The sequence below is a fragment of the Dipodomys spectabilis genome, unplaced genomic scaffold (assembly GCF_019054845.1).
Source record: "Dipodomys spectabilis isolate Male_0828 unplaced genomic scaffold, ASM1905484v1 ptg000047l, whole genome shotgun sequence".
Lineage (NCBI taxonomy): Eukaryota > Metazoa > Chordata > Mammalia > Rodentia > Heteromyidae > Dipodomys > Dipodomys spectabilis.
In genome coordinates this window covers 1,403,560-1,475,648 of record NW_024870724.1, presented here as the reverse complement: position 1 = coordinate 1,475,648, position 72,089 = coordinate 1,403,560, and the positions used below count along the sequence as shown (strand labels likewise).

General features: G+C 36.7%; 1 non-coding gene across 1 annotated transcript; it reads left to right on the top strand.

The window, feature by feature from the left end:
• Window positions 1-32,729: 32,729 nt before the first annotated feature.
• On the top strand, window positions 32,730-32,835 carry LOC122107190. The gene has a single exon (XR_006147314.1). It is a non-coding gene; the product is annotated as a U6 spliceosomal RNA (small nuclear RNA).
• The last annotated feature ends 39,254 nt before the right edge of the window (window positions 32,836-72,089 follow it).

The following is a 72,089-nucleotide window of genomic DNA, read 5'->3' as shown; positions in this document are numbered from 1 at the left end:
AAGGTGAAAGTTTGGAAGTAAGTTTTAGAAACTGCGAGCCACTTTCTGAATTGTTTGAGGCAGCGAGCAGATCATCATATTTTCTAGCCCTCTAGATGCAGAGTATGAGAACACTTCCCACATCTCACACTCAATCCCACCTGCCTAGCAGTCTTCAATTCCCTCTTATAGGAGTTAGGCAATTTTTAAGAAAGCAAAATTCAGCGAACCTGATCTAGCTTGTGAAGAAAACATATCCTCTGGCTTTAGAATAGATCAATTTCTATCTCAGAATAAGAGGAAGAAAAGAAACCACATTCTACAGACTTTAACACCTTAAACATGCTAGTTTGCTGCATTAATTTTCATTTATTAGATTCATACAAGAAAAAAGGAAGAAATCTGAGAATTTCTGGAGCCTTTGCTTGCCTAATATCAGGTTCTTGTTGTTTTTTATTTGTTTGTTTCTTTTTTTCCTAATACTTGAGAGATTCTAGTTGAAAAATTGAGAAAATGCAGACATTAGCCTGGTTCAGATTAATCTGAAACCACAGCACCTAACTTATCAAATTCTAATCTAAATCTAGTCTCAAAGCTGAAGGTCAATGCTTCCCTGCCCTCAACATCTTCAGAATAACAGTATTGTCTATGTCTCGGGTTTGTTTTCTTTAAAGAATTAGAGAGCAGAACAGGTTTTAAAGCAGTTTTTCTTCAAAGTGAAAAAAGAGCAGTGCAACAGTCTCTACCTCAAAGCAAAAACACAGCAGTTAAACAGACTCCCCAGAGTAAAGCGGGACATATTGTCTCATAATTGGTTTCCTAGTCTCAGAACATAAGTATCGAATTTTTCCTTATTGGATGCCCCATCTCAGAGCACAAGCACAGAAAACACTTTTGATTGGATGGGAAGTATAGGGGCACTCCCCAGACCATATTCAGAAAAAGTGTGTTAGCACCTAAAGCTTCATGGGAAAAGGGTGTGTATTTTTTGCTGCATCATTCATCCCCACCATGTTGGAACCTGTTCCAACCATTACCTTTTATCCATAACTACCCAGATGAAGTGGTTTAACTCCCTCTGAGTGGCACATAAGCACTTGTTACTCACAGGGCACTGTACATTGTGATGTCCCATCAACAATATGTGGACAGATAAATTGGATATCTAAATTGCTGTTTTGAAGAAGCAAAGCCCTCTGACTTAAACTTGCACACTTAACTTAAAATTTATTTTCTTTTTTCAATTCTATTAGCATTACCTACTTAAATAAGTGGATTTTTTCATTTTGATATATCCACATAGGCATACAATGTACCATGATTATGCTCAACCCCTTCATAATTCTCTCCCAGGTTTTATTAATCATTTTAAGAATATAACATAGTAGTAATAAGTGCATTTACAATATTGTACAATCTCAATGTCCACACTCTTTACATCCTCTAAGATTCAAATTCTTTATTTATTAAAACATTTTCCACTCTCCTCTGCTTCAAGGTATACATCAATTATGATTTTGTTTCCTTTCTCTATCAATTAGACTGTTCTATGTAACTACTGATATAAGTATAATCATGTAATATTTGATCATTTTATGACTGGCTTATTTCACTTAGCAGTGTTCCAAAGAGTCATCCATAATATAGTATATGTCACATAATTCTTTTTTTTTTGGGGAGGGGGGTCCAGTCGTGGGGCCTGAATTCTGGCCCTGGGCCCTGTCCCTCAGCTCTTCAGCTCAAGGTTAGCACTCTACCACTTGAGCCACAACGCCACTTCTGGCTTTTTTCTTTTTGCTTATGTGGTCCTAAAGAATCGAACCCAGAGCCTCATGAATGAAAGGCAAGCACTCTACCACTGAGCCACCTTCCCAGCCCCATAATTCTTTTTGAAGTTGAAATAATATACCACTGTATGTATAAACCACATTTGCTTTAACTATTCATTTGTTGATGGCCACTGGATTGCCTCCATGTTTTGAGTATTATACAAAATGAATATGAGTGTACAAGGTCTTACAGACCTTGCTTTTAGATGTTTAGAGTGTATGCCCAGAATTGTAGTCACTGGATCACATGAAAACTCTCTTTTCTTTCTTTTCTTTTAAATTTTTGTGTCATGGGGCTTGACCTCAGGGCCAAGTCACTGTCCCTGAACTTTTCCTCAAGGCTAGAGTTCTACCACTTTAAACGACAGATCCTCTTCTAGTTTTCTGCCCAGGCTGTCTATGAACCATGATCCTTGCATTTCAGCCTCCTGTCCTGAGTGGTTAGGATTATAGGTATGAATAATCCTGTTTTTAATTATTTGAAAATATGCCATTCTGTTTCCCATAGAACTGTTCCAATTTTACCACACTTTTGTCAATATTGTTACTTTATTTTTTTGTAGTTATCCTACCTAATTCATATGAAGTAGTTATTTTCTTCATTATTTTGACTTACACTTTAGTGGTGATTAATGATGTTAAACACCTTCTTCGTGGGCTTGTTAACAGTTTGTCTTCTCTGGAGAAACATCTGAGTTCTTTGCACATTGTAAAATCAGGTTGTGTGTCATTGCAATGATGTTTTTTATATATTCTTTATTTTTCTTTTTTTGGTTTCGGTCGTGGGGCCTGAACTCTGGGCCTGGGCGCTGTCCCTCAGCTCTTCAGCTCAAGGCTAGCGCTCTACCACTTGAGCCACAGTGCCACTTCCTGCTTTTTTTCCTTTTTGCTTATGTGGTGCTGAGGAATTGAACCCAGGGCCTCATGCATGCGAGGCAAGCGCTTTACCACTGAGCCACCTTCCCAGCCCCGTTTTTTATATATTCTTGATGTGAACCACTTATCAAATATATACTTGCAATAACTTTATCCCATTCTGTGTTGCTTTTTTGGACACTGTTGATTGCAACCTTTGGTGCATCCTGATTTATGTTTTCCAACAATGAATGACCCTTCATTGATGTCAATTTCCAGTATGTCTTCTGGTCCTGTAACTACGAACCATCATATTGATTTGAACTCCTGCTATGGTAACAGTGAAGTAAAGCTACATAATTACGCTCTGGTCACCTATCTACTGCCACTTTTGAATATCTCTCCCTTAGCTTTTCGTAAAGGCCTTGGGGCATATCCACAACTTATTTGGTCCTTAAAAACCTGTAGAAAGTTACAGGCCTTAAATTTAGTTAGTTTTAATGGAAATACGTGACTTCCAATTTCTTTTTTTTTTTTTCCTTTTTGTACATATTTGATTGTAAGAATACTGTACAAAGGGGTTACAGTTACATGTCAAGGTAATGAGTACATTTCCTATCAAGCATTTTTGCCTCCTCCCGGCAAATAAGATGAATATTGAGAGCTTCGTAATATAGAAGCACACCAAAACTCTTGGTATGTATTTTTCTTCATATGAGTATTTAGAATTGTGTGAAGCTAGAGATTTAACCTACTTACAAGTTAATAATGAACTTGTCACACTTTAATGGATGCTAGACGATTTATGATGCTCTTGGGTCAGAGACAAAAAGGTCTTAATTTTTACAGTAATAGTGAAAGCCAGTGAGATATGTGTGTATGTGTATATTTGCAAATTTCACGTGTATCTCTCATCCCTCAGTGCCACTGAGTGAAGTAAAGATAGCCATGTGAAGCTTATACAAACCATGGGTTCTGAGTTTGAGCAACTGCGATCTTTATAATGAGCAATAGGCATGCCTGAACTTTACTCTGGAGGATGACAATAGCTTAGAAAAAGCTTGCAAATATACTACGGAATATAGAGCAGCTAGTGTTCACTTGAAGATATGCAAACACTTGAGACTGCCATGGAATTGTTCTTTTTCTTTTGTTTCTTGAATGTTCCTGGCTACCAAGACCAATACATATTTTTCCTAATAAAGGCATAGCTCCCCTTAAAAATGAGGCATGACAATTTGTTGAGAATACTATTTTTCTAACCCTAAGACCTCAATCCTATCTAGAGTACAATTTAACAAAAGAAATTGATGGAATTCAAATTTAACACATTTAGAAGCTTTTCTCTTAGACCCATTTCTTAATGTAGGTGTGGAAGAAATTAAGGGAAAAAAATAGGCCCACAAATATATATTATGAAGATATTCTATGTATTTTAGCAGTAATAAAGGATTACATTTCTGTTTTTTAGTGTGTGAGTATTTACAGAGTATGTACAAAGTGCCAACTTTTATGCCAGGGCCTATCATGGAATAGAACATAGCAAAATTTCTCTATATAGTTTGTATATTTATAGAATTCACCTGTATGACTTCTCTCCCATTTTGATAAATAGATCACCTGTTTGATTGAAATACAATAATTATTTTTCTACCTACAGGATTCCACACACTTTGCTGTCTACTAAATATAGAAAATATTCATGCATAACCCTCATCTTCAAGGAGCAATTCTCAGTATCCCAAGTAGCTTATGTTTATCTCCCACCCCTTTCCTCCCAGCTGTCAATCTAGGTGAGTGATGGCTCAATTCTATAAGACAGGAAAGCTCAGATAATTCATAGGCATTCAGTTAGTATCTAATGGAAACTTCTTCACTTGGATTATATTTTATCATCATCTTTGTGAGAACTTCAGCTTCCTTATTTGGAACCTGAGCTGTTCAGATAACAGTGAGTAGATGAATCTTATGATTTAAAATTTCATTTAACTGAAATTGGAAGAATTAATTTTTCAGAAACTATTCACATTTGAGATTCATTAATCGCATATTGCCAGTGGATAGTGTGTTAGACAATGCATATATAGAATATTTCCATTATCACAGATGTTTCTGTTAGAACTGTTTTAGAGCATGTTTTTGCTTGTTAAGGCATGGTCCATGTTCATAAACTATATATGCTCTGTAGGTGGTACTCAGACTGAAGATCCAACCAGAAAGGCTAGACACCTATGAAGTTAAGGTATAGGTATAAATTGTTCTACATAGGCACACTTATTTGTGAGGAGGAAGAGGATCAAACAGTCAACGTCAGCAGAATCAACCTTCTCAACTCCAGGAAAGAATATTTAAAAATTTTAGCAGTTCTTTGCAGCTTTGCTTCTGTGAATGAAATTGACTGTGGTATTCTCAATGGTGATTTTGTTAGAAAATATAAATGTTTAATTATCACATTAGCTCAGTGAAGAATTAGGGTTTGTGCTTTGTAAATGTAATTTGGTATTTATATGTGACATTTCAATTTCTCCTGGTATCAACACACCACAAATAGCTTTATATTGTTGTTTCTTTCGTTAATTTTGTTGTTCTCACAGCAGGCATTTTAGAAATTAGTGGAAAAGTTAAGACTTTCTTGTGTTTTGCAATCACATTATTTCTCCATAATCTTAATAAAAAATGAGAATCCAATAAATATGTGAAGAAATTGAATCTCCAATCACCTGTTCACTTTCATTAATTACTGGACCAAAGGGAACTGGCTCCCCAGAATCTCACCTTCAGAATTCAAGAATGAGGTGGGAAAAGACAAGGAAAGAGAGACATAATAATTTGAACTGAAGTTACTATGCTGTCACAATGAACACTTGTTCTCATGCAATCCTTTTGAATTCCACAGTTAGCTTTTTTGTGGTTTTTATTAGTATGACAAAGATGACTGATTTCCCAGATTTATAGTTGGAAGTGTGTGGGACACATTCCTTTATCTATGGAATCTTCCTTTGGGTCTCAGTGCCTTTTCCATCCTTGTCGCAAGTATGTATTTCTACAAATGAAGACGTTGCTTCATCATTTGTCTTTAAATGATTCAATTATGTGGATTTTGGAGGTTGTGTGATTTGCTGTAGAAGGAAGGTATTATGGGTAGGACCCTTTGGTCCATGTTGTTGTTGTTGCTGGTGGTGGTCGTGGGCCTTGAACTCTGGACCTGGGCGCTGTCACTCATCTATTCAGCTCAAGGCTAGATCTCTACCACTTGAGCCATAGCGCCACTTCTGGTTTTCTGGTGGTTTATTGGAGATAAGAGTCACATGGACTTTTTCTGCCCAGGCTGGCTTTGAACCACGATCCTCATTTCAGCTTCCTGAGTAGCTACAATGATAAAATGTGCCAACAGCACTGGGCTTGAATCAGTATTCTTAGTACAAAGAAAAGATACAAGTGATTTGGAACCAAGCTGTAGAAGGCTGCTTTTTGGCTTCAGAAGAGAGCTGGCTGGTATCTTAGGAATAGATAGATTTAGGAAAAATTGAACATATAAGTCCACATGGAAGGCCACAAAACATTTTAGTGAAGTTCCAAAAATGATAAGGACATGAATTGCAATAACTAGCTTGGTAATAAGGGACATGTTTGGGAGTTCGGTCTCTATTGTTACTGTTGTAAATGTACAATGTCATTTTATTCATTTTTGTTGTTGTTGTTTCCTCAGTATGTTCTTTTTTTAGGGGGGGCTCCATTCGTGGGGCCTGAACTGGGCCTGGGCGCTGTCCCTCAGCTTTTCAGCTCAAGGCTAGCAGTCTACCACTTGAGCCACAGTGCCACTTCTGGCTTTTTTCTTACGTGGTGCTGAGGAATCGAACCCAGGGCCTCGAGCATGCAAGGCAAGTGCTCTACCACGGAGCCACCTTCCCAGCCCTCCTTAGTATGTTCTTTCCCCTATGGAATATCCTCTGTTGTCACTGTTCTTGATTTTGATACCCTGCATCTTGTATATACATGTCTAATCTGGGGAGGGTAAAGGGAATTACAAAACGCTGAAACAAGGACACAGGATGACCCATTGCAACACAGATACCAATAAGATTTTATTGGAAATGAACCTTATCACTTCATGCTGCAAAGAATGGGGAGAAAGGAAGGTGGGAGCTGGGGGAGGGAAGGGTTAGTGGCACAACAACAAGGAAGGAAAGAGGTAATAATGATCAACAGGCAATGTGCTCATTGCCTTACTCATGTAACTGTAACCCCTCTGTACAACATTTTAACAATAAAATAAAATAAAGTAAAATCAATAAAGGACACGTTTGGCAAATAAAGTAAAATGTTAACTTAAAAGAAAAATGAAAATAATAATAAACATATATATATATGTATATTCATATAAATGCATACATATATAGGTATTTGTGTATGAACACATATAAGTATGAATATATGAATATGCACATAGTGTGCATACATATACATTTATTTAAAGAGACTTGAATAAGAAATATATTAATGTCTATGAAAAACTTTAACCATCCTGCCTATGAAAAGCTTTAACTATCCTAAATATGTCTAAAAAAAATCCAAATACATATCTTTATAATAATATACCAAAATCCAAAAAATATATGTCAAAATCATACCATACCTATACATTGCATACATATAGAGATTAGTGGAAATAGAAAAAACAATAGAATAGCAGTGCATAACCAATATGTAGAAATTGGAATCCTTATATTTTGGTGCTTGACAGTTAAAGTGATAGAGTCAGTTTTTTAAACATACTGGCAATCTAAGATATTACACATAGAGTTGCCTCTATGATGCAGCATTTTGAATCATAATTACATATACAAAATATATTTCAACATATGTCCAACAAAACACATGTACAATTATATACATAAGAAAACCTTTTATAGGGCTGGGAAGGTGGCTCAGTGGTAGAGTGCTTGCCTTGCATTCATGAGGCCCTGTGTTCGATTCCTTAGCACCACATAAGCAAAAGAAAAAAGTTGGAAGTGGAGCTGTGGCTCAAGTGGTAGAGCGCTAGACGTGAGCTGAAGAGCTGAGGGACAGCACCCAGGCCCAGAGTTCAGGCCCCACGACCATACCCCTCCCCCCAAAAAAAGAAAACTTTTATAATAACATATAATAAAATATTGAAATTCCCATTGAGGGTATTATAGAATTATACACACACATACAAATCAATATGGTATATCCCTGGGAAAAATTTATATGGACTTGGTTCGGAAACTAATTTTACTTGGGAGGAATGGATAAAATAAACTTCAATTTTTAATTATATGAGCTTTTTAAAATGGACACAGCCGTAGTGGTAGACTATGAAGTAATGGTTGGTAAAGTGGAGCGTAGGTTGAAATGATCACAGGAAGTGACTAATAATAGATATTGGAGTACTTTGAGAGGGTAGTGATGAAAAAATGTTCTAGAACTGAAGGTGATATTCATAGTCCAACTCTTTAACATTCTATTAATCATTGTACTTTATCGAAGAATTACAGATTGCATTTGCATTAACCTTAAGAAAAATTTTAGAATAGTAATGGGTGAATCTGAGTGATAATTTAGAATTTAAAGTCACAGAATTCTATAATGCACACGTTTAATATGTTGATGAATAAGACTTTCAATAAAATATGATCTGTGATATATCCTCTGAGTGACTGTATATGACACTGCAAGTCAATGAATGCTCTACAAAAATATGTAAATTGAGGAATGAGATAGGATTGAAAAGAATGAGGGATAATGATCATCCAGCTTTGTATTGAGCTGGGAATGTGGCTTAGTGGTAGTCTTAGGGGAATACTGTGAAGCCCTGGGTTTGATTCCTCACTTCTACATTAACAAAATAAAGCTGGAATTGGCACTGTGACAGAAGTCGTAAAGTGCCAGTGTGAGGAAAAGAAGTTCGTGGACATTGCCAAGGCCCTGAGTTCAAGCCCCAGGACTGGTCAAAAAGAAAACGATGCATTGTATTAAGATAGCACTAACGGCTCATTCCTGTAATCCTAGATACTCAGGAGGCTGAGGATTGAGGTTTAAGCCAGCCCAGGTAGGAAAGTCTGTGAGATTCTTATCCCCAATTAAATGTCAGAAAAATCTGAAAGTACTGCTTTGCCTCAAGTGATAGAGTTCTAGTGTTCATCGAATGGAGGTCATGCACAGCGCTCAGACCCAGAGTTCAAACCTCAGAAGAGAAGAAAGAAAACAAAATAACTCACTATACACTATTCATAAACTGCATGGTCAATCAGATACTCCCATGCAACCACTTAAAGTCAATTAAGAATATGATTAAAATAGAATACAAGTCATTTTGTGGACCAAACATAGGTAGAATACAAAGGTTGTTTACAGGGACAAAGTAAATTTTATCTCTTATTTAGAGTTGAAATTTGTTCTTCAGTCTTCTTAAATCATTTATGAAATTGACAATATTGCCAATTATAGGTCAATTTCCATGAGGAACAGTTTGAATTCTGCTGTCTTTTCATAGCAAACCATAGAGGTGAATTTTTTGCCTCTTGTTGAAGTATATCTGTTATTTAAAAGTAGATTTGTCCTAATATAATATTGATTTAATAAATCATTTCATTAGGGTGATGTTAGATTTTTTTTCCAGTAAATCCTATCCCTTATAATAAATGAGAGCATGCTGTGTCAGTCTCCTATTAATATGACAAAATATTTTATAAAATTAATTAATAAGGGGGAAAGATTAACCTTGGCATCTGATTTTATACAGTTCAGTTTATGTTTCTTATCCTCATTGCTTTGGGTTGGTGGTGGCACAGAACACAATGTCAGGAACATGTGATGGAGTATGTGTATTCATGGAAGACAGAAAGTAAAGAAGAGGAGGAATAGGAGTGGGAGAGAGAGAAAGAGGAGGAGGGGAAGAAGGAGAAGGAGAAGGAAAAGGAGAAGGAGACAGAGAAGGAAAAGAAGGAAGAGGAGGAAAGACTTTGATCTTGACATCGTCTTTGATCACAAGTTCTCAGTGACCATACCTCTACAACTGTGCGCACTTGAAAAGATTCACAACCTATTTATGGCAACATAGTGAAAGCTAATTATTAATCCCAATCCTTTATGATTTCAGATTTAGTTTCTAGAATGGTGGGTAGATATTTCTATACAAGTGTGATAACTTCTGTTCCTAAATATTTACTTGAATTAAACAGATAAGCTATTTGGCATGGAGTTGGTTTGGTTATACCACTGTTGGAGAGATGAATGAAATATTTTGAATGCAAATACAGTTTATTTAACATATAAAGAAGCTTCAAGAGATTTCATTTTGTGACCTGCAAAAATGACTATTTAATTCAACTTATAGTCACTCAAACTTTTCATAATTTTATGGCATTTTCATTGAAGTATTTTGTCGTCTATAGCGAGGTTCATTCTTTCTAGTGAAGGAAAAATGAATGCTATCACGATCATTTATTTCTTAATTATTCTATAGAAAGTAGGTATAATATGAATTTCCTACCATTCAAAAATAAGTTATATTAAAGTCTATAGGAATAATTGGAAAAGTCATGGAAAATCTTGCTTTAATTATCTCATATTAAGATTGGTTCAATTTCTAAAAAATCACTGTTGACATAAAATATATGAAATTCAATTTTTGTCTGAAATGACTTGATACTCAAACCTGAGAAATACATGACCAGTAACTATGATTTCTGTATACTCAAAATTGTGGTAGAGAGCTTGCCTTGCATGCATGAGGCCCTGAGTTCAATTTCTCAGCACCACATAAGCAAAAAGAAAAAAGCCGGAAGTGGCACTGTGGCTCAAGTGGTAGAGCGCTAGCCTTGAGCTGAAGAGCTGAGGGGCAGCGCCCAGGCCCCAGAGCTCAGGCCCCACGCCTGGACCCCCCCAAAAAATGGTGCAATATTATTCTTAATGATTGATGAATAAAATTTGATTATGTATGTATATATACATAAATACTTGTAAATAGGAATCATATATATATATATATATATATATAATTCATATACACACAGGAACACAATTCTTGATCCCTTATTGCAGTGAGAGGCATCTGGGCTGATTCCATATGTTGGCTACAGAATATAATGCAACAATGAACATGATTGTGCTGGCAGCTTCAGTGTGGTCGTGTTTCTGCTCTATTGGATAAATGCCAATAAGTGGAATTGCTGTATCATAGGGAGCTTTCTATTCATTTTTGTGAGCAACCTCCATAGTGTTTTCCAAAGCCGTTGAACAAGATTACATTTCCACCAATATAATAGAGTTTCCTTTGGACCACATCCCTATCAGTATCTGGGATTGTTCATTTTTTCATAATGGCATTGTAACAGGGATGAGAAGAATCTCAGTGTTGTTTGGATTTGCATTTCTTTCATGGAGAGAGATATGTCTATTTGTCATTGTCACTTTTCTTCTATGAAGTTCTCCTTAAGTCATTATCCCATACATTAATTGGGCTCTTGTTTATTTGAGGGTTTATTTGATCTGTAAATATGGGTTAGTTATGTAAACCCTTGTCTAATGCTTAGTTAGTAAAAATCTTCTTCCATTCTGTTCTCTTTCTATATACCCTGCTAACTTTTTTCTTTGCCATGAAGAAACTCTTCAGTATGATGCAACTCTATTCACCCAGAAAAAATGATATTATACCATTCATAAGGAAATGGAAATACTTGGAAAAAACCTATATTAAGTGAAGAAAATCTGACTCAAAAAATATAAGTTGCCCGATTTCCCTCATTTGTTGTATTAGAATGTGCCTTTAATTCTACAACTTAAAACAGAGTTGGATGTTAAAAGAGAAAACATTACATTAGGACATGATAAATTACATGGGATTCTAAACATTTATACAGTGAGATCAAAGGAGGATGCCCTTTGGAGAGGATCACAAAGGCTCAATAGCTATATGAATATTATCATATGAAATAATGTTCATCAAATTGATCTCCAAGAATTGATAATGAGAGGTTTTTATTAGTTTGCTTTTTCCATCTGAATTTGGATGCTGTTTTTTTTGTTTCAATTTCTGCACCTTTGGTCTTATATGCAAGTTTGTAAAGGGCAAGGGGAAACACAGAAATGGTGGGACAAAGGGTGAACAAATGTAGCGGTGCCACTCAATAGACACTACCTTGTAAATGAACTATAGAACATATGGGGGAGGGAGGTTGAAAGGGAAAAACTAGGAGAATATGAGGGAAGAGGTGACACTGTTGAAAAAGAAATACGCTCATCATTTGACTTATGTAATTGGATCCCTTCTGTACATCATCTTTACAAATTAAAAATGGGCCTCATAAACAGGCAAGAGTAGTTATATTAATTAGATAAGATTGGCTTTAAATTACAATTGGTATAAAAGTAAAAAGAGACTAAAAAGGACATTAAATGTTGATGAAGGAAAGTCTCCATCAAGGGGATATAACAATGCTAAATATCAATGCCCTGAATCCTAGATCTCTCAAATTCATCAGACAAATACTACTTGTCCTAAAAATATGCATACATCCAAACGCATTGTTGGTTGCTTGAACACGTCATTCTTACCTCTGGACAGGCCATCCAGGTCAAAATCTAGCAAAAAATCAAAACCAAATACCTGGTTTGACAAGCTATACTTAACAGCTCATGGAACGTTCTCCAAAATAGATTATATCTTAGATCAGAAAAAAATCTGTGAAAATTCAAAAATAAAAATGAAATTACTCCTCTTATCATGTCAGACCACAATGAGACCAAATTAGATCTCAACATCAAAAGGCATCACAAGAAATTCTGAAACTCACAGAGACTGAATAACACATTGCTAAATCATCAGTGAGTCACTGAAGACATATGGAGTGAAGTTCCAACGTTTATGGAATTCAGTAGAAGTGAACAGACAAAATACTACCTCCTCTTGGACACAAGAACACAGGCAATACTCAGGAAAATTTATAGCTTTGACTATGTACATCAACAAATTAGAACAATCTTAAATCAGCACTAATAATGCACCACTAGTTCCTTGAAAAACAGGAACAAGCTAATTCAAAAACTGGTAAATAGAAATCATACAAATTAGATTAAAGAAATAAATGAATTAGAGTCTCAGAAAAACATCCAATCATAATTGACTTCTAACTACTAGTAGCTCAAAAATTTGCCCAATGAATGTAAATTTAGCTATTTTCAGAGATAGACTCAACCAGCTCAAACCAGTGAACAAAACATACTCGTATGATTCTAAGAAACAATATTTTGTTTGCCTTTTTAAAATAAATTTACTCTTTTATTAAGTTGATTTATAGAGGGATTACAATTACATGAATCAGGTAATGAGTACATTTCCATTTATGAAATGTCTTGTGTTCCCTCATATTTTCCCATTCCCTCCCTTCTTTCCCCACCTATATGTTAAATAGTTCACTTTCATCAATGTTCAAGGAACTCCACTGCTTCATTTTTTCACCCTTTCCCTAAAGCTCTGTGCCCACCCCCACCTTCCTGAAGACGAGAATGAATATACCATGCATAAGGTAAAGAGGACAGAATCATCTCAAACTATAAATAACGAGTACATTCACTGAACAAAAAATGGAGTCTTCTGTTTCCATACCTCATATTTTGTTTCAGGTTGCTTATGATGTTACATAAATTTAATTGTTTTTATAATAAAGTCAATTCAGGTATTAAGGTGTGATAAACTTATAGTTTTCTTTCTATTTAGTAATGCTTTTATGTTACATTAATGTTGTAAGTAACACAATTCAAATCCCAGTGAAATTAGACGGTTCAGATTTAAAGTTAAATATTCAAAAGGTCTAATAGTTCCATTTTGGCAACCAAACTGAAAAACAGGCATGTTTTATCCTCAGAAATGTCATTATTTCATATGCAAAAAGTAATTTTACCTACATTTTCTCTCATATGTTAACATATTATCTGCTAATCAGAGAGATACAAAAAGACTTTTAATTATGATATGAAAAATGCATCGACATAAATGAATGAAATCAGCGAGTAGATGGCCCATAGCGGGGTGGTTATGTTTTATATTTTCATTATTTTGAATGATCTGGTGTTTTTGTATGTGTGGAATTATGAATGTATTTTATATCTGGACAAGCAAGTTTGATTAATAGATCATTGTCTGATACCCAATGTCTGGAACCTAACCTGAGTCAGAGTAGTAAGTATGTGTGTGTGTGTGTGACTGTGTGTGTATGTGTGTGGGTGTGGGTGTCTCTCTGTCTGCCTGCAAGTCTGGATTTAGAAGGAAGTATCTTATTTCCCTGAGGGTATATACTTAATTCTATTAGGTATACTCCATTAATGACAGCAGATAAAGTTAATTAACATTTTGTGCCATATATTTATGTTCCTATGATGGCATGAACAAACTAAAAATTATGTTTGGGGTGTGAGTTTTGTAAAAGGTCAGCTGAAAGTATAAACATGTGGAATCTTGAGAAAGATATCAATGACAATCATTTCAGTTTAGATAAATTTTGACAACACTTGCAGTGATAGGTAATCCTATATCAAAATTCAATATTTATTGATTTTCCATAGCTACAATATTCTATAAATATGTAGGAAAACAAGTTAAATTATGGAATCATAAAAGTAATGTGATTATTTATTGCAAACAGTTTTACAATTAGGTCCTGATTGTAAGCGCTAGGATCAACAGAATAAAAAACACAATATACAACACGGAGTTAGATATTTTATAATGAAGCATATTTTAATATACTCTACATTTTTAGAAAGACTAGAACTTTGGGTTAGCTTTATAACCTACCAAAATAAGTGATATTGTCTATTTATTAAGCAGAAAGGCTTACTCAGATTTACAAGATTGAATGTTTCAGTGTATGTTCAGCTGGTTTTATTGCTTTTGGGGCCAGTGCCAAGACAATATCAAGGAGGGGAGTATGTCAAAGAGAAAAGTTTTTTACTTAGAATGATTAAAAGATAAAAGAAGAAAGAAGATGAGAGTCTATTTTCTCATGTGTTTCACTCTGAAGAACTTAATCTCCAGAAGAACTCCACATTCTGGGAGGAATTGGAATGTCATTTCTCTTAAACACATAGGTCTTCCTGGGGCATTCTAAAATCCAATGGCAACATCTTCACCAATAATAATAACTTGTCCAGGGGTGGAAGACACTAGATATTTCTTAAAATTCTAATCAGATCTCAGCCGACTAAATATTTTATGGAATTCCTATTAAAATATTTTCTTGCAGACTGACTGGGTCTTCATAATGTGTATCTGTTTATATGTGTGTGTTTGAATAAACTAATAAAACAATGTGGCAGATAAAAGTATTAGTATGGTCTTTTGTTTTTCTTCTCATACTATGAAAGCCTGTCACAATTCCAATCAAATCCCATCCAAGATTCAAACATTAATGCTGTCCCAACATTTCATTATGTTAACCTAAGTATATCCATCTCATTTCAGATGGCCATGGTATAGGAAAATTTTAAGTCTTCCAATTACGTTGTCACCAAGGAAACAGCGTACAATATTTCTTTTAAAAATACCTAGATTGTAGAACATGTTAGCCAGAAAATTGAAGGAGTATACATTATAGGATTTAATTTAAATATTTAGTCACATAAATGGATATTCTTTATCCCCAACTCAGAGCCCTTTTAAACTACATAATTGCACAACTCATCTATTACCATCTTCCATGAAGACAGTCCTTGCTGTAAACAAACCAGATGTGGCGAACAAATTAACATGTACACCATTGTTACATGCTGCTGTTCTAAAGCATGGAAGTGAAAGAGCATTTAATGCCTGTGAAGAGCTGGTTCTAAGGATTATGGAAAGTGATTACTTTGCACCATAAATAGAAAAATCGACAGATGTTTCAAGTTGTGTTTTGTTGTTGGCATTTGTGAGATATATTTTGGAAAGCACAATGAATGAAAGCATGCTATTTTGTAAAACTTTGCTGGCTGACACATTTACTGAAATATTTCAAATGAGAAGACAGACAGTAGGGTGGGTAAGATGTGGTATGCAGCTTTAAATACAGACAAGCAAAAAAAGAATGGGAATTTTTTTTCCTTAAAAATGCTTTCTGGTTATATTGCGCTATACACTATACTGTTGAAATAATCATTTCTTTGGAAAAGTAAGGAGAAAACACTGTCACCTGTTGAATTTCTTTTTAAACTTAATCTTAAATGTCAGGGTTAAAGAAATTTAAATGTCTTAATAAAATATTATCCAGTATTACTTTCATTTTTGATAAAAGCTTAAAACAAACTGACAGACTGTTAGTCCATTAAGATTTATAAGTTTCCTGCTATATATTTCCTATTGTTCCTTTATTTGGGGGGTGATATATATATATTTTTTAGAATGACAACCTTGTCTTAACCATTCCCCACAAAATTTATGCTCTCATAGAATCAGAGAGTTTTTGTTTTTGTTGTTGTTGTCTTGTTTTGTTTAATTGGTTGGTCATGGGGCTTGAACTCTCTGCCTCGGCGATGGTCCTACACTCTTCAGCTCAAGGTGAGTACTCTACCGCTTGAGCCACAGTGCCATTTCTGATTTTCTAGTGGCTTATTGTAGATACGAGTCTCACAGTCTTTCCTACCCGGGCTGTCTTTGAACTGAGATCCTCATATCTCAGCCTCCTGAGTAGCTGGGATTGCAAGCATGAGCCTCCGGTGCCCAGCCAGAGAATTTTATTTTATTAAATTAAGACAATAGTAGGCTCATTTTATGCCAACACAAAATATAAACACCAATGACATTTTTCCCTAAAAAAAAAAAAACACTCATAAAAAATTCATGAGATTTGGGGGAAGATGGGAGAGGAGAAGCTGAAGGCTGAACAAGCTCTCCCATAGAAAGCATTTTAGTATTCCAGTGAACAGTCTTAGGCTACAGAGTCACACCAAGTGTGTCATCTCAATACAGAGAGTTTGGACAGAGAGGGAAAATCCAAGCAAGGAAAGAGATCTGAACACATGCAGCTAGCTATGGCTGCAGTGGCAGAGTTGGTAGCAGAGACACTCTTAGCAGCCATAACTACAGAGAGAATCTGGGACAAAGGTGCCAGATGTGGCAGGCAAATGGATTCTACCCAACACAAGCAAGAACTGACAAGGAGCAGATATCTTCATCCTGCAGATCACAGACCAGAAACTGCCCAGGAACAAGACTCTGGCATGAGTAGAACCCTGATCTCCTCATTCCTTCTCAGGAAGCAGAGGAGGGAAGGACGTCCCCTACCACTGGAGATCTCTGTCTTTGATACTAACAAAGGCCAGCTGAGCAACTAGCTCCAATTCAGGCATTGGAAGAAAACAAAAGAGTCATTTAGCAGGTCACAGGAACCTGCCCTGACCTGCCAGGCTCAGCTCCACCCAGGGGAAAGTCAACCAACCCTGACAGAGAAAAATCTGCCCCCTGAAGAGTGACTTTCATCACTGGGTAAACATAGCCAGAGGCTGCCCCTCCCTACAGCAGCCTAGACAAACAAAACTCAGTAAACATAAACCCTGAGAATGGCTCCAAGCTGGGCTCTCTGAGAGTCTCAGGAGCTAGCCCAACAAGGAAAAGCTACTGATTGCTGAAAGGCCTCAACTCTACCCATAACCTAGTCTCATCACAGCATCTCCAAACTAGAGGAAACTCCCTTCTCCCTCTTTTGGGATACTCAAAGCAAATCTACCTCCCACTGAACTAGCCTGGGAGGAGGATCACAAGACAATGGGATAGGCAAAGCATTTTTCTGCCTGCTCAAACAAACTGACTTAAGAAAACAATCAAGCCACAGGAAAACCAAACACCACAAGCAGACCAGAGACTCCACCAAGAGACTGGTTATGGACATGGGATACACAATCATCCCATTGCCCTCATCCCCCCCCCCCCAAAAAAAAAATCAAAGAACTCTTTTTTAAATTTAATTTTATTTTTTTATTGTGAGAATACAGTACAGAGGAGTTACAATTACATGGGCAAGATAACGAGTATATTTCTTATCAAGCGTTTTGGCCTCCTTGTTTTTTCTCCTTCCCATCCCTTCCCATACTTCTCCCCTCCCCACACCGGCTCCTCCCCCACCCCCCACCAAAGTTGTTAATTTCGTTTTTTTACATAGTGAATTGTACATCTCATTGTTGCAATCAAAGAACTCTTATTTGAACCATTTAAAAAATTTTTAATTTTAAAAATTGTTTTCTATTAATCTTATTTTCCTCCCATAATGTTTATTGTAGGTGTATAAGTGTGTGTGTGTGTGTGTGTGTGTGTGTGTGTGTGTGTGTTTGCACATGCGTTTTTTATCTCCTCTGAATTTTTGGTCCTTTTTACGTATTCTTTTCATTTTTTTCTTTTTCTTTTTTTGCGTGACAAAATTGCTGTTTGGCTCATTCCCAGATATATACCTGTCGTTGATTATTAGACCTTATACCCCATTGTGTACACATTTAATCCAGAAATTTATTACTCAATTCACAACCTCTTAGGCTTAAATTTTTAATAGCAGTATTATCTCTTTATATGTATATAATTTTCAAGTAACTAATTTTAAGAATTTTTATTTTTTATTTTTCATTTTTCCTTTCAATCCATCCCTTCTTCTCATCTTATCCTTTTCTTCTCTCAATATCATTTGTTTAAACTTACATAATTTTTAAGTGTTTCACTACTTAAATTTAAATTTTGTTTTTTCCTTTTTTCTTGTTCTTTTTTTGTAATCTCTCTCCTATCATTCTATCCAAACCATTTCCCTCTCTAAGATTAGGACTTGGTTAAATACCACATTTTCTCGATCCATCCATCTACTGAGGGGCTTCTGGGTTGATTCCATATCTTAGCTATGGTAAATATAGTTGCAATAAATATAGTTGTTTTGGTAGCGTTAGTATGGTCTTGTTTGTGATCATTTGGGTAAATGCCCGAAAGTTAGATTGGTAGGTCATAGGGAAGTTCTAGGTGGAATCTTTTGAGGAACCTCCATACTACTCCAAAGTGGTGGAACAAGTTTCATTCCCACCAACAATGGAGTAAGGTTCCCTTCTGGCCACATCCACTCAAGGATCTGTTGTTATTAGATTTCTCTATTATAGCCATTCTAAATGGCTTGAGGTGGTATCTCAATGTTGTTTTGATTTGCTTTTCTTTTATGGCTTGGGAGGTTGAGCAATTCTTCATGTGTCTGTTGGCCTTCCTTCTTTCCTTTTCAGAGAAGTTTCACTTGAAGTCTTTAGTCCACTTATTTATTGGGAAGTTGTTTCTTTTAGGATTTGTTGTTGGGGGATTTAATGTTTTGAGTTCCACATATATTTTATATGAGACCCTTGTATATTGTATGGTTAGCGAAGATCTTCTCCCAATCAATGGGCTTTCTATTGATCTTGCTAGCTATGTCCTTTGACATGCAGAAGCTCTGCAATTTCATACAATCCCATTTACCCAACATTTCTTTGATTTGTTGTGCTTCTGGGTCTCTATTAAGAAAATTTCCGCCTCTACACAGGAGACCTACGGTATGTCCTACTCCATCCTGTAATGTTATCAGGGTGTCTGCTTTGACTCCGAGGTCTTTGATACATTTGGAGTTGATTTGGTACAGGATGATATATAAGGATTTAGCTTTAGTTTTCTATGAGTGATTAACCACTTTTGCCAGCACTTTTACTGAATAGGCTGTCTTTCTTCCATTCTATTTTTTATCTCCTTTATCAAAGATTAGGTACCTATTGGTCTGTAGGCTCATTTCTGGGTTTTCAATTCTATTCCATTGGTCTTGAGGTCTGTTCTTGTGCCAGTACAAGCTGTTTTGTTTGCTAAGGCTTTGTAGTAGAGTTTGAAATTTGGTATTGATATTACTCCAGCACTGTTCTTTCTGTTAAGGATTGCTTATGCTACTCACTGCCTTTTATCATTCCATATGACTTTTTGGATTGCCTCTTCTATTTCCTTGAAGAATGAGATTGAAATATTGATAGGTATTGCATTGAATTTTTAGATAGCCTTGAGAAGTATTGTCATTTTCACGATGTTAATCCTTCCAATCCAGGATCAAGGGAGTTTTTCACTTTCTAAGTTCTGTTTTGATTTCCTTTTTCAGGTTTTCAAAGTTTTCATCATGGAGATCCTTTACTTCTTTGGTTAAGTTAATTCAATATTATTCTATTTTATGTGGGGTTATTAAGAATGGAGTTGCTTTTCTGATTGCAGCCACGCTTTTCTTATTGTTGGCATACAGAAAAGCCACTGATTTTTGAGGGTTAATTTTATACCCTGATACATTGTCATAGTTTTGAATCAGCATGAGTAATTGGGGAGTGGAATCCATGGGATTCTTTAAATACAAGATCATGTCATCTGCAAAGAGGGAGTGTCTTACTTCATCTTTCCCTGTTTGGATCCCTTTTCGGTTTTCATCTTTGCTTATTGCTGTAGCTAGGCATGCTAATAGTAAATTGAAGAGAAGTGGAGAGAGTGGACATCCTTGTCTCATTCCTGAGTTATGAGGAAATGTCTTTACTTTTTGACAATTAAGTATAATGCTGGCAGCAGGTTTGTCATATACAGCCTTTATTTTATTGAGGAATGTTCCCTGGACTCCTAGTTTATCCAGAAACTTCATCATAAAGTGGTGTTATTTAATTGATTTGTGTATATTGAACCATCTTTGGATCCCTGAACTGAATCCTGTTTTATCATGGTATGTAATGTTTTGGATGAATTGTTGAATTGTTTGGCCAAAATTTTGTTGAGAAGTTTGGCATCAATGTTCATCAAAGTAATGGGTGTATAATTCTCTTTCTTTGATGAGTTCCTGCATGGTTTTGGGATGAGGGTTTTGATGGCTTCATAGAATTAGTTTGGTCCTGAGATTTCTCTTTCAATTTCATTGAAGAGTTGGAGGAGTATTTGTATGAGCTCTGCTTTGAAAGCCTTGTAGAATTCTGCTGTAAATCCATGTGGTCCTGGGCTTTTCTTAGACATGAGGTCTTTTATTGCTTTTTCTATTTCAATGCTTGATATGGGCCTGTTAAGATGGTTTAATTCATTTGCTCCTTTTCAGTTGTTGCTGTTGTTGAGTTGAATCTGCTCATCCAATGTGTCTACTGCCTTTGTCCTGGAACCTCTCTGTTGTAGGTATGGCGGGTTGGCTATGGCCACCACCAAAGCTGCCTCAGCCATGGCTACAGCAACTGCTCAGATCTGTCTCCTTCCCTGGATTTTCCCTCTCTAGCCAAACTCTGTACTGTGATGGCACACTGGGTGTGATACTCTAGCCTAGTACTGTTCACTGGAACACTAAAATAGCTTTCTATGCGAGAGATTGTTTAGCCTCCAGCTTCTTCTCCACCGTCTTCCCCCACTTCTCATAAGCATTTTCTTATTATAGATTATTCTAGATTAGCTATATTATGATTGATAATGACCAAGATTGACAGAAAGGTGAAGGAAAATTGTCTACACTTCCATGAGGTTCTGACCTGCGTTTCACAAAATGTTATAAAAGCTCTCCATGAGAAATCTAGCAGCTGCATTTCTAAATAGTCTTTGCGTGCTTACACTTTCTGATAATGTTTCAATTCAAGTACTTCTCCTTAGAGTCCCATACCATTCAATGATGCTGTATTAGATCTTTGTTACATCTTGAGGACAGCTCTTGGTGATTAAATTTGTGCTTTTCAAATTAGCTCTCACAATTCCATCCACAAAATGCAGACAAAAATTATCTAAAATAAATTTGTGGGCAAAGAGCGGGAAGATGGCGGAAGAGAAGCTGGAATCTGAACAAGCTCTTGCATAGAAAAGAGTTTCAGAGTTCCAGTGAACAGTCCCAAGCCAGAGAATCACACCAAGTGTGCCATCACAGGACAGAGAGTTAGTCAAGAGAGGGGAAGCCAAGCAGACGCATCTGAGCGCCTGCCAGCAGCTGCTGCTGCGGCGGCAAGGTCACGGCAGCGACCACCGCCACGGGGGCACACCTGAGACACAGCCTGGGACGAAGGAGCCAGACGCAGCGGATGAGCAGATTCTACTCAACACCAGCAAGAACCAACAAGGAGCGGACAACTTCATCCTGCACTTTGCAGACCAGAGACGACCCGGGATCCAAGACTCGGCGTGAGTAGAAGCCCGACTTCCTCACTCCTTCTCAGGGAGCAGAGGAGGGAAGGCCACCCCTCCCCCCCCAGCACCGGTGATCTCCATCTTGGATACGACAAAGCTCGGAGGAGCTGCTAGCTCCAGCTCAGGCCTTGGAATAAAACTAGTCATATAGCAGGTCACAAGAACTTAACGGCGAAGTGACCTCACAGACTCAGTTCCATCCAGGGAAAAGTCACCCAGCTTAGGCGTCAGCCATTGGAGTGGCTCTCCTCACCGGGTAACCAGAGCCAGAGGCTGCCCCTCCCTCTAGCAGCCACCACAATCAATTGAAAAACAGAAACCCTGAGAATGGCTCCAGGCTGAGTGCTGTGAGTTTTTTTCACAAAATAGCCCCAGGGAAAAGCTACTGTTTGTTGAAAGGCCTCAACTCTACCCAGAACCTAGCCTCATCACTGCATCCCCCTCTTTTGTGATTCTCAAAGCAGATCACCCTCCCAGTAAACTAACCTGGGAGGGGGATCTCAAAATCTTGGGTAAAGCAGAGCATTTTTCTGCCTGTTCCAACAAACTGACATAAGAAACCAATCAAGCCACAGGACCTCAAGCTGACCAGAGACTCCAACCAGACTCTGGTTACAGACAAAAGGGAGATACAGGACTCTTCCCACCCCTCCCCCCCAAAAAAAATCAAAGAACTTTTTTTTTCTTCTCCTTCTTTTCGTTTTTTTTCGTTTTTTGTTACCTTATATATATAAAAAAATTTTTTTGCTTTTCTAAAACTTTTATTAATCTTTAATTTTTGCATTTTCTGAAAAAATAATTGTTTTCCATTAACTTTTTTTTTTCTTTTTCCTCTTATAATTTTTATTTTAGGAATACGTGATTGTGTGTTTTCCTTTCTTTTCTTGTCATCTTTCTCTTTTTCTTTCATTCTTAATTATCTTTTTGTTTTTTGTCTGGCTCTACTGAACTTCTGATCTTTTCTTCTCACTTTCCTATCCTTTCCAACTTTTCCTCTTTGTTCTTCTTTATGTGACTTAACTCTTGTCCTGCACATCCTCAGATAAACCCGTAGTTAACCAGTAGACCCTATCCCCCATTGTGTACACACTTAATCCACAAACTTATTACTCAATTCAAAACCTCTGAGACTTAAATTCATTAATAGCAGTACTACCTCTTTATACCTATATAATATTTTAAGCATTTTTTTAAAGTTTTTCACATCTCCTCTATGTCCCTCACTTTCTCTCAACATATTCATATTCCTCTATAAATAGATGGTCTTTTAATCTCTAAAATAACATTAATTTTTACGTTTCTATTTTTTTTTCTGGTCTCTTTTCATTCCCCTTTCCCTTTCTTCTTTTTCTCTCTCTCTCTACTTGCATCCTACCCAACCTATTTCCTGCATTGTGATTAGGACATAGTTAACTCTCCCTGTGCCTCCCCACACCAATCTATTCCTATTTTTTACCCACATCTCTCCCTAACCCTAATAATTTCTGGTTGTCCAAATTCTTCTCTGCGGTTCGAAGCCCTTTAACATATAGTTGTTTGATGTCGAATAGATGTATCTGTTGAACTAGATTGTATCTGTAGACTATTGACTGTACAAATGCAAACTTTGGTTGATGGTTGCCTTAAGTTAGTGTTCTAGCACAAAACTGGTGCTATCTTCATCTCAAATGGGCAGAGTAAGCCGGAAAAACACAAGAAAAATGACAAATTCGGGTATCTCAATTCCCAATCTTGATAATCAGGGGTTAGAACAGATAATGAATAATCCAGAGGAGAGTTCCCAAACAGCTCTACAAACACTGGTGGCAAACATGATAAATGAAAAATTTGACAATGTGCAAAGGACTCTGTATGAGCGTGACAGGGAGAGAGAGGAGGCATCCCAGAAGGTTATACAGGAATATCATAAGCGTGAGGAAGCTACTCAAAAACTGATACAGGATTTGTGTGAACAATTTGAGAATACTCAAAGAGAAAGGGAGGAATGGCGTGAGCAGGCTGAGAACACTCAAAGAGATCTGCAGGAATCCCACGAACAGGAGGAAGCTAATCAAAGAGTAATACAGGAATTGAGAGACCAGGTAGAAAACACACAAAGATCACTAAAGGCATTCATGGAATCCATTAACAAAGAGCTGAAGGAAGTCAGGGAGACCACAAAGGGAATGCTGAATGGAACCCAACAGAAGGAATGGGAGCCCAAAGAAACCATAACCAATCAACTAAGTGATTTGAGGACAAACACTGAACACCAAATTAAGGAAGTAAAGAAATTCATACAAGACCTAAAACAGAGCTTCAACAAAGAACTTGAAGCCATCAAAGCTGACCAACTAGAAGGAAAAGAGATAAAAAACAAAGTAGAGAGTCTTGACAGCAGGTTAGACCATGCAGAAGATCGAATCTCAGGGATTGAAGACAGCCTAGATATTATAGAGAAAGAACATACAACCATCCAAGACAAGTCCAAGAAATATGATAGATCTATCCAACACCTGGAAGACACCATCAGAAGGCCTAATCTAAGGATAATGGGTGTAGAGGAGCACCTAGAAACAGAAGTTAATGGTGTAGGAAATTTGTTTAACAGGATCCTAGCAGAGAACTTCCCAAACATGCAAAAAGATAGGCCTGTTCAGATACAAGAAGCCTTTAGAACCCCAAATAGACCAGACCAGAATAGGACATCGCACGACCACATTATAATCCACACAGGATCAACTCAGAACAAGGAAAAGATCCTTAAAATTGTCAGAGAGAAAAGGGTAATCACTTATAGAGGGAAACCAATTAGAATCACCTCAGATTTCTCAGCAGAGACAATCAAAGCAAGAAGAGCCTGGAATGATGTATGCCATGCCCTAAAAACAAACAACTATCAACCAAGAATACTGTACCCAGCTAAACTCTCCTTCATAACTGAAGGCCAAATAAAAACCTTCCATAGCAAACAAAAATTGAAACAATACATCTCCACCAAACCAGCCCTACAAAAGATTCTTAAAGATGTCCTACACATAGAAAACCAACAAGACCGCAATAAAGGCCAAGAAACTGCACCCAAACTGAAAATCCAAGAACCATAGGAAGAACCCAGTTTTTGCAGCCCCCAAGAAGGTAGATAACATGGCAGGAACTCCCAAATACCTCTCAGTCCTACCTCTTAATGTTAACGGACTGAACTCTCCAATTAAGCGACATAGACTGTCTAGTTGGATTAAAAAACAAGACCCTTCTATCTGCTGCCTGCAGGAGTCACATCTTGCCCGTAAAAACAAACACATTTTCAATGTTAAAGGCTGGAACAAAATCTACCAAGCAAACGGACCGCATAAACAGGCGGGAGTTGCAATCCTAATATCAGATAAAATAGACTTCTAATTAAAATTCGTGAGAAGAGATAAAGAAGGTCGCTACATACTAATTAAAGGATCTCTCCTTCAGGAGGATATTACAATTCTAAATATCTATTCACCAAACAATGGAGCACCCAAATTTATCAAAGAAACACTACTTTCCCTCAAATCCCATATAGATCCAAAGACATTAATTGTTGGGGATTTTAACAAACCACTCTCCCCACTAGATAGATCAACTCGGCAAAAACTCAACAGAGAAACCGCAGATCTAAACAGCTGCATAGATCAACTAGACGTAACAGACATTTACCGAACATTTCACCCAGCAGCATCAGAATACACGTTTTTCTCAGCAGCACATGGAACGTTTTTTAAAATAGACCACATTTTAGGCCACAAAGCAAACTTGTCTAAATTCAGAAACATTGAAGTTATACCTTGCATTCTCTCTGACCACAAGGGAATAAAATTAGAACTCAATACCAAAAGCCACCAAAGAAAGTCCGGTATCACATGGAGGCTGAACAACACACGGCTGAATCATGAGTGGGTCATGGAAGAGATTAGAAAGGAAATTCAAATGTTCATGCTATTCAACAAAAATGAACACACAAAATACCAGCTCCTCTGGGACACAGCAAAGGCAGTACTCAGAGGCAAGTTTATAGCTCTGAGCTCCTACATCAACAAATTGGAGAGATCTGAAACTAGCAATTTAATGACACATCTAAACCTCCTTGAAAAAGAGCAGCAAGATAAACCCCAATCCAGTAGATGGAAAGAAATAATCAAAATTAAATCAGAATTAAATGAATTAGAATCCAAAAAAACTATAGAAAGAATCAACAAAACAAAGAGATGGTTCTTCAAAAAACTTAACAAAATTGACAAACCCTTAGCAAATCTTATCAGAACAAGAAGAGAACACACCCAAATTAATAAACTCAGAGATGAGAATGGAAACATCAGCACGGAAACAACCAAGATTCAGAACATTATAAGGGAATACTTCTCAACACTTTATGCTAATAAGTTTGAGAACTTGACAGAAATGGACCTCTTCCTAGCAAATATTGACATGCCAAAACTAAACCAAGATGAGTTAAACCAGCTTAACAGGCCCATATCAAGCATTGAAATAGAAAAAGCAATAAGAAACCTCCCAGCTAAGAAAAGTCCAGGACCAGATGGTTTTACAGCGGAATTTTACAAGGCCTTCAAAGCAGAGCTCACACCAATACTCCTCCAACTCTTCAATGAAATTGAAAGAGAAAGCTCACTACCGAACACATTCTATGAAGCCATCATAACCCTCATCCCAAAACCAGGCAGGGACTCATCAAAGAAAGAGAATTATAGACCCATTTCTTTGATGAACATTGATGCAAAACTTCTCAACAAAATTTTGGCCAATCGACTTCAACAATTCATCCAAAAAATCATACACCACGATCAAACAGGATTCATTTCAGGGATGCAAAGCTGGTTCAATATACGCAAATCAATTAATATTATTCATCACATCAACAGGAGCAAGAATAAGAACCACATGGTTATCTCAATAGATGCAGAAAAAGAATTCGACAAGATCCAACACCCCTTCCTGATGAAGGTTTTGGAAAAATTAGGAATCCATGGAACATTCCTCAATACAATAAAGGCTGTATATGACAAACCTACAGCCAGCATTATACTCAATGGTGAAAAACTAAAGCCATTTCCTCTTAACTCAGGAACAAGACAAGGATTCCCACTCTCTCCACTTCTCTTCAATCTAGTATTAGAATGCCTAGCTACAGCAATAAGACAAGATGCAGACATAAAGAGGATCCAAATAGGGAAAGAAGAAATAAAATTCTCCCTGTTTGCAGATGACATGATCTTGTATTTAAAGAATCCCATAGACTCCACTCCCAAATTACTCATGCTGATTCAAAACTTTGGCAAAGTAGCAGGTTATAAAATTAACCCCCAAAAATCAATGGCTTTTCTGTATGCCAACAATGAGAAAAGTGTGGTTGAAATTAGGAAAGCAACTCCATTTGTAATAGCCCCACAAAAAATAAAATACCTAGGAATTAACTTAACTAAAGAAGTGAAGGACCTCTATGATGAAAACTTTAAAATCTTGAAAAAGGACATCAACACAGAACTTAAAAAATGGCAAAACCTCCCATGCTCCTGGATTGGAAAGATTAACATTGTGAAAATGGCAATACTTCCCAAGGCTATCTACAAATTCAACGCAATACCTATCCAAATTCCAACCTCATTCTTCAAGGAAATAGAAGAGACAATCCAAAAATTCATATGGAACAATGAAAGACCCCGAATAGCAAAAACGCTCCTCAACGGAAAGAACACTGCTGGAGGAATATCAGTACCAAATTTCAAACTCTACTATAAAGCCATAGTAATCAAAACAGCTTGGTATTGGCATAAGAACAGACCTCAGGACCAATGGAATAGAATTGAAAACCCAAAAATTAACCTACAGACCTATAGCCATCTAATCTTCGATAAGGGAGCTAAAACAATAGATTGGAAGACACACAGCCTCTTCAGTAAATGGTGCTGGCAAAACTGGTTAACAACATGTAGAAAACTAAAGCTAGATCCTTATATATTACCCTGCACCAGAATCAACTCCAAATGGATCAAAGACCTTGAACTCAAAGCAGACACTCTGAAAACATTACAGGATGGAATAGGAGAAACCCTGGGTCTCCTCGGCTCAGGCCGAAATTTTCTGAATAGAGACCCGGAAACACAACAAATCAAAGAAAGGTTGGACAAATGGGATTGTATAAGGTTGCAGAGCTTCTGCAGGGCAAATGACATAGCTAGCAAGATCAATAGAAAGCCCACGGATTGGGAGAAGATCTTTACTAGCCATACAACGGACAAGGGTCTCATATCTAAAATATACTTGGAACTCAAAAAATTAAACCCCCCAACAACAAATCCTCAAAGAAACAACTGCCCAATAAGTAAGTGGGCGAAAGACTTAAAGAGAAGCTTCTCTGAAGAAGAAAGAAGGATGGCCAATAGACACATGAAGAAATGTTCAACATCCCTAGCCATAAAAGAAATGCAAATCAAAACAACATTGAGATATCACCTCACTCCAGTTAGAACAGCAAAAATCAAGAACTCTAACAACAACAGATGCTGGAGGGGATGTGGACAGAAAGGAACCTTACTTCATTGTTGGTGGGAATGTAAACTTGTTCAACCACTTTGGAAAGTAGTATGGAGGTTCCTCAAAAGACTTCACATAGAGCTCCCCTATGACCCAGCAATCCCACTTTTGGGCATTTACCCAAATGACCACAAACAAGGCCACACTAAAGCTACCAGCACAACTATGTTTATTGCAGCATTATTTACCATAGCTAAGATATGGAACCAACCCAGATGCCCCTCAGTAGATGAATGGATCAAGAAGATGTGGTATATATACACAATGGAATTCTATGCCTCCATCAGAAAGAATGACATTGCCCCATTTGTTAGGAAATGGAAAGGCTTGGAAAAAATTATATTAAGTGAAGTAAGCCAGGCCCAAAGAAACATAGGTCCCATGGTTTCCCTTATTTGCAATATCTAGTATAGGTATGAGTCAAGCGGAAAAAGTCAGAGAATGTGATGTTAGGAAAACGAACCCTCAAATATGTATTTTAATGTTTTTGTTTCTTTCATGCATGTGTTTCTAACGCATTTATAAGATTATTTCTTTGTTGCTTTGTATGTCCCTCCCCCACAGTGTAACCCCCGCTTTCACTATATTGATGTCAGTATAACATGTGGAGGAGACGGGGAAAAACAAGTCGTTTAAGGATTCAGGTGGACCTGTTGCAACAATGAGAAGTACAAAATGTCATGTCAAAACCAGCTTTACAATGTCGGTGGGGGGTGGGGAGAGGAGGTATGATTGGGTGGGGGGGAGGGGTGAGGCTGGGAAGGGAGGTGAAGGGTAAACAAAGGAGGAGGCTGCAATGTTTGGTAAGAAATGTATGCATTTTCCTGCCCATGTAATTGTAACCCCTCTGTACAGTATGTTCTCAAATAAAATAAAATAAAATTTAAAAACAAAAAAAGAATGGCAAAGAAAAAAAAATAAAATAAATTTGTATCTGTTGATAGTGAAAATATTTTATTTTCCATTACAAACATAGAATGTAGTAAAATTTTTCACAGAAATTACACTGCAGTAGGTTGTGGGCAGATTCTAATGAAAATGATAAAAACTGTGTTTATGTAGAGAATTTGAGCTTGCAAAATTTTAATATGCCTGTGCTCCTAAAACCAATACCTTACTTATATTGAGTGACAAATACAACTTACTATAAGTAAGTTTTCCTTGTACGTTTTTAATATATATTTTATTGTAAAGATACTGTACACAGAGGTTACAGTTACATAAGTAAGGTAATGAGTACATTTTTATTGAGCATTGTTACAACCTCCTTTGTTTTTCCCCTACTATTCCTTACCTTCACAGATCCCCAACACCTCCGTACATCCCCCTCTAATATTATCTTGCAAATCTCATTGTTCCAATGGGTCAACCTGTATACTTTCCTTGTGTCTTAAATGAAGAAATGCTGGCTTGTTTCATGCTGATTCTACTTGTGTAGACACACTTAAAAACACTTTCCAAGTCCAAAAGCACATAAATGAAATGCACATCATCTTTTGTGAGCTGGTATAATTGTGTTCTACACATTTATTGACAGGTTACAAATTATTCTCAAATTTTAATACATAAAAAACTTTCTTTTTTCTTATTTTCGTTGCCAGGACATCGGCACAACCTCAGTCAGCATTTTTCACTTTAGATATTTCATATGGTTTTGTTAAATTTTGACCTGCGCTCCAGTCTTCTGAGGAGTCACTCATCTGCTTAAGAATTGATGCTGGCTGTTGGAAAAGAGCCCAAGGAAGGATGCCATTTAAAGCCTTATAACTTTATTCTTAACAAGGATATTGTCCTACTAATTTGGCTGTTGAGAGTGTCTACAAGAGCAAGGATTCCATGGTGAGCAGGGAGACATCATATGACCTATACTTATTGAGATTTCTGAGTGACTTGCTATCACTTGTACTGCATTTTTCAAGTCGAATATCTCTAAACCTACAAGTTGGAAGAGGTAAGAGGAGTGGTAAAAGAACTCTTAGAGACAAATACATCTTCAACACATTTATTTCCAAGCAGTCTGTCTAAGGCATATTGAACAACTAGTAAAATTTATGTTTGCTATATATGTGTCTTTTTCCATTTGTGCATGTGTACATGTGTGTACATATGTGTGTATTTGTGTGTATAGTATCATTCATGTTTACATATATGGGCCGATATACACATATATGCATATATAAATAAATATACAAACATAAATATATGTTCATATATATCAGGTGTTCATTGATTTAATCTAGAATTCCCAGCGCATTGTCCTTATCACAAAGTGTACATGATAAACTGCTCTAAGTATCTGTGCTATATGAGGTGTATCCTTTGTACTCACTTCCCCCATTACCTTGTTTTTCATCCCTGTGAACAACTTCAGCCTACTTTCCATAGGATAGCGTTGTTTTTGTTACTTACTGATAATAAAAGAAAAAGAATTTTTAGGACCCAGGCTAAAAGTATCTTATCAGTCTCAATGATTCGTATGAGATAAAATTTATAATAGTACTAAAAGTGAAAAGGAATTCCTAGATCTGTTGTTTTGCCATTTAGAATGGCAAAGAATAATTTCACGTCACTGTTATAACTCTTGAAGAATGCAAGGGTAACTGATGGTCCTTATCATGTTCCCACAAAACCAGTGGACCCTGAAGGATAATAGTAGACCAGCAGAAATTCTAAGTAGCAGACAAGGAGCATGAAAGAGAAAGAGCGGAAATGAGAAAGAGTGAAAGAGAGAGAAAAATATCATAATACTTATAGTGTGTAACAGATAAACAAGAGGTTTATGAGAATATTCATACTGCTATCTTGAGACTCTACATATACATTTGAAGGTATTTGATGTATGATAACTCATCAACATAAAATATAAAATGATTTTGATAAAAAATAAAAATGACTCAGAAGAAATTATAAATGCAAAAACATTCTTCACAGAAGCAAACTCTCAGAAATATTTCTTGACTTTGAAAAGGATAAATTGGCTGCAGTTAGTATAAATTTAAAAGTATAACAATTCACGAAAATATAAAAATGTGTTCACATATTTCATTATATAACCCAAAGCAGAAAGCAAATATTGTTCAGATGATTTTTTAAATCACAGTTTCTCAGGTGCTGTGAAGGTGGCTCAGTGGTAGAGTGCTTGCCTTGCATGCATGAGGTCCTGGATTTCATGCCTCAGCACGACATAAGCAGAAAAATGTGAAAGTGGTGTTGTGGATCAAGTGATAGCGCTAGCCTTGAGCTGAAGAGCTGAGGGACAGTACCCAAGACCCAGAGTTCAAGCCCCACAACCAACAAAACCAAAGCAAAAAAAAAAAACAAAACATAACAAAACAAAACAATTTTGTAGCCTCAATTCTGTAATAACACTACTTCAGCTTAGGGTTAAGATTTAGGTGTGGACATTTATCAACACTCCTGATTCAGGCTCTACTTGATAAAATTTTTAGTCAGTATTTTGTTTTTACTTTTGCTCTTTGTACATTCACATGCACCTATAAAATATGCTATGGCCATCCCAATAATATTCTCAAAGTACCTCTTAATCACTACTCACAAAAATTTGTATTATATTACAACAAGGAAAAAATGCTATAAATAAAGAAAACAATAATTAAATATTAATGATTACTAAAATAAAAAAGAAAACAATTACCAGGGTTTTCAGTATTTGAAGTGTACACAGTTGATTTTACTATTTTCTCATATTCTTATACATTTAAATCTGGATAAAGCTATGAGTAGCTTTTAAATTTACCCACTAAGATTACTGTTTATAGTTCATCTCACCATTTGTATGTGGCTTAAATCATTATTTGTTCATCACAAACATATAACGTAAGGGAGCCCTAAAGTTTTAACAGAAACTGTGTACTTAAAATTTTACCTCTTCACTCTGCTTCTTTACACAGTCTTTGCAACTTATTATTAGTAAAGTTTCTATAAACTATGAAATGTACATACTTACTAGTACATACTACCAGAAAAATTATATACTTTATCGAAAAATTTTATGACCTGCAAACAGTCTTGATTTTGCCATATATAAGCAAATCCCAAAATGAAACATATTTAAAACATTAAAACTTTTAACAAACCTTAACATTTGCTGCAATGATCATTATGACAGGTGCCTTGTGTAGAATAATTGAATTCTTCTTCCTATACATCTCATGAACAACAAATATCTGGAATTATTTTGTTTTTGGCATGTCAATCTTGACTTTATTCTTAAATGTGTGCTTATGTAAGAAATACATGTTTCTAAAATTTCACAATTCTTTTTAACTTATTTTTGTTGAATTGTGTAGTTTAAGAAAATCAATTACACTTTACATATAAAAAAATGTTCTGTGCTCAATTTGGCTGCACATACACTAAAATTGGAACATACAGAGAAGATTAGCATGGTCCCTGCACAAGGATGACATGCAACTTAGTGAATCGTTCCATATTTTTAAAACAACAGATGCTGGAATGGATGTGGCCAGAAAGGAAGCCTATTGCATTCTTGGTGTGAGTGTACACTTGTTCATCCACTTTGGAAAGCAGTTTGGAGGTTCCTCAAAAGACTCCACATAGAGCTCCCCTATTACACAGCGATCCCACTTTTGGGCATTCATCCAAATGATCACAAACAAGTCCATACTAAAACAACCACCACAGCAATGCTTATTGTAGCGTTATTTGCCATAGCTAAGATATGGAACCAACCCCGATGCCCCTCAGCAGAAGAATGGGTCAAGAAAACATTCTGTGTGTGTGTGTGTGTGTGTGTGTGTGTGTGTGTGTGAATGTACACTTACACAACCACTTTGGAAATCAGTCTGGTGAGTCCTCAGAAAGCTAAATATTGACGCTCCTTATGGCCCACTCATACCACTTCTAGGCATCTATCCTGAACAACAGGTACCAATATTCAAGGACAGATGCACCTCCATGTTTATCGCAGCACTGTTCACAGTAGCTAGGATATGAAAACAACCCATATATCCCACCAGAGATGAATGGATCCAAAAACTGTGGTAACTATACACAACGGAATATTTTCCAGTAATTAGAAAGGACAAAATAATGGCATTAGCAGGGAAATCAATCAACCTACAAGAAATCATGTTGAGTGAGGTAAGCCAAAAGCAAAGAGACAAACAGCACATGGTCTCCGTGATAAGTGGATTTTAAATCCAAAATGTAAGGTAATATGACAAAATTAACAACACTTAAGAAACCAAGGACTTCCACTCATCTGATTGAATCACTACTAAATAACCCCATTCTGCTGATCAAATGTGCACACTGAAGTGAAACCAGGAAGATGACACAGAACTAGAGGGAATCAGGGAAAAACATACAACAGCTGGATCCATCAGCTGCAATGGACATTGACCAAAATGAAATAAGCAACTCAATGTCACTGAAGGGAAGGAGGGAACAAGTGGGAAAGAGGGAACAGCTGATGCTCTGCAAAACAAAAGAAATGTACATATTTCAAAACAAAAGAAGTATACATATGGAAGAAATAACTCTATTTCAAAGCTCAGAGAACTCATAAATGTTGTGGACCATGATAGACAATTTGCTCCATCAAAGTTACAATGTGTTTGTGACTTTAACTAAGCATCACTATCCCACAATATTGTGAAATTTGGGAAATTATGTAACCACTTAATCACAAGAAAAACATTTGAAAAAATGATGAAGGTGGAAAACTAAGTTGCTCTAAAAAACAAAAAAGGAAAATGTTCTGTGTGTATATGTGTACACACACACACACACACATATTACATATATATACATATATATGTATATATATATATATATGTATATATGTAATATGTGTATATATATATATACACATATATATGTATATATATATATGTATATATGTATATGTATATATATTAATTCTATGCCTCCGTCAGAAAAAATGACATTGCCCAATTTGTTAGGAAATGGAAAGACTTGGAAAAAAATTATATTAACTGATGTAAGCCAAGTCCAAAGAAACATAGCTCCCATGGTATCCCTTATTTGCAATAACTAGTATATGTCTGGGATAAGCAGAAAAGTTGAAAAAGCTATGTGTATATGATAGATAAGTTGATGTTAAGCTAAATGACCCCCAAGATAGAGACAGAAGTGGTTTTTCTTTTTTGCTGTTGTTTCTCACATATTTATAATGTAAGATGTGATTTTTTTATATGTTCCTCCCCAACAGTATAACCCCCGTTTTCAATTTATTTGATGTTGGTGCATCTGCATCTTGTATATACACTTCTCTAATTTGGGGAGGGAAATGGAAAAAACAACATGCTTAAATAGGAATACAGTTTGACCCATTGTATAACAATAGATGCACAAGACAATATTTTGAAAAACGAACTTTATAATTTAGGCTGGGGACATTGGGTGGGGCTTGTGGGTGTGAGGAGTATACTTGCGGAGGTGAAAGGGAAGCAATGGTGGGGGGAAAACAAAGGAGGAGGTAACAATGCTTGATAGGAAATGTACTTATTACCTTGATCATGTAACTATAACCCCTCTGTACAGTATTTTTACAACAAAAATGTATAAAAATGTTTTGAGATGGAAGTTTATTTTGCCTATTTTACCCATATAATATCGTTAACAAAGAAATTAATGCAAAATACTGATATGAAGATATTTTGAAAAAGTGAGTGTGTGTCCATTCCTGCATGTTGGCATGCTCAGAGTTTGAAATCAGGGCTTCAAGGTCTCGCTACATCTTTCTCTCTAGATTGGTGAGCTACTATATGAGCTACATCTCCATTCCTGGCCCTTTGCTGGTTCATTAAAATTTTTGAAAAATAATCTCATGAATTTATTTTGCCCTGATTGGCTTCCACAGATCTCAGTCTCCTGAGTAGGTATCCCAAGTAGTTAGGATTACAGGTGTAACAAACCAGCAAATGGCTTTCAGAATAATTTTAAAAGTAGAAGAAAATTTACTTCACAGGGGCCTGTTTTATCATCTCCTAGTTTTAAAGCATTTTGGATTGATTATATGTGAATTTTTTCATTCTTGAATTCTTAAAATACAGTAAGTGATGATATTTAAAATATTTAGAACTTTTTAAAACCGATACTGGAACTATGGGACAGAAAAAATTTGCATGTCTTTGGACCATAATTTATAAGCTAGCTCTGTGCATGATAACCCAATGTCACCAACACAGTCTGTGTTGAAGACAAAATGTAACAGAAAACAATCACCATTCGCAATAATTGCTATGCTATTATTCCTTGGACAATATGACTATTGAATTGAGAGTATCAGAGAATGGAGAGAATTTATCTACCTTTTGTGTATTGCTGAAAGACTTCTGGAAAATTTGACTCATCTCCTTCAACACTGTGTGTCTTGGGCCATGCACTTACTTCCTTTAATTACAATTTTTCCCAACACTGAAATGGTAATAACATTAGCATTATAACAAATTTTATCTTAAGAATTAAGGGTTCTTAGAATGGTGAACTCTTTCTCATTCTTGTAGAGGCATTATCAGATGAGAAGAACTGTATTTTTTTGTTTGCTTACTTCCATTTATTCTTCAGATTGAAATCTGAACTACTTAAGACTGAAAGAAACCAAAATTAGACATGCAGGCTTTGGAAAGAGCAATTAATGTAAAATAAATAAAATACATATAGCTATGTAACAAGTCTAACTAAATTGTTATATAGTCTCAATTATAAACAGAAAATGATTTAAGCAATATCATGTTATTGAAAATTGAAAAATGTTAGGAGTTGCTTAATTTTTTCTTTTTTACTACCTTGAATTAATTATTTTTGTATACAGAGATTAAAGATGAGATTAACAAGAAACTTGATTTAAAATGGACAAAAGTTTGAATAGACATGTTTTCCATAAACCCCTCTATATCACCAGTGGATTTACCAGTTGTGTTTAATACAACTTCTGTGCTGGCTTAATGCTTTGTGAGCAGAAGTCATTAGAGAAGTGTAATTCAAAATTACTATGATACTACTTTATAACTATTATAACTCTTATCAAAAAAAAAATCAAAGGAACCAGGTGTTCTGGTAAAGGTTTGTAATTCCAAGCATTTAGGAGGTTGGATTTCAGTCTTAAGACAGTCTGGGGTACTGAAGATAGTAAAAACTTGGCCTTTATTACCTTTTAAGTAAAAGTAATAATGTTGGTGAGAGTGTGAAGAAAAGGAAATTTTCTACACTCTTGGTCAAAATACAGGTTAGTATTCTCCTTGTAGAAAGTAGTATGCAGTTTTCTAAAGAAATCATAATTGAAATATCATCTGAACCACCAATCATGTGATTATTTCTCTCTGGGTAACTCGAAAATATATCTGTAATTCATTGTTATTCACATTATTCACATCAACAGACAAGATATGAATCAAAGTTCAGTGTTCAAATATACTAATAAACAACTGTGGTACATGCACATATATCTTTTTGTTTCATCTTTAAAATAACAAGAGACTTCTCCCATTAGCCACAACTTACAATGACCAGAAAGATGTATTGGAAATGAAGAAAAATGTCATGTTCTGATCTTTGTAAACACACACACACACACACACACACACACACACACACACACACACACACACACACCATCCTCAAATAGTAAGACAGAATTTTTTTTAAAAAAGTAAAGCAAAGTGGAACTTCTGGGGCATTTAGTTCACAATGCATAAGATACTAGATATACATTATGACCAGGTATAGAGTTGTAATGTACAACATGAGGATACAGGGGACAACATTGGCCTTACATATGAATATATCTAAGTAAGTAGGAGTTGTTCTTCCTAGTAGTGTTTACTCTTTTAGTTGTTCTTCCTTCTATAATGGATAATATGAATGTAATTCTTTAAGTAGACCTGTCGATTTTCAGAAATAATAACAAACAATATAGCAATAATGTTGCACGCTCAACATAGAACAAAATGTCAAATTAAAATACATGAGATTATCCTTGATGTAAACTAATTATTACAAATAAGGGAAACCATGTGACCTATGTTTCTTTAAGTCTGGGGTACTTCACTTAATATGATTTTTCCAAGATCTTCCATTTCCTTATAAATGTGGTGGTCACATTCTTTATGATGGAAGCATATTTTTCCATGTGTGTATATCTGTGTTTGTGTGTGTGTGTGTGTGTGCGTGTGTGTGTGTGTGTGTGTGTGTGTGTGTGTGTGTGTGCGTGTGTCGTTTTTGGTAAATATTACTGTGATACACAGTAGTAGCTTTACTGTGGCCTTGTTTGTGATCACCTGGTTATATGCCCAGAAGTGGGATAACTGGGTAATAGGGGAGCATTATTGTGTACATCAAGGATAATATTAGTAGATGAGTAGAATAGCTCAATAGCTATGTACATATGATCGTATAAGGTGATTCCAAGTGAAATGAATTCCAAGACATGGTCTTTGTTGTTGTTGTTCTTTTTTTTTTTTGTCGGGCGTGGGGCTTGAGCTCTGGGCCTGGGTGCTGTCCCTCAGCTATTCAGCTCAAGGTGAGCACTCTACCACTTGAGCTACAGTGCCACTTCCGGTTTTCTGGTGGTTTATTGGAGATAGGAGTCTCACGGTCTTTCCTGCCTGGGCTCGCTTTGAACCACGATCCTCAGATCTCAGCCTCCTGAGTAGCTAGGATTACAGGCATGAGCCACCAGCACCCGGCTTGTTGTTGTTGTTCTTAATGTACTATGTGATTTCTTTTTATCCTTTTGTGTTTTCCCCACCTATGGTTTATCCCCTGTAGTCACTGTATTTGATTTTGATACCCTGGGTATTTTAAATATGTTGATCTGAACTAGGGAAGGGAAAGGAAAATAAAACAAAATGGTGAGACAAAGGACAAAGGGGGAACCTTTGCAACAGTAGTACTCACAAGACAATATGTTGTAAATAATCTTGGGGGGGCATTAGGAATGAAGAGGGAGAAAAATAGGGGAAAATGTAACAAGTTAGAAAAAAATAAATTAATTACCTTACTTATGTAACTATATCCCATCTCTACATTACCTTGACAATAAAATTTAAATAAAAAATAAAATAAAATATAAGAGAGCAGCAATACAGGAGATGGGAGTGGGGGAAATACTTTAGTATCATAGAGTAGAACAGCTGTGGAAAGCAGTAATTTTACATTAAAATAGCAAGTAATATACTAACATACAGATTTTCAGCCTCATGTCAGTCATTAAAAAGGGAAAACAAAATACACAATCAGCAAACCAATAGAGATAAAATAGAAAACTAAACAATTAAGATGAAGAGATGACTTGGACCAAGAATAACAAATGACACAATTAGGAAACAAATAACAAGCTGCTGGGCTGGGAAGGTGGCTCAGTGGTAGAGTGCTTGCCTTGCATACCTGAGGCCCTGGGTTTGATTCTCAGCACCACATAATCAAAAAGAAACAAACCAGAAGTGGTGCTCTATTTCAAGTGGTAGAGCACTAGCCTTGAGCTGAAGTGCTGAGGCACAGCGCCAAGGCCCAGGGTTCAGGACCCACAATCGGACCCAAAAAATAAAATAAAAAAAATAACAAGCTGCTAAGTTTTAAAATGATCACCCTTAATTCTATTGACTTGTTTATATCACAATTTTTTAGAAGTATAATTCAAATCACAGTTTAATAGCATATCATTTTAATAATAGTTTACTTATTATTGATTTCTTAATATTGAATGTTAATATATAATTTTAATTTCAGCAGCTATAGAAAAGAAAGTGAAAATAATTTTAATAATATATTTATGAATTGTAAAATTGAGAAGCATAAGAATTTAAACAAATAACATATCATTATTGCTTCATTTCTGTGATTTAATGTAATAATTCAAAGTGTGTTCTACACTTAGCACTCATCTTAACATCAAATAATAAATTATTGCACATGACACTTGGTATTAGTTTGAAGGGTTCAGCACTGTGGTAAAATTCACACCGCATAGTACACGAGGGTATGACCCCTCTCATATAGCTTAAATTGTGGAAATTTGATTTCTACATGCATGTTAAATTCTTGCCTAGGTGACATCTATAAAATTATATACACGAGGACTATTTCAGATGATTCTTAAAAGTCATATTCATTAATTGAATTTTTATTACTTCATACCAAATATTTACAGAGAGACTGAATTTTTGAGTAGATGATGTTGTATGTGTGCCAGATTATACGTATTAAGGTTTATTTTATATTCCTGACATTGTTTCTAGAGTTGGATTTATTTGTCCATTACGGGTTAAGTGTATTATATTGGATATATGAAAGTAAAGTGAATGTTTAGTCCATTAATACTTTGTGTAATCCCAATATAAATTATCCATCTGTTTGAAGTAATGAAAATAACAACAGATAAAAGCAAGATAAATGAGTCTGTAGTGGACAAGTATTTACACCGTTATTTTGAAAGTTGGTCCTCTTTTACACAACAGAATGTTCTTGAGAATATGTGTCCCAGGCTGGCCACAACTGAAGAATATTATGGTTTGATCGATCATAAAAGAAGGAAGGAAGGTTCGTTCCCCTTCCTTCCAAATGTCTGATCCCAGGAATGAGATCTGCTTTATGGTGACTACTTGGAAATGAACTTTTTTCAGAGTCAACCTTGAAAAGCCATCTTGATAGACGACTTCTGTAAGTGGTTAGAAAACATTATTGATGACTTTGCAAGGATGCCTGATTGCCTCATTTTGAGACAATTAACAGGAATTTAATCAGTTGTTCTTTGTATCTTTAGGAGAAAAACCCATTGACTCTAGGCCAGCGGATCACAGGGGTCCAGAGAAACTTCTAACTTGAATAGTAATCCTAGATATCTAAAACAAAACACACACACAAACACACACACACACACGCACACACACACACACACTCCAGTAAGCACAGCCAGGCAGGGTTGCTATCACAGCCTACATGAAGTCAGGCAAAAAACAGAAGCTGAGAGTCATTTAGTTGATAACTAATATATTTTTTATGAGGCAGACTCACATGAGACTCCAGAGAAAGGATCAGAAAGACTGATCAGAGAGACAAAAATTGGTCACTAAAAGATTGGAAAGTAGAATTCCTTGTAGAACAAATAAATCATAGAAAGCTTGTGCATGTAAGAACAAGATAGAATACCAAATTCCAGAAATGCACATTTTCTTAAAAGTCAGCTTAATGAATTATCAGCGCAAATCTTTAAATTCTAAAGTATTTGACCACATGTGGGAGAAGGTTGAAAAGAAAGAAAATTTCATCACTCTATTAGGAAGTCCAATATCACATTAGGAAGTAATCAAGCACAGATTTGTAATACAAAGAGAAAACAATTATTCCAAATGAAGGTTTCATTTCCTTTGATGTAAAAGTTCTTAAATTAGGTGCTAGCAATTACCATACAATTGATCCAGTCCCCCAGCTGAGTTGATATTGACTGCAGTATTATCACATGAAGGAAAAGAGAAAATTTACAAATGTCTGATGAAATGAGGTAAATGTGAAGTGTTCTAATAGTAATATCTGAGGTTTAGACACAGGTGAAGAGGTGGATTTTCTTTTCTAAAAATCCCCCATTTTTACCTTGTGCCAGTGGCTCACAGCTGTATCCTAGCTACTCAGGAAGCTGAGATTTAAGGACTATTGTTCAAAACCAGCCTGGGCAAGAAAGACCCTGAGACTATTATTTCCATTTAGCCATCAGAAAACCAGAAGTGGCACTGTTGCTCAAGTAGTAGAGCACTCATCTTTAGTTGAAGAGTTCAGGGACAGTGCCCAAGTCCAGACTACAAGCCCCTCGCACAGCAACGACAACAAAATCTCCATTTCATGGATTACCTACATCTCTTCCTAACATTCAACAAAGGAGCCATTTTATCACCCACTACATTTAAGTCCTAATCTAGCTACTGCAAATAGATTGATTTGGTATCTTATATAAAACGGTTCATATTTGCGGAAACAAATACCTGCAGTGGTAACTTTTTTCCAGTCCTTGAACTCTGGGCCTGAGCCCTGAACATGGTTATGCTGGTAGCTTTCATGTGAGCTTGTTTGTTATTTATTGGATTACTGCCAATGAGGGGAATTACTGGGTCTTAAGGGAGATCTATATTTACTCTTTCAGGAAACTCCGTACTGCATTCCACAGTGGTGGAACATGTTTAATTTCCCACCAACAGTGTAATAGAGTTCCCAATTGGCTACATCCATGCAAGTGTTTGCTATTGTTAGTTTTATAGTAATGGCCATTCTAATGGACGAGGTAGAATCTGTCTTGTTTACTTATAGATTTGTATGCATCTTCTAGCTACAATAAAGAAATGAATCCATGAAAACTATATTGCTCTGAGTCGGCAATCCTTTCTCTTTGCTCTTAATATAATTTCCCAAACCTTTCATTTTCCTTAGACTGGTGAAAATTCATCTTTCTTATGGGTGAATATATATCCATTGTGTGTGTGTGTGTGTGTGTGTGTGTGTGTGTGTGTGAGTGTTTGTGTGTGTAAGATGACTATAGGGCCATGAATTCATTTCTAAGCATTCGGTTTCATCTGTAATTTTGTAATTCCATATTATAGTTGCATTGCTTTCTCTTCTACATTGAAGAAAGTTGTTGGGATTTTGATGAGTATTGCATTGCCAATTGTTTAAGGGAAGTATTATTGCAGTTTGCAAAATGTTAATTCTTCCAACAAGGAACATTGAAAGACTTTCTATTTTCTTGAATCTCCTTCAATTTCCCTTTTTATATTTTTAAAGTTTTCACATATACGTCCTTCACAATTTTAGTTAAATTAATTAATTCCTAGTTTTGTTGTTGTTGTTTTGTTTTGTTTAGGTTTGATTTGATTTTGAGGCTAGTATATGAGGCTGTTTTTTGGATTTCAGCATGGATCTTCCCATTGTTGGTCAGAGAAAAACTACTGATTCTTGTGGTTTTTATATCCTGCTACATTGCTGAAGGTTAGCATCACCTTTACTAACTTGATGGAGGAATCCACAGTGTCCTTTAAATACAGGGTCATTTAATCTGTAAAAAGGGATAATTTTGCTTCTTCCCTATTTGGATCTGCTTTATGTTTTTCTCTTGTCTATTGCTCTTGCAAGAAAGTCCACTACCATATTGACGAGTAGTAGACAGTGGACATCCTTTTCTCATTCCTCATGTTAATGTCTTCATGCTTCCACTCTTAGGTAAATGCTAATTATCTCTGTCATATACATACTCAGTTTAATATTGAAGAATGTTCCATGCATTCCTAGGTTCTCAGACTTTTTAATCATAAAGGTGTATTGGAACTTGTTAAAAGCTATTTCTACATCCCTATTGATGATCATGTGTTTCTGGTCCCTGCTTCTGCTGATGGTTTGTATTAGGCTTATTGACAAGAATATTGAATCAAATCATATCCAAGATGAATCTTATTTGATCATACCATATGATTTTTTTGTTAGTTGCTGAAATTGGTTTGTTAGAATTTTATTAAGAAGTTCTGCATTAATGCTTATCAAAGAGTTTGGTTCATAGTTCTCTTTCTTTGGTGAGTCCCTATGTGATTTGGGGAGGAGTCTTATTCTAGCTTCATAGAATGTATTTGATAACGTGTCTCTCATAGATACTAGATAGATGCATCTTGGTTTTTGATACTACTATCTAATCTATGTCTTCTATTTGGAAATTTAAGTCCATTGATATTGAGAGTTAAGACAGAAATATCTGATAAGTCCTGCTATGTTATACACCTGTTGTTAGGAGCTGTGCTTCATCTACTGTTAACATATTTACCTTGTTCTCTGGTAGGGAGCATTTTATGTAACCAGTTCCTCTTCTTCTTGATCTTCTCTATGTAGGATATTTTTGATTATATTCTATTCTGATAATATGGTGGACATAGGTTGTTTCAAGTTTTCTTTGTCATGAAATATGTTTATATATCCTTTAAATGTAAAGGAGAGTTTGGCTTGGGACCGTATTCATGGTTGGTAGTTGTTTACCTTTAATGTTTGTCATATATAATGCCAGGCTTTCCTTTTTACCATATCAGCTAAGAAATCTGTATTTATTCTGACTGTATATCCTTTATAAATAATCAATCTTTTCTCTATGGCATCTTTAAGAATCCTTTCCTTGATCTTTAATAATCCTCTAATGGATTATGATATCATGGTGGATTGTTCAGTTCTAGAATTCTGATTGGTTTCTAAAGGCTTCTCTTCCTTGAATGAGCCTATCTCTTTGGATGTTTGGCATGTTCTCTGCTAGAATTCTGTAATATGCTTCCCATCCATTTAGTTTCTTGCTCTTCTCCTTCGTGATACCTATCTCCCTGAAATTTGATCTTCTAACTGAGTCTTGAAGTTCTGGCAAGATCATTTCTTATTTCTTGGATTTGTTCTAAATGTTTAGTTCCTCTTTTCTGTTAGATCTATTCTGTCTTTGACCCTGAGATTATCTTCTATGTCATCTATTTGCTGTGGAGACTTTCTACTTTGTTTTTGATTTCCCTGTCTTCTAATTGGTCATTTTTTAGGGGTTCTGTCTCTTTATTAAAGCTTTGTTTTAGGTCTTGTATGGACTTTCTGTACAGTTTTTGCTTGGTTGGGGGAAATGTAAGGGTTGTTTTCTTAGCTGTGTCTTCTCTCATATCTTTTAACTAGGCATCCATTTTTTCTTGGACTCCCTTGACTTCTCAGAATTTATTCATATTTCTGTTTGAAATCTCCATGAATTATTTTGCTAATGACTGGTTGGTCTCATCTTGTTCACTGTCGCGACCGCCTCGACCCACGAGGATGACGCGACAACAGGTTCTTTCAGGCGGTTTATTCAGGACCTTTTACAACATCTTCTCTCCTGCTTCTTCTGCCAGCTTTTTCCTTCTTCTCTTGCCCGCTTCTTCCTGCTTCTCTGTCCCTCCGCCCCCGCGCTCCGGTTATAAGCCTCCTGGATGGCCAATCCCAAAGCACCACGTGGCATATACCGATAGGGCTGCAAACACAGAAGTAAACTAGGAGCCAAGTCATAGCCATATAACGAGTTGTATTTACAGAGAGCACTCGTCACCGGGAAGACGGAAGGCGGGAGCCAGGGCCATCTTTGGTCTCAGCCGCACCAGCTACAATGTTGCTTTTGTGGCCACGCCTTACGGCTGCGCCGTCTTTGGGCACGGCTCCCGCAGCTCTCCACAGTTCACAAATTTCCTTGTAGAGGTTTTCTATCTTTCCATTAATCACATTTTTCAGCAGTATCCGTAATACATTTTAATAACTATCTTCTACATCCTTGATTGTCTGTTCTAATGCCTGGTTATTTACTGTGTGAATTATACTACTTTGTCATCACTTTTCTTGTATTTTTCTGATTTGTTCTGTCCATTTGGAGTTTTTCTTTTGGGGGATCTATGATATTAATAGGTGACTCTCTATATTCTTGGTTGATTTGCTGGGTCTTGGTTTGGTTTCCTGTTGTGATGTGTTTAATGGAATTGCATTTTTGTCAAGTCCATTAAGTGTAGGAATAGAAATCAGTTGTGGTGAGATGTTGTGATGTAAATATTTGTGTTTCCAGTGACCATTTGGACTGTCCAGTGGTATGGTGAATTTTCTATGTGTATGGGTGTGGCTTTCTCTGATGTCCACTTCTGTTCCTGCTTTTTTCAATGTTGTCCTTTTATTTCCACACTGCACATGTGCTTTTGAATGTGTTGCCCAATGTATTCCTGGCTGGCACCTTTTCATAGATTTCTGTTTTCTTGTGAAGACGGTATAGAATCTTCTTATGAATTCTATGTCTATAATTATATTTATAGCTGCATATCTATAAGTATAGCTGATTTGATGTGACCCTCTAGATGTGGAGGACCTGCTAGGACTCTAAATCTCTGTTTCATTAGAGATTGCTAGGATAATTTTCTGTTGTTATTCTGTCATTGTTTTTCCTCTTCCTCAGATTTACTTTTTATATTGTGGATTTTTTCACATAATTCAGGATTTGTGATTGTTGTATCAGTTTATTTTGTTTTCCTGCTTATGCTACTTTGAAATATTGATTTCAGGCTTGTGAGAAGAAACAGAAAGAGACAGAAATATATGTTATTAAATTGAGAGAAAGAGAAGATATTTAAACCTATTTACTACAAGTAAATTAATATTAAGCAAAGCTATTGAAAATAATTACTTATTTACACTTCAGAAGATGAGTATAGTACTCTTGGGTATCTCGGGGGAAAGACTTTAGACTCATTACAATTGATGACTTACATTGAAATTACTGGCTAAACGTTCTTCTTCAGAAAGGGAAAAGCTCCATTACTTCCATATTAGTACTATAAAACATTATAGCCTCATGTTGAATAGTTTTCCCTTTGCTATTTTCAATTCCGTTCTTCATCCATTAATTATCTAGGGCTTTGAATGACCAATTCCTTAAAATATCTATATTGCTTATATTGTGATATAAATCTCAGTAATATAAATATGAATTTATCTTTGAGTTTCATCTTGAGCTACATTCATATGAAATTTATGCAGTCTCAAGCAAGAAACTTGCCTTTTTTTAACTCTATTCTATGTTGTAATCAATAAATCCTTTCTCTTTAGAAATGCGTTCTCAGTACCTGAGAGTTCCGGGAAGATGGCGGAGGAGAAGCTGGAATCTGAACAAGCTCTCGCATAGAAAGCAGTTTTAGAGTTCCAGTGAACAGTCCTAAGCCAGAGAATCACACCAAGTGTGCCATCACAGGACAGAGAGTTAGACAAGAGAGGGAAAGCCAAGGCAAGGAGACACATCTGAGCGGCTGCCAGCAGCCGCGGCGGCGGCGGCAGGGTCGCAGCGGCGACCGCAGCCGCGGCCATACCTGAGCGCTCACACAGAGAGTCCGGGACGAAGGAGCCAGACGCAGCGGGCGAGAGGATTCTACTCAACACCAGCAAGAACCGACAAGGAGCGGACATCTTCATCCGGCAGTTTGCAGACCAGAGACGACCCAGGATCCAAGACTCGGCGTGAGTAGAAGCCCGACGTCCTCACTCCTTCTCAGGGAGCAGAGGAGGGAAGGCCACCCCTCCCCCCCCCAGCACCGGTGATCTCCATCTTGGATACCGACAAAGCTCGGAGGAGCTGCTAGCTCCAACTCAGGCCTTGGAATAAAACGAGTCATTTAACAGGTCACAAGAACTTAACGGCGAAGTGACCTGCCAGACTCAGCCCCATCCAGGGAAGTCACCCAGCTCAGGCACCAGCCATTGGAGTGGCTTTCCTCACTGGGTAACCAGAGCCAGAGGCTGCCCCTCCCTCTAGCAGCCTCCACAATCAATTGAAAAACAGAAACCCTGAGAATGGCTCCAGGGTGGGCTCTGTGAATTTTTCACAAAATAGCCCCAGGGAAAAGCTACTGTTTGTTGAAAGGCCTCAACTCTACCAGAACCTAGCCTCATCACACCTCTTTTGTGATTCTCAAAGCAGATCACCCTCCCATTAAACTAACCTGGGAGGGGGATCTCAAAATCTTGGGTAAAGCATAGCATTTTTCTGCCTGTTTGAACAAACTGACTTAAGAAACCAATCAAGCCACAGGACCTCAAGCTGACCAGAGACTCCAACAAGAGGCTGGTTACAGACAAAAGGGAGATACAGGATTCTTCCCACCCCTCCCAAAAAAAAAAAAAAAAAAAATCAAAGAACTTTTTTTTTTCTTCTTTTCTTTTCTTTTCTTTTCTTTTTTTTTTTTGGTACCTTATATATATATAAATTTTTTTTTCCTTTTCTAAAACTTTTATTAATCTTTAATTTTTGCCTTTTTTGAAAAATAATTGTTTTCCAGTAACTTCTTTTTCCCTCTTATAATTTTTATTTTAGGAATACGTGAATGTACGTTTTACTCTCTTTTCTTGTCTTCTCTCTCTTTTTCTTTCTTTCTTAATTATCTTTTTGTTTTTTGTCTAGTTCTACTGAACTTCTGATCTTTTTTTCTCCCTTTCTTATCCTTTTCACCTTTTCCTTTCTTTTGTTCTTCTGTATGTGACTTAACTCTTGTCCTACACATCCTCAGATAAACCCATAGTTAACTAGTAGACCCTATCCCCCATTGTGTACACACTTAATCCACAAATTTATTACTCAATCTGCAACCTCTGAGACTTAAATTCCTTAATAGCAGTACTACCTCTTTATACCTATATAATATTTTAAGCATTTTTTAAATTTTTCACATCTCCTCTATCTCCCTCCTGTTTTCTCATTATATTCACATTCCTCTCTAAATAGATGGTCTTTCAATCTCCATAACTATATTAATTTTTACGTTTCTAATTTTTTTTCTGGTCTCTTTTCATTTCCCTTTCCCTTTCTTCTTTTTCTCTCCCTCTCTACTTGCATCTTACACAACCTATTTCCTGCATTGAGATTAAGACATAGTTAACTCTCCCTGTGCCTCCCCACACCAATCTATTCCTAATTTTTACCCACATCTCTCCCTAACCCTAAAAATTTCTGGTTTTCCAAATTCTTCTCTGCGGTTCGAAGCCCATTAACATATAGTTGTTTGATGTTGAATAGATGTATCTGTTGAACTAGATTGTATCTGTAGACTATTGACTGTATAAATGCAAACGTTGGTTGATGGTTGCCTTAAGATAGTGTTCTAGCACAAAACTGGTGCTATTTTCATCTCAAATGGGCAGAGTAAGCCGAAAAAACACAAGAAAAATGGCAAATCCGGGTATCTCAATTCCCAATCTTGATAATCAGGGGTCAGATCAGATAATGAACAATCCAGAGGAGAGTTCCCAAATAGCTCTACAAACACTGGTGGCAAACATGATAAATGAGAAGTTTGACACCTTACAAAGGACTCTGTATGAGCGTGATAGGGAGAGAGAGGAGGCATCCCAAAAGTTTATACAGGAATATCATAAGCGTGAGGAAGCTACTCAAAAACTGATACAGGATTTGCGTGAACAACTTGAGAATACTCAAAGAGAAAGGGAGGAATGGCGTGAGCAGGCTGAGAACACTCAAAGAGAACTGCAGGAATCCCACGAACGGGAGGAAAGAGAACTGCAGGAATCCCACAAACGAGAGGAAGCTAATCAAAGAGTAATTCAGGAATTGAGAGACCAGATAGAGAACACACAAAGATCACTAAAGGCATTCATGGAATCCATTAACAAAGAGCTGAAGGAAGTCAGGGAGACCACAAAGGGAATGCTGAATGGAACCCAACAGAAGGAATGGGAGTCCAAAGAAACCATAACCAATCAATTAAGTGATTTGAGAACAAACACTGAACACCAAATTAAGGAAGTAAAGAAATTCATACAAGACCTAAAACAGAGCTTCAACAAAGAACTTGAAGCCATTAAAGCTGACCAATTAGAAGGAAAAGAGATAAAAAACAAAGTAGAAAGTCTTGACAGCAGGTTAGACCATGCAGAAGATCGAATCTCAGGGATTGAAGACAGCCTAGATATTATAGAGAAAGAACATACAACCATCCAAGACAAGTCCAAGAAGTATGATAGATCTATCCAACACCTGGAAGACACCATCAGAAGGCCTAATCGAAGGATAATGGGTGTAGAGGAGCACCTAGAAACAGAAGTTAATGGTCTAGGAAATTTGTTTAACAGGATCCTAGCAGAGAACTTCCCAAACATACAAAAAGATAGGCCTATTCAGATACAAGTAGCTTTTAGAACCCCAAATAGACCAGACCAGAATAGGACATCCCACCGTCACATTATAATCCACACAGGATCAACTCAGACCAAGGAAAAGATCCTTAAAGCTGTCAAGGAGAAAAGGTTAATCACCTATAAAGGGAAACCAATTAGAATCACCTCAGATTTCTCAGCAGAGACAATCAAAGGAAGAAGAGCCTGGAATGATGTATGCCATGCCCTAAAAACAAACAACTATCAACCAAGAATACTGTACCCAGCTAAACTCTCCTTCATAACTGAAGGCCAAATAAAAACCTTCCATAGCAAAGAAAAATTGAAACAATACATCTCCACCAAACAAGCCCTACAAAAGATTCTTAAAGATGTCCTACACATAGAAAACCAACAAGACCGCAATAAAGGCCAAGAAACTGCACCCAAACTGAGAATCCAAGATCCATAGGAAGAACCCAGTTTTCGCAGCCCCCAAGAAGGTGGATAACATGGCAGGAACTCCCAAATACCTCTCAGTCCTATCTCTTAACGTTAACGGACTGAACTCTCCAATTAAGTGACATAGACTGTCTAGTTGGATTAAAAAACAAGACCCTTCTATCTGCTGCCTGCAGGAGTCACATCTTGCCCGTAAAAACAAACACATTTTCAATGTTAAAGGCTGGAACAAAATCTACCAAGCAAACGGCCCCCATAAACAGGCGGGAGTTGCAATCTTAATATCAGATAAAATAGACTTCAAATTAAAATTCGTGAGAAGAGATAAAGAGGGTCGCTACATGCTAATTAAAGGATCTCTCCTTCAGGAGGATATTACAATTCTAAATATCTATTCGCCAAACAATGGAGCACCCAAATTTATCAAAGAAACACTACTTTCCCTCAAATCCCATATAGATCCAAAGACATTAATTGTTGGGATTTTAACACACTACTCTCCCCACTAGATAGATCAACTCGGCAAAAACTCAACAGAGAAACCGCAGATCTAAACAGCTGCATAGATCAACTAGACCTAACAGACATCTACCGAACATTTCACAAAGCAGCATCAGAATACACGTTTTTCTCAGCAGCACATGGAACGTTTTCTAAAATAGACCACATTTTAGGCCACAAAGCAAACTTGTCTAAATTCAGAAACATTGAAGTTATACCTTGCATTCTCTCTGACCACAAGGGAGTAAAATTAGAACTCAACACCAAAAGCCACCAAAGAAAGTCCGGTATCACATGGAGGCTGAACAACACACTGTTGAATCAAGAGTAGGTCATGGAAGAGATTAGAAAGGACATTCAAATGTTCATGCTATTCAACAAAAATGAGCACACAAATTACCAGCTCCTCTGGGACACAGCAAAGGCAGTACTAAGAGGCAAGTTTATAGCTCTGAGCTCCTACATCAACCAATTGGAGAGATCTGAAACTAGCAATTTAATGACACACCTAAACCTCCTTGAAAAAGAGCAGCAAGATAAACCCCAATCCAGTAGACGGAAAGAAATAAAATTAAATTAGAATTAAATGAATTAGAATCCAAAAAAACTATAGAAAGAATCAACAAAACAAAGAGTTGGTTCTTCGAAAAACTTAACAAAATTGACAGACCCTTAGCAAATCTTATCAGAAAAAGAAGAGAACACACTCAAATTAATAAACTCAGAGATGAGAATGGAAACATCAGCACGGAAACAACCAAGATTCAGAACATTATAAGGGAATACTTCTCAACACTTTATGCTAATAAGTTTGAGAACTTGACAGAAATGGACCTCTTCCTAGCAAATATTGACATGCCAAAACTAAACCAAGATGAGTTAAACCAGCTTAACAGGCCCATATCAAGCATTGAAATAGAAAAAGCAATAAGAGACCTCCCAGCTAAGAAAAGTCCAGGACCAGATGGTTTTACAGCGGAATTTTACAAGGCCTTCAAAGCAGAGCTCACACCAATACTCCTCCAACTCTTCAATGAAATTGAAAGAGAAAGCTCACTACCGAACACATTCTATGAAGCCATCATAACCCTCATCCCAAAACCAGGCAGGGACTCATCAAAGAAAGAGAATTATAGACCCATTTCTTTGATGAACATTGATGCAAAACTTCTCAACAAAATTTTGGCCAATCGACTTCAACAATTCATCCAAAAAATCATACACCACGATCAAACAGGATTCATTTCAGGGATGCAAAGCTGGTTCAATATACGCAAATCAATTAATATTATTCATCACATCAACAGGAGCAAGAATAAGAACCATACGGTTATCTCAATAGATGCAGAAAAAGCATTCGACAAGATCCAACACCCCTTCCTGATGAAGGTTTTGGAAAAATTAGGAATCCATGGAACATTCCTCAATACAATAAAGGCTGTATACGACAAACCTACAGCCAGCATTATACTCAATGGTGAAAAACTAAAGCCATTTCCTCTTAACTCAGGAACAAGACAAGGATGCCCACTCTCTCCACTTCTCTTCAATCTAGTATTAGAATGCCTAGCTACAGCAATAAGACAAGATGCAGACATAAAGGGGATCTTGTATTGAAAGAATCCCATAGACTCCACTCCCAAATTACTCAAGCTGATTCAAAACTTTGGCAAAGTAGCAGGTTATAAAATTAACCCCCCAAAATCAATGACTTTTCTGTGTGCCAACAATGAGAAAAGTGTGGCTGAAATTAGGAAAGCAACTCCATTTGTAATAGCCCCACAAAAAATAAAATACCTAGGAATTAACTTAACTAAAGAAGTGAAGGACCTCTATGATGAAAACTTTAAAATCTTGAAAAAGGACATCAACACAGAACTTAAAAAATGGCAAAACCTCCCAAGCTCCTGGATTGGAAAGATTAACATCGTGAAAATGGCAATACTTCCCAAGGCTATCTACAAATTCAACGCAATACCTATCCAAATTCCAACCTCATTCTTCAAGGAAATAGAAGAGGCAATCCAAAAATTCATATGGAACAATAAAAGACCCCGAATAGCAAAAAGGCTCCTCAACGGAAAGAACACTGCTGGAGGAATATCATTACCAATTTTCAAACTCTACTATAAAGCCATAGTAATCAAAACAGCTTGGTATTGGCATAAGAACAGACCTCAGGACCAATGGAATAGAATTGAAAACCCAGAAATGAACCTACAGACCTATAGACATCTAATCTTCGATAAGGGAGCTAAAACAATAGAATGGAAGAAAGACAACCTCTTCAGTAAATGGTGCTGGCAAAATTGGTTAACAACATGTAGAAAACTTAAGCTAGATCCTTATATATCACCCTGCACCAGAATCAACTCCAAATGGATCAAAGACCTTGAACTCAAAGCAGACACTCTGAAAATATTACAGGATGGAATAGGAGAAACCCTGGGTCTCTTTGGCTCAGGCCGAAATTTTCTGAATAGAGACCCGGAAACACAACAAATCAAAGAAAGGTTGGACAAATGGGATTGCATAAAGTTGCAGAGCTTCTGCAGGGCAAATGACATAGCTAGCAAGATCAATAGAAAGCCCACGGATTGGGAGAAGATCTTTACTAGGCATACAACGGACAAGGGTCTCATATCTAAAATATACTTGGAACTCAAAAAATTAAACCCCCCAACAACAAATCCTCAAAGAAACAACTGCCCAATAAGTAAGTGGGCGAAAGACTTAAAGAGAAACTTCTCTGAAGAAGAAAGAAGGATGGCCAATAGACACATGAAGAAATGTTCAACATCCCTAGCCATAAAAGAAATGCAAATCAAAACAACATTGAGATATCACCTCACTCCAGTTAGAATGGCAAAAATCAAGAACTCTAACAACAACAGATGCTGGAGGGGATGTGGACAGAAAGGAACCTTACTTCATTGTTGGTGGGAATGTAAACTTGTTCAACCACTTTGGAAAGTAGTATGGAGGTTCCTCAAAAGACTTCACATAGAGCTCCCCTATGACCCAGCAATCCCACTTTTGGGCATTTACCCTAATGTTTACAAACAAGACCACACTAAAGCTACCAGCACAACTATGTTTATTGCAGCATTATTTACCATAGCTAAGATATGGAACCAACCCAGATGCCCCTCAGTAGATGAATGGATCAAGAAAATGTGGTATATATACACAATGGAATTCTATGCCTCCACCAGAAAGAATGACATTGCCCCATTTGTTAGGAAATGGAAAAACTTGGAAAAAATTATATTAAGTGAAGTAAGCCAGGCCCAAAGAAACGTAGGTCCCATGGTTTCCCTTATTTGTAATATCTAGTATATGTATGAGTCAAGCGGAAAAGGTCAGATAATGTGATGCCAGGAACATGAACCCTTAGATGTGTATTTTAATGTTTTTTTCTTTCATGCCTGTGTTTCTAACACATTTATAAGATTATCTCTTTGTTGCTTTGTATGTCCTTCCCCCACAGTATAACCCCTGCTTTCACTATATTTGATGTCAGTATAACTTGTTTAGGAGATGGGGAAAAACCAGTTGTTTAAGGATACAGGTGGACCTGTTGCAACAATGAGAAGTACAAGTTGTCATGTCCAAAACGAGCTTTACAACGTTGGTGTGGCGGGGGGGAAGGAGAAGGATTGGGATTAGGGGGGGAGGGGGGAGGCTGGGAAGGGATGTGAAGGGTAAACAAAGGAGGAGGCTGCAATGCTTGGTAAGAAATGTACGCATTATCCTGCCCATGTAACTGTAACTCCTCTGTGCAGTACGTTCATAAATAAAATTAAATTAAATTAAAAAAAAAAAGATGTTAAGTACCTGCAAATCATGTGATTTATTCAAAGATACTGTACATACTCATAAGAGAATTTGTGATCAGAAGTGATAGGTAAGCAAAGTAACTGGAAAACTGTATGCTTACATTGAGCTTTCAATATAGGATGACAAGTTTTCAATAAATGAGCCTATTATTCTGTATCTCTAACACACATACAGCATTCTTCATTTTCCCACATACTTCCGTTCTCTTAGCTCAGTTCCTGATCGATATTCTTCTATTTCATGATTTCAATTCCTTCTAAAATAACAAGGTGGGCGTTTTTTTTTTGTCTCTAGATCCAATACATTCTAGAATCGTGGAAGAGTAGTATAAATTCATGGAGTTTGACTTGAATGTCAAGTATGAAGATTTTGTATTCAGGGTACTCTTAATTGGCCTAAAGCACACAAAGATACACAGTATACTAAGAACAAGGGACTTTATCTCAGGGAAACATACAGGTCCAGGCAAGATCCTGAAGCAAAGAAAAGCAAGGAAGCGCAAACCTCAATCAACTATAATTACAAAGGAATGGAACTGATCTGTGAAGTGTCTGGGTGCAGCTCTATGTGTTTGTGTGTGTGTGTGTCAGTAGAAAGAGAGAAAGAGAGACAGACAGAGGGAGAATTTTGTGTGGCTTACATATTTACAGTCCATAGAGCATTATTTGTTAGGGAGGAGGTGCTCATATCAGAGCTGTGATACTACTGTCATCACTTTACTACAAAACAAACACTTGCTTAATCTCTAATTAAATAGGGAAAATAAACTAACATCTTACACGATTGTTTGACAATTGATTAGTATATTGAAGGCCAAAGGGAGGAATTGGAGATCAATATAATCTTTTTCCTCTCTTCTAAATATTACACTGTAATAGATGTGATTTCAGGCGTCTCCTGCCATGTACTTCCAGTTGAATTACTAATATGCTTAATAATATGAAATATGTGATAGAGAAATAGATCAGCCAGCAAGCACAAAGAATTTGTGATAAGATTGAGCTTTTGAGAAGGGTTGCCACAACTTCTAGGAATGTAATACTTTCATATGAACTTCAAATTTTCTGGCTTTCCCTGTGTGATTAAATGGCAAGAAAGTACTGTAGAAATAAGAATTCTTGTTCAGCCAAGTAGAAAGTGCTCATGATCCCATCTGCACGTTGCAAATTTCCATTCCATATAGACTCTCTGTTAGAGTGGTTTAATTTAATATACTTCAGCACCTCATCCTTCCCTGTGGGAGACAAGAAAAAAGATAACTTTGTTTGTGTATTAAATTATGTAAATTACCATGTACAGGCATGATTTGTATAATTTTAGAACTTTGTAATAAATATAAGTAGGGACCATTTCACAATAAAAATATAATTAAAATCACTTAATAAGACTAGAAGTCACAGAATTTTCTGCATGAAAACATACATTAGATTAGTTGCAGAATTTCTATTTTGAGATAAAGTATATATTGAAGTATAATGCACTTTACCTAAGGATTGAAACATTTTATTGAAAAATATATTTCCTGGAGATATTTTTGCTTCATAATTTCAGGGATACCGTTGGACTCATTGTAATAATGAGATGTACAAGACGTTATGTCAAAAGACGAACTTTACAACTTTGGCTGGCGAGGGTGTGGAGATGGGTAAGCATGGAAAGGGGAAACAAAGGAAGAGGAAACAATGCTTGATAAGAAATGAACTAATTACTTTGCCCATACAATTGTAACCCCTCTGTATGATATTTTCACAAAAAAAATTAAGAAGAAAAGGATCTTAAAGTAATCATTTTTATTATTTTCCTATTTCCATGTGATTTACCTGCAATTTAGAAATCTAGTTATATAATTTAATTTAATTAAACCAAAAACATTATTGAGTATAAGATTCTTATACTCTCTACATTCTTCACACTGAGATCATCAAATATGGTGAGTTTGAAATGATTAGTCTCTGTTTGACCCATGTTAATATTATTTAAAATGTGAGTGAAATGTTTAAAAAGTAGTATTTATTTTAGTTGCTCTGAAGAGACAATAACTTATATAATCAAAGCCTTAAAATGATTAGATTTAAAATTTAGAATTCAGGAAATGTTTTTGATCACATTGGTTACTGGAGCCTTCACAAAAACCTCATGTGATAATTTATATTGATGAAGCAAAAATCTCACAGTGGTTACTGGAGCCTTCACAAAAACCTCATGAGACAGTTTATATTGATGAAGCAAAAATCCCAGAGTTTAGACATTTACCAATAGAAAAATCATGTCATTCTGAATATGTAGAGCTACATAACAAACATAGAATATTTATCTTTAAATATCTGAATATACTAATACATTTAATTTCAGGGTAAGTTCTTGTTCTGAAAGGAGATAAAATTTCATTTATTTTGAAAAGTAAACCTAAGTATTCATTTGAATAAAAGACAATGTTTAAAATATCACTCATCCAAGACACAAGATGTACAGTTCAGTGTTTTTCATGCCTGTTATGTTCTCTAAACCTACTACAAATACTAGATTAGTAAATCTAAATCATTGCTTTGTAGGGAAATAGAAAGATTCTTAAAACTCATGACTATAACTTTTTCTCAAACAATTACTTGGTAACTGTTTTATATTTTTTGTCATGGATTCCTATTTGATAAATTTTTACTCATTAAGTTAAATAATTGGCCAATAACAATATAAATTATGCATGAACAAAGTTTAGAACAAGTATTTCTTTCACTAGACATATCATGGTTCTCTTCAAGAACACTGGAAGGCTGTGTGTTATTTATTTATTTTATTAATGGTTATTAATTTTAAGAAGTGGCAGTTTCGTTATTCTCTTTCCATAATATCTTTAAAACGGTTGATTATACTCCCTCTATTTCCTTTTTGTTACACCTTCCTTCAAAGATCTTGTTTTTTACATAAAATTATATCGTTATATAGGCACATATAAACTCATTTGGAAGATTTAAGCTAAATTGCAACTTAATTCAAGATGTACAGAGGATTAACAGGATGAACAAAAAGGAGTATTTTTTGTTAACTTCGGAATTGAACTATCATTATTATTATGCTTAGGGTTAGGATACCAGACAGAATTAGAATTAGGGTTAGAGAAATAGCAAATTTAGGTTCAACACAGGATGACCTATTGCAACAATAATAGTCACAGCACACTGTACTAAAAATGAACTTTACACCATGGGGAGAGAAGAGTAATGGAGATTGGAGAGGGAAGGGATAGTTGGACAACAACAAAGAAGTGAGTAACAAAGATCAACAAGAAATGTACTCATTACCTTACACATTTAACTGTAATCCCTCTGTCAGCTTCATTACCTACTCAGGAAGCTGATTTCTGAGGACCGCAGTTCAAAGCCAGCCCAGTCAGGAAAGTCAGTGAGAATGTTATCTCCAATTAACTACCAGGAAACCAGAAAGTGGTACTGTGGCTCAAGTGGTACAAGCAAACACCTTGAGCTAAAGAACTCAGGGATTGTGCCCTGGCCCAGAGTTCAAGCCCTACGACTGACAAAAAGAAAAAAAAATAAATGTGTTAAATGTTAAGTAAAGCAGAACTTTTTTAGGTTCTAGGAATTCAGGAAAATCTGGGATAATAGAAGTACAATGTATTTCATAATATCAGGATTTGAGATCAATGGGTGTAATGATTCCTCTTATGGAACAAGATAGGTTCAGAGATAAGAGTGAGAAAATCTGTAGGGTTTAGGAAAACCTGCAGTTTATTTTGAGGATTACTGTGGAATTTCAGTTAGGATTGCACAAAATGAGCATTTTTCATACATTTTAGAATTGGGATACCTTTAGTATTAAAGTTATGGTTAGGATTCCAGCCATGGTTAGGGTTAGAGTGAAGGAGAAAAAAAATTGAGGGTCAAATTGAAGGTACATTGTAATATAAGCCTGGTAAGAATTAGAGTGAATGTGAACTAGAGTATTGCTATTAATATTAGAATCTACTTGCAATTAGGCTTATATTTATTCTCAATATTCCAGTTAAGATTAAGTTTAGGGTTAGAAAATGACTAAGGTATAGGAAAAAATTGAAACCTATGTATGGAAGGCTTATTTGAATCAAGTTAGGATGAATGAAAACTAGTGTAACAATAGTTAGTGTTAGTATTGACATATAATTTGGACTAAAATCAGGGTCAGCATTTTGTTCTGATTATGATTAGTGTTATGAATAGGAAAGTTTTACTATAAAATTGAGTTTTCACTAACAAGTAGAAGCAAAAATGTGAGCCTGAATAGTAACTAGAACATTATCATTATATTTATTTCTCAGTGATCATTCTTGTAATGATTAATGAGAGTTTTCCAGTCAGGTTTAGGTTGAAAGTTAGCATTAAGTAAAAGAGTAGATGATGTGTAAATCTGAAATTGTTTTAGAATACAGTGGTTCAGGAAAATGTAGGATTAATGAAAACTACAGTATTTTTCCTGGTAAGAGAATTTGAGGACAAGTAATATAATGGTTCATGTTAGGGAAGAAGATAACTTCACAGGTAGAGTCAGGAAATTTGTTGGATTCCGGCAAATTGAAACTCATTTCCAGAGTGCAAACTGGAATATTCATTACAATGAATAAAAACTAGAGTATTTTTTAATATTAATTTTGGACTATTATTAGATTGAAAATTGGATTTCAGTTTCAGCTAGCCTTAGTGTTAGCATCAGGGAAATGGAAAATTTATGGTCAAACTGAAAGTAAATCTTTGAATAACAAGTCAAGATCGAATTAGGATGAATATGAAATGGGAAACTTCTAATAATATTAGGATTAGGGGATGATTAGTGTGAGGGTTAGCCTGAATGTTGTGTTAGAAAAATGGCAAGGTATTGAGTAAAACTAGAAACTATTTTAAGAAGATGAATTGAATCAAAGACAAGATGTATAAATTTAATGTACTTTTGTGGCTTTTAGAATCCAAAGGCAATTGGTTCTAGGGTTAGGGTTACTTTTCTAATTTATGAACTAATTAATTAATGTCAAAATTCTTTCATTCTTACAAACCAAGACAGTCACAAGTTGGGGAAAAAACAATTTTCTACATGAAAATGTGTCTTAAAACATTTTCCAACCAGGATTAAATAATAGTGAACAGGGTGTCATTTATTAAAATTAGGTAAGTTGATGATAAAACTTTCAAAAATATCCAAACACATAAGATTGGAACTCAGATATGTTGTTGGGAAAACAGATAATTGCTCTAGCTGGGAAATTGTGTGTGTGTGTTTGTGTGTGTGTGTGTGTGTGTGTGTGTGTGTGTATGCACCCACCACAGGTGTTCAAATCAGGCCTGGGCCCTGTCGTTAGCTTATTCTGTGGAAGTATGTCACTAATAGCACAGGCTTTCTTCTGGCTTTTTAGTAGTTATTTTGAGACAAATCTCTCATGGATTTTCCTGTCTGGACTTAATCTTCTGATCCCTAGCAATCCTTGGGTTAGTGTTACTGTGCGTGCTACCACAAAGTGACAATTCATTAAACTGGGAGCAATATGGAAGTAGTTGTGCAAGATATGAAGTAACCAGTTCATTAATGTGGGAGTAACAGGATCACATTTGATTGCCTTCAAACACATTATTTCTGATGAGTTTAACTGAAGCCCAAAGCATAATCCAAACCTATTATCCACACTGTATGAAGTAGCATATATTCATGGTGTAGAATATGTACAATGAATTAAATCCTGAATCAAACGACTTTGTTGGGTTTGCACCAAAGAAATAGATTGTCATTGAAATGAAGTCCAGACTGGAGGCCTGTAGCAAGCAGGAGAGCATCTGCTTAGTGTGTGTCCAACCCCCAGGACCATAAAAATGTAGAAGGGAAAGTGTAAGAGAAAGAGGAAAGGAAAGGAGGAGGAAGGGGTAAGAGAGGAGGAAGGGCATAGCAGGAGGGAGAAGAGAAGGGGACAGGGAGAAAGTAGAGGTAGGAGAGAAGGAAGAGGGAAACAGGACCCTGGGGAAGAGGAGCAGGAGAGGAGACAGGAGGAGGAAGATAAATGCAATATAACAGCAAGAATTGTAGGAAAACATTTTGCATAAGTGATTTGCATGTGCATGGCAGGATTATTTTCTAATCAGAGACAGCTAGCACAGTGACAATATGGGTGATACCTGTTGCTCAGTCATTTTATTCTCTTTCTTCTGTGAGGAGTTCAGAAGATATGCTGAGTTTGGTTCGGTGTTTACTTCAGGATTTCTTTTTCATGAATCAAACAATTGAAGGAAATAATTGCAACTTCCCTTAATTAAAAAAGAATAGAAGCTATATTTATTTGTATTACAGTGCATGAAGAAATCCTGGAGATTTCTGGTTAATTCAGAGGGCCCCATGCAAAAATATAATACAAGAGGAAAGTAAAACTGCTTTTAATGTATAATAGGTTATCATTGATGAAAAGGTTTACTGGACTTTTTTCGTTTTTCTTTTTGGTTTTGTGTTTTTGTTTTTGCCAGTTGTTCATTGCTCCAAGTCACCACGTGAAACTCCATTTCTGTAGTCCATGTGGGTGTGGGTGACTTCTCAGGTCACCCGTTGAGATGTGTGGCCAACTCCTTTACAGTGGATATGCAGTGAGTGGATGTGTGTGCATGCTCCCCAGCATTGCCAGATGAGTCATGCCCACACTTCCCACCTAAATTCCCAGTCTCAGTTGCTCCATTTCACCCAGGAATTGGCAGCCATGGGTCTAGAGTTGAGGCCACTGCTGCCTTCTTCCTAAGGAGACTCTCTTCTGGGGTCACTGCCTGCCCCCGTGAGTGCGGGTTGGGGGACACCATGTTTGTACACTGCACAGTCCATGGTTAAAGGAAGGCTGGGGATGTTGTTTGCCCTCTTGGGGCCAGGCTGCCCAGCCGTGGTTCACCTCATCAGTCTTTAAGGGGGTCTGGGTACTGGAGCCATGTGTTGACACCTCTGCCAGCTGGCTTGTGACAGCTGCAACAGCTCAGCAACTTGGAGCCCCTTCAGCATCTCTGTGGACCTCCATTTGCTGGTCCTTGTGGGCTCTGGTACAGGGCCAACCCTACATATGCCAATCAGTGCCAGAGAAGCCTGGACTTGCAGCACACCAGCTGCAGCACCGAGGGAATGAAGCCCCTCTTGCTTTGCTGGGTAGCCTCCTCTGTCGCCCTTCTGGCCCACATGGTCCCAGCTCTGGGTGCCATTCCAGGGATACTCCATTTGGAGGCAATGGGGTCACCCTCTACCCTCGTTGTTCTCCAAAGCAGGGGAAAGGGCTTGGCCTTGGCAATGTAGGCTACACAGATGGAAGGCAGGACTTGGCGTCTGCCCTGCCTTCCCCCCAGGCTTTGGCACTTGAGTCTGGGTTGCTTGGTTTGGTCACTAATGGAACCTTGTTGGCTACAGCCCACCGGAAAGGTCCTGCACCTGCTGCAGCAGCAATGCGGTGTCCTGGATCCCCTTAGGGTCACCACATGGAACTCTGATGGGTCTACTTGGGCTGGGTATGGGTTTCATCTCAGGACTCCAATTAAGAATTGCCACTCCCCTTCGTGGTACTGCAAGCAAGAGGTGCCACATATAATATCTACTTTCTAACATTTTCCTTTACTGAGATAAACAGAACTTGGAGATATAAATAAGTTTTATAAAAACAAAATATATAACCTATATCACTTCAACATTCTAAATCATTATAATATTTTAATCCAATAGGAATTGTCTGTAATTATTTATTTTACATTTGAATGTAACTAATGTAATGTATTTTGTGTGTATTTTACTATTCTAGTATAATTTCATTTGCACTACTTACATACAATTTTTTTCAAATTCTGAGATTCAATCACGTGTTTATGGATAAGTGTTTTGTTGTACTTTTATTTCAGTTTTCCATTATGGCCTTATGAATACAAACAATAAGATCCATTCTTGCTAATATAAAGTTCAATGATTTTGGACTAGAGAATCGAGGATATAATATTACATATCATACAGTAATGTGTATCACTTTGTTTGTTACTGCTCCATAAAATAATTAATAATTCAGGTGGCAGCCACTTCATCTGGCATGCTCGTCTGTCTGGTGAAGTAGGATCCTACTGGCAGCCTGCCCATATCAGGCCATTGCGGCCTGCTGTTCAGCTAGGGCAGCAACCCGGCAGCTGCTGTGTGAATGACACAGTGTCACTAACTCACATCTAACACATGCTTGCCCCATGGGCTTGGGCCCTGAGGATCAGCCCCTGGGAGCACACACACACCGGGGGCAAGGGACGCCTACCTAGGAAGGTGTGCAGACCAAACAGAAGCTATTCTGCAGATTGGCTGGTACGGTACTTATTCTCCTTAGAGCAAGGGACAATTCTTCTCTGCTGTGGGGAGAAAACAAGAAAGACAGACCCAGGAGGGTGAAGCCAACTTTTGTACTCAGGCTGCCAAGGAAACTTTCCTCCATGCACTCTCCAGCAGGCTCATGAAGTCGTTCCATGCACCTTGTCCATGAAGTAGCAGCCAGGGACACTCATGTCTGGTACTCCTGGCTGCTCTTTTGGATTTGTTTGTTAATTTATACAGACAGCCCCTCCCTCAGACAGCAGAGTTATTCTGGGTTTTGTAAAACGTTCTGCATCTGAGCATTCCCAATGTTTGGTTTTTGCATTATTTCTTGTAAATGCTTTGTGAAATTTGTGTTTTAGGTGTTGTGGTATGAGAGAAGGACCAGATTATGAACATAGTTTCCTACCAGTCTTTCATTTAAAAACGAAAACAGATTCTCTATAAAAATGCCTATCAGGAAGTAAATTTGAGAGGGGAAAAAAGGCTGTTTTCTCATAAGATCAAAATTTGCTAGTTTTATATGCATGTTTTATGCACTCAAAATACAATTAAGTAACTCACTATCTAGGAACAATTGTCCAGAGCTAAGAGTTAAGTGTCTGGGAACTAGAAGCAGGGTGTTTGTGAGCTTTATCCAAAGGGAGGGAAGAAAGTTAAAATTCATAATTGACTTTGTAGAATCAAGGTGGCAAATCAAAATGAGAATCACAATAAACTTCTTTGCTATTCGGGGTCTTTTATTGTTCCATATGAATTTTTGGATTGCTTCTTCTATTTCATTGAAGAGTGACATTGAGATATTGGTAGGTATCACATTGAATTTGGATATAGCCTTTCGCAGTATTGCCATTTTCATGATGTTAATCCTCCCAATCCAGGAGAATGGAAAGTGTCCCACTTCCATAGCCCTGCTTTAATTTTCTTTTTCAGGTTTTTAAAGTTCCCATCATAGAGGTCCTTCACCTCTTAAGTTAACTCCTAGGTATTTTATTTTTTGTGCGGCTAGTAAAAAGGGGTTGCTTTCCTAATTTCAGCTGCACTCTATCATTATTGGAATACAGGAAAACCTTTATTTTCTGAGGGTTAATTGTATAATCTGCTAGTTTGCCAAAGTTTCTGATCAGCTCAAGTAACTTGGGAATGGAGTCCATGGGTTTCATTAAATACAAGACCATGTCATCTTCAAAGAGGGAGAGTTTTACTTCATTTTTGCTATTTGGAACCCCTTTAAGATTGCATCTTATCTTATTGCCCCAGCTAGCATTCTAATACTAAGTTGAAAAGGAGTGTAGAGAGCAGACATCCTTATCTTATTCCTGAATTTATAAGAAATGGGTTTAACTTCTCACCATTAATATAATGCTGGCTGTAGGTTTGTCAATTCTTAGCAGAAAGAACAGCACTAGAGCAATATCACTTCCAAATTTCAAATGCTACTAAAAAGCCATAGTAATAAGAACAGCTTGGTTCTGGCGCAAGAACAGACCTGAGGACCAGTGGAGTAGGACTGAAGACTCAGAAATGAACCCCCTGACCGATAGCTACCTAATCTTTGACAAAGGAGCTAAAAAAAGAGAATGGAAGAAAGACAGCCTTTTGAGTAAATGGTGTGGGCAAAATTGGTTAAACACCTGTTAAACTAAACCTGCATCCGTGTATATTATCCTGCACATGAATCAACTCCAAATGGATCAAAGACCTCAAAATAAAAGAGGACACAATGAAAACATTACATGAAGAAATAGGATAAACTCTAGAGCTTATTAGCACATACCGAAATTTTCTTAATAGAGAGCCAGAAACAAAGAGTAAAGAAAAATAAGTTAAGAAATTCATTCCTTAATTCATCTCTTTATGAAACAAGTAATTTACTATTACAAGATGAGATGGAATTATAAATTCCAAGTGCTGATACAGTCTGTATGTAATAAACATATTACAAATGTCAAAAAAAAGAAATCAAAGAAAAGTTGAACAAATGGGATTGCATGAATCATGAGAGCTTCTGCAAGGCAAAGGTCATAGCTAGCAATATCAATAGAAAGCACACGTTCTGGGAGAAGATCTTCACGAGGTATAAAACGGACAAGGTCTTATATCTAAAATGTACTTAGGACTCAAAAAATTAAATCCCCAAAAGCAAATCCTCAAAGAAACAACTGCTCGATAATTAAGTGGGCTATTAACTTAAAGAGAGACTTCTCTGAAGAGGAAATAAAAATGGCGATTAGACACATGAAGAAATGCTCAACTATTCTAGCCACAAAAGAAATGCAAATCAAGACAACATTGCGTTTGCACCTTTCAAGAAATTTATTTTTTTTCTGTTGATGTGGTGCTGAGGAATCCAACCGAGGGCCTCATTCATGCAAGGCAAAGCACTCTACTATTGAGCCACCTTCCCGGACCCTAATCAAGAAATTTAATAACAACATGCTGGAGGGGATGTGGCTAAATAGGAAGCCTATTTCATTGATGGTGGAAGTGTAAACTTGTTTAACCACTTTGGAATGCAGTATGGAAGTTCTTCAAAAGACTCCATGTAAAGTTCCCCTGTGTCCCAGCAATCCCACTTTTGGGCATTTAGGCATTTACCCAAATCATCACAAACAAGGTCATACCAAAGTTGCCTGTGCAACCATGTTTATTGCAATATTATTCACCATAGCTAAGATATGGAACCAACCTCGATGCTCCTCATTTCATGAATGGATCAAGAAAATGTGATATAATCACACACACACCCACACACACCCACACACACACACACACACACACACACACACACACACAATGGAATTCTATGCCTCCATTAGAAAGAATGAATGAAATTGTCACATTTGTTAGGAAATGGAAAGACTTGGTAAATATTATATTAAGTGAAGTAAGCCAGGCCCAAAGAAACATACATCCCATGGCTTCCCTTGTTTGCAAGGACTAGTACATGTCTAGGACAAGCATAGAAGATCAAAGGCTATGGACGTATAACCACATAAGATGACATTAAGTGAAAGGAATCCCAAGTCAGACACACAAGTGATTTTTTCTTTCTTGTTTTTGTTTTTAATATACTTATAATGCGCTATGTGATTCTTTTGTAAGTTCATCCCTCCATGGTATAATCCCTGTTTTCATTGTATTTGATTCAAGTGTTCTGCATTTTTATATACATTTTTGTAATTTGGGGAGTGGAAAGGTTATAGCAGAATGCTGAAATGGGGATGCAGGTTGACCCATTGTGATGATGAGATGTACAGGACACTGTGTCAAAAATGAATTTACAATGTCGGGTAGGGGTGAAGGAGGGAGGAGTTGGAGAGTTGTGGAGGGAAGGGGTAGTAGGGGAAAAACAAAGGAGGAGGTAACAATGCTCAATAGGAAATGTACTCATTACCCTACTCATGTAACTATATACCCTCTGTATATTATTTTTACAATAAATAATATAAAACTCTCTTCTTGGTATAGAATTCCAGTGCTGCCCTCGGCATTGCATTTTTTGTCTTTTCTGGCTGTGGTTAGGTCCATCTGCCTAGTGGATCAGTAGTCTTGGTCCTGAAGTGGGACTTGGATTATCCAGTGATGGTTGGAACTAGGCCAAGGACATGACAAAACCATTTCCAGGGCATGGCTTTTTCATTCCCCGCCGCTATGAAACTAGGATTGCAAGCAGAATGTCTCTGAATTTGACTCCAGAAAACAATCACTGAACCAAAAGGCAAGGTCACAAAACACCTCCCCTCCTTCCCCCATTCCCGCCTATCTTCCTCCTTGGTAAAGTACAAAATAATTTTACAGGTTTTGGCAAACACACAAATTGTCTAACACCTCCCCTTTTAAACTAGGTTTAAAGTCACTAAGTCATGTAAACTGATAATGCTGCACTCATTATTCTGGACAACAACTTCAGGTTGTTTGATGCTTTAATTAGTTGTTGTTGGTGGTGGTAGTAGGAGGGCCTGAACTCTGGGTCTGGTTGCTGTACCTTAATGCTTCAATTCTTTAAATTTTATTTTTGTCAGTCCTGGGGTTTAATCTCAGGGAGTTAACATATCCCTGAGTTCTTCAACTCAAGTGGAGCCCTCTACTACTTGAGCCACAGTGCCAATTCCTGTTTTCAGATAAGTATCTTTCAGACATTCCTGCCAGGGTTTGCTTTGATCAGTGAATTTTTAAATTATATTTCTTCTATGTATTTATTGGAATATTGCACTTTATCTGAAATTTAAAGTTTTCTGTAAAACTTTGTCTTCAAGTATGCAATAGTATTAAATATTACATTTACAATCTATTCTGTAGCAATACATTTAGAAATTATTATGTTAAGATGAAAATCTTGTTGATTGTAGAAAAATCCTATTAAAGTCCAAATGGGAAATATGCTCATTTCAGCAGCCTTGAGTCTCCTTCGTATTTATTTATTTATTTATCTATTTATTTGTGAAAATACTATACAGAGGGGTAACAATTACATGGGCAAGATAATGAGCACATTATTCATCAAGCATTGTTGCCTCCTCCTTTGTTTCCCCTTCCCATCTGTTCTCATCTGCGCCACACCCACCCCCCCGGGCTCTCCAGACACCCCTTTGCCTGCTCCCCACCCTCGCTGGGCACGTTGTAAAGTTCGTTTTTCTTTTCTTTTTCATTTGTTTATTTTTTTATATTAAGAATACCAACAGATGAGTTACAATTACATGGGCAAGATAGTGAGTACATTTCTTATCAAGCATTGTTGCCGCCTCTGCCTCTTTGTTTCCCCTTCCCATCCCTTTCCATGCTACCCCCCTCTCCCCACCCGATCCTCCCACACCCCCCATCAAAGCTGTAAAGTTTGTTTTTCGACCTAACGACTTGTAAATCTCATTGTTGCAATGGGTCCACCTGTATCTCTAGTTAAAAGATTAGTTTTTTCCCTTTCCCTCCACAAATTATACCATCAAATACCGTGAAAGCAGGGGCTATACTGTAGGGGAGGGACATACAAAGCAATATAGAAATCATCTTATAAATATGTTAGAAACAATCGCAAGAAAAAAATATTGAATCCTTATCTTGTGGTTCATTTCACCCAACACCAACTTGTCCGACCTTTTCTCCTTGTCTCAGACATATACTGGTTATTGAAAATAAAGGAAACCATGGGACCTATGTTTCTTTGGGACTGGTTTACTTCACTTAATATAAATTTTTCCAAGTCTTTCCATTTCCTAACAAGTGGGGCAATGTCATTTTTTCTGATGCAGGCATAGAATTCTATTATGTATATATATACCACATTATATTGATCCATGCATCTACTGAGGCGCATCTGGGTTGGTTCCATATCTTAGCTATGGTAAATAATGGTTCAATAAACATAATTGTGCTGGAGCTTTAATATGGTCTTGTTTGTGACCTTTTGGGTAAATACCCAAAAGTCGGATTGCTGGGCCATATGGGAGCTCTATGTGGAATCTTTTGAGGAACCTCCATACTACTTTCCAAAGTGGTTGAACACGTTTACATGCCCACCAACAATGCAATAAATTTCCCTTATGCCCACATCCTCTCTAGCATCTGTTGTTATTAGAGTTCTTCATTATAGCCATTCTAACTAGGGTGAGGTGGTATCTCAATGTTGGTTTGATTTGCATTTCTGTTATGGCTAGACAGATTGAGCATTTCTTCCTGGGTCTATTGGCCATCCTTCTTTCATATTCAGAGGAGATTCTCTTTATGTCTTTAGCCCACTTATTTATTTGGCAGTTGTTTCTTTGAGGATTTGTTGTTGGGGGATTTAATTTTTTTGAGTTCCAGGTATATTTTAGATATGAGATCCTTGTCTGTTGTAGTGAAGAGCTTCTCCCAATCAATGGGCTTTCAATTGATCTTGCTAGCTATGTCCTTTGCCATGCAGAAGCTCTGGAATTTCATGCAATCCCATTTGTCCAACATTTCTTTGATTTGTGTAATTCTGGGTCTCTATTAAGAAAATTTCAGCCTGTGCAAAGGAGACCTACTGCTTCTCCTATTCCATTCTTTAATGTTTTCAGAGTGTCTGTTTGACTCCGAGGTCTTTGATCCATTTGAAGTTCATTCTGGTGCAGGATGATGTATAAAGTTCTAGCTTTAGTTTCCTACAAGTTGTTAACCAATTTTGCCAGCACCATTTACTGAAGAGATTGTGTTTCTTCCATTCTAATTTCTTAGCTCCCTTACTGAACATTAGATGTCTATAGGTCTATAGGTTCATTTCTGGGTTTTCATTTCTAGTCCACTGGTCCTATGGGTTGTTCTTGTGAGAGAAGCAAGCTGTTTTAATTACTATGGCTTTGTAGAAGAGTTTGAAATTTGGTATTGATATTTCTCCAGCACTGTTGTTTCCATTAAATATCGTTTTTTTCTATTCGAGGTATTTTATAGTTCTATATGAATTTTTGGATTGCCTCTTCTTTTTACTAAAAGAATGAGGCTGGAATATTGATAGGTATCATATTGAATTTAAAGATTGCCTTGGGAAATATTGCCATTTTCACGATGTTGATCTTTCCAATCCAGGAGCATGGGGTTTTTTTCCACTTTCTAAGTTCGGTGCTGATTTCCTTTTTAATTCAAAGTTGTCATCATAGAGGTCCTTCTTTTCTTTGTTAAGTCCTAGGTATTTTATTTTTTGTGGGGCTATTACGAATGGAGTTGCTTTCCTGATTTCAGCCACACTTTTCTCATTTTTGGCATACAGAAAAGCCATTGTTATTTGATGGTTAATTTTATACCCTGCTACTTTGTCAAAGTTTTGAATAAGCTTGAATAATTTGGGAATGGAGTCCGTGGGATTCTTTAAATCCAAGTTCATGTCATCTGCAAAGAGGTAGAGCTTCTTCTTTCCCTATTTGGATTCCCTTTTATATTTGAATCTTATCTTATAGCTGTAGCTAGGTATTCTAATACTAGTTTGAAGAGAAGTGGAGAGAGTGGGCATCCTTGTCTTGTTCCTGAGTTAAGAGGAAATGGCTTTAGTTTTTCACCATTGAGTATAATGCTGGCTGTAGGTTTGTCATATACAGCCTTTATTGTATTGAGGAATGTTCCATGGATTCCTAATTTTCCCAGAACCTTCATCATAAAGGGGTGTTGGATCTTGTCAAATCCTTTTTCTGCATCTATTGAGGTAACCATGTGGTTCTTATCCTTGCTCTTGTTGATGCGAGTTATTGTATCAATTGATTTGCGTATATTGAAGCAGCTTTACATCCCTGAAATGAATCCTGTTTGATCATGATGTATGATTTTTTGGATGAATTGCGAAAGTTGATTGACCAAAATTTTGTTGAGAAGATTTGCATCAATGTTCAACAAGGAAATTGATCTACAGTTCTCTTTCTTTGATGAGTCCTTGCCTAGTTTGGGGATGAAGTTTAATGATGGCTTCATAGAATGAGTTTGGTAGTGAACTTTTGCTTTCAATTTCATTGAAGACTTGAAGGAGTATTGATGTGAGCTCTGCTTTGAAGGCCTTGTAGATTTCCGCTGTAAAACTATCTGGTTCTGGGCTTTTCTTAGATGGGAGGTCTCTTATTGCTATTTCTATTTCATTGCTTAATATGGGACAGTTAAGATGGTTTAACTCAGTTTAGTTTCAGCATGTCATTATTTGCTAGGAAAAGGTCCATTACTGCAAACTTCTTAAACTTACTAGCATACAGTTTTGAGAAGTATTCCCTTATAATGTACTGAATCTTGGTTGTTTCTGTGGTGATGTTTCCATTCTCATCTCTGAGTTTATTTATTTCAGTGGGTTCTCTTGTTCTTCTAATAAGATTTGTTAAGGGTCTGCCAATTTGTTAATTTTTCAAAAACCAACTCTGTTTTGTTGATTCTTTCTATGTTTTTGGATTCTTATTTATTTAATTTTGATTTAATTTTAATTATTTCTTTGCATCTACTGGATTGGGGTTTATCCTGCTGCTCTTTTTCAAGGAGGCTCAGATGTCTCACTAAATTGTTGGTTTGAGATCACTCCAATTTGTTGATGTAGGAACTCAGAGCTATAAACGTGCCTCTGAGTACTGCATTTGCGGTGTCCCAGAGGAGCTGGTAATTTGTGTGTTCATTTTTGTTGAATATTACAAACATTTGAATTTCGTTTCTGATCTCTTCCATGACCCACTGGTGATTCAACAGTGTGTTGTTCAGCCTCCATGTGTTACAGGACTTTCATTGGTGGCTTTTGGTGTTGAGTTCTAATTTTATTCCCTTGTGGTCTGAGAGAATGCAAGGTATAATTTCAATGTTTTTGTATTTGGACAAGTTTGCTTTGTGACCTAAATGTGGTCTATTTTGGAAAAAGTTCCCTGTGCTGCTGAGAAAAATGTGTATTCTGATGCTGCTGGGTGAAATATTCGGTAGGTGTCTGTTAAATCTAGGTGATCTATGCAGTTTTATATCTGTGGTTTCTCTGCTGATTTTTTGCCGAGTTGATATATCTAGTGGGCAGAGTGTGTGTTAAAGTCCCCAACAATTAATATCTTGGATCTATGGGAGATGTGAGAAAAGTTAGAATTTCTTGGATAAATTTGGGTGCTCTTGTGGGGAATAGATATTTAGAATTGTAATATCCTCCTGAAGGAGAGATCTCTTAATAAGTATATAGCGACCTTCTTTATCTCTTCTCACTAATTTTAATTTGAAATCTATTTTATCTGATATTAGGATTGCAACTCCTTCCTGTTTATGAGGCCGTTTGCTTGTTAGATTTTGTTCCAGCCTTTCACTTTCAACATGTGTTTGTTTTTATGAGAAAGTTGTGACTCCTGAATGCAGCAGACAGAAGGATCTTTTTTTTTTTAAAAAAATCCAAGTAGACAGTCTATTTTGCTTAATTGTATTGTTAAGTTTGTTAATGTTGGGAGATAGTACTGAGAGATATTTGGGAGTTCCTGCCATTTTATGCACCTTCTTGGGGGCTGTGCCAACTGGGTTATTCCTACGGTTCTTGGATTCTCAATTTGGGTGCAGTTTCTTAGCCTTTATTGTGGTCCTGTTGGTTTTCTCTGTGTAGGACATCTTTAAGTAACTTTTGTAGGGCTAGTTTGGTAGAGATATATTGTTTCACTTTTTCTTTGGTATGGAAAGTTTTTATTTGTCCTTCAGTCATGAAGGAGAGTATAGCTGGGTACAGTTTTCTTGGTTGATAGTTGTTTGTCTTTAGGGCATGGCCTACATCATTCCAGGCTCTTCTTGGTTTAATTGACTCTGCTGAGAAATCTGAGGTGATTCTACTTGGTTTCCCTTATAGGTGATTGATCTTTTCACCGTGACAACTTTAAGGATGTTTTCCTTGGTCTGAATTGATCCTGTGGATATTATAATGTGGAGTTGTGATGTCTTGTTTTGGTCTGGTCTATTTGGGGTTCTAAAAGCTTCTTATATCTGAATAGGCCTATCTTTTTGCGTGTTTGGGAAGTTTTCTGCTAGGAACCTGTGAAACAAATTTCTTAGATCATTAACTTCTGTTTCTAGGTGCTCCCCTATACCTATTATCATCAGATTAGGCTATCTGATGGTGTCTTCCAAATGTTGAATAGGTCTATCATATTTCTTGGATTTGTCTTAGATAGTTGTGTGTTCTTCCTCTATAATATATAGGCTGTCTTCAATCCCCGAGTTTCAGTCTTCTTCATGGTCTAACCTATTTTCAAAATTTCTACTTTGGTTTTTTTAATTTCTTTTCCTTCTAATTGGTCGGCTTTGATGGCTTCAAATTCTTTTTTGGAGCTTTGTTTTAGATCTTGTATGAATTTGTTTACTTCCTTAATTTCGTGTTCAGTGTTTATTCACAAATCACTTAATTGATTGGTTATGGTTTCCTTGGACTCTCATTCCTTCTGTTAGGCTCCATTCAACATTCCCTTTCAGGTCTCCCT